Consider the following 72,089-nt stretch of genomic DNA (forward strand, 5'->3'; position numbering starts at 1 on the left):
TAAAAGTTCCGAAGCCGCACCAACAGAATAGAGATACAGAAACACCGTGGCCCCTTTCTTTGAGATAACTCTGCACTATTGCGAGCTGCAAATGCCACTTCCAGCTTAGCTGTGCAGAAGAAGAACAACAAGAAGAAGAAATATCTCGAAATATGTCCGTCAGGCCCCTTCCCTTGAGATAAATCTGCAAATATCTCGGAAACGAAGAGAGCTATGGCAAAATGTTAAGAGACCTTTTTTGTAGAGAATTAAGTTTCCTACTTTTTATGTTCTATGATATTTTTTGATCAGATGCGTAGTTCTCCAGATATATCAAGATATTTAAAAGTTCGGAAGCCGCAACAACATAATAGAGGTACAGAAACACCGTGGCCCCTTTCTTTGAGATAACTCTGCACTATTGCGTGCTGCAAATGCCACTTCCAGCTTCGCTGTGCAGAAGAACAACAACAAGAAGAAGAAATATCTCGAAATATGTCCGTCAGGCCCCTTCCCTTGAGATAAATCTGCAAATATCTCGGAAACGAAGAGAGCTATGGCAAAATGTTAAGAGACCTTTTTTGTAGAGAATTAAGTTTCCTACTTTTTCTGCTGTATGATATTTTTTGATCAGATGCGCAGTTCTCGAGATATATCAAGATATTTAAAAGTTCCGAAGCCGCACCAACATAATAGAGATACAGAAACACCGTGGCCCCTTTCTTTGAGATAACTCTGCACTATTGCGAGCTGGAAGTGCCACTTCCAGTTTAGCTGTGCAGAAGAAGAACAACAAGAAGAAGAAATATCTCGAAATATGTCCGTCAGGCCCCTTCCCTTGAGATATATCTGCAAATATCTCGGAAACGAAGCGAGCTATGGCAAAATGTTAAGAGACCTTTTTTGTAGAGAATTATGTTTCCTACAATTTATGTTCTATGATATTTTTTGATCAGAAGCGTAGTTTTCGAGATATATCGAGATATTTAAAAGTTCCGAAGCCGCACCAACAGAATAGAGATACAGAAACACCGTGGCCCCTTTCTTTGAGATAACTCTGCACTATTGCGAGCTGGAAGTGCCACTTCCAGTTTAGCTGTGCAGAAGAAGAACAACAAGAAGAAGAAATATCTCGAAATATGTCCGTCAGGCCCCTTCCCTTGAGATATATCTGCAAATATCTCGGAAACGAAGCGAGCTATGGCAAAATGTTAAGAGACCTTTTTTGTAGAGAATTAAGTTTGCTACTTTTTATGTTCTATGATATTTTTTGATCAGATGCGTAGTTCTCGAGATATATCAAGATATTTAAAAGTTCCGAAGCCGCACCAACATAATAGAGATACAGAAACACCGTGGCCCCTTTCTTTGAGATAACGCTGCACTAGTGCGAGCCGCAAATGCCACTTCCAGCTTAGCTGTGCAGAAGAAGAACAACAAGAAGAAGAAATATCTCGAAATATGTCCGTCAGGCCCCTTCCCTTGAGATAAATCTGCAAATATCGCGGAAACGAAGCGAGCTATGGCAAAATGTTAAGAGACCTTTTTTGTAGAGAATTAAGTTTCCTACTTTTTATGTTCTATGATATTTTTTGATCAGATGCGTAGTTCCCGAGATATATCAAGATATTTAAAAGTTCCGAAGCCGCACCAACAGAATAGAGATACAGAAACACCGTGGCTCCTTTCTTTGAGATAACTCTGCACTATTGCGAGCTGGAAATGCCACTTCCAGTTTAGCTGTGCAGAAGAAGAACAACAAGAAGAAGAAATATCTCGAAATATGTCCGTCAGGCCCCTTCCCTTGAGATAAATCTGCAAATATCTCGGAAACGAAGCGAGCTATGGCAAAATGTTAAGAGACCTTTTTTGTAGAGAATTATGTTTCCTACAATTTATGTTCTATGATATTTTTTGATCAGAAGCGTAGTTTTCGAGATATATCGAGATATTTAAAAGTTCCGAAGCCGCACCAACATAATAGAGATACAGAAACACCGTGGCCCCTTTCTTTGAGATAACTCTGCACTAGTGCGAGCCGCAAATGCCACTTCCAGCTTAGCTGTGCAGAAGAAGAACAACAAGAAGAAGAAATATCTCGAAATATGTCCGTCAGGCCCCTTCCCTTGAGATAAATCTGCAAATATCTCGGAAACGAAGCGAGCTATGGCAAAATGTTAAGAGACCTTTTTTGTAGAGAATTAAGTTTCCTACTTTTTATGTTCTATGATATTTTTTGATCAGATGCGCAGTTCTCGAGATATATCAAGATATTTAAAAGTTCCGAAGCCGCACCAACATAATAGAGATACAGAAACACCGTGGCCCCTTTCTTTGAGATAACTCTGCACTATTGCGAGCTGCAAATGCCACTTCCAGCTTAGCTGTGCAGAAGAAGAACAACAAGAAGAAGAAATATCTCGAAATATGTCCGTCAGGCCCCTTCCCTTGAGATATATCTGCAAATATCTCGGAAACGAAGCGAGCTATGGCAAAATGTTAAGAGACCTTTTTTGTAGAGAATTATGTTTCCTACAATTTATGTTCTATGATATTTTTTGATCAGATGCGTAGTTCTCGAGATATATCAAGATATTTAAAAGTTCCGAAGCCGCACCAACATAATAGAGATACAGAAACACCGTGGCCCCTTTCTTTGAGATAACGCTGCACTAGTGCGAGCCGCAAATGCCACTTCCAGCTTAGCTGTGCAGAAGAAGAACAACAAGAAGAAGAAATATCTCGAAATATGTCCGTCAGGCCCCTTCCCTTGAGATAAATCTGCAAATATCTCGGAAACGAAGCGAGCTATGGCAAAATGTTAAGAGACCTTTTTTGTAGAGAATTAAGTTTCCTACTTTTTATGTTCTATGATATTTTTTGATCAGATGCGTAGTTCCCGAGATATATCAAGATATTTAAAAGTTCCGAAGCCGCACCAACAGAATAGAGATACAGAAACACCGTGGCTCCTTTCTTTGAGATAACTCTGCACTATTGCGAGCTGGAAATGCCACTTCCAGTTTAGCTGTGCAGAAGAAGAACAACAAGAAGAAGAAACATCTCGAAATATGTCCGTCAGGCCCCTTCCCTTGAGATAAATCTGCAAATATCTCGGAAACGAAGCGAGCTATGGCAAAATGTTAAGAGACCTTTTTTGTAGAGAATTAAGTTTGCTACTTTTTATGTTCTATGATATTTTTTGATCAGATGCGCAGTTCTCGAGATATATCAAGATATTTAAAAGTTCCGAAGCCGCACCAACATAATAGAGATACAGAAACACCGTGGCCCCTTTCTTTGAGATAACGCTGCACTAGTGCGAGCCGCAAATGCCACTTCCAGCTTAGCTGTGCAGAAGAAGAACAACAAGAAGAAGAAATATCTCGAAATATGTCCGTCAGGCCCCTTCCCTTGAGATAAATCTGCAAATATCTCGGAAACGAAGCGAGCTATGGCAAAATGTTAAGAGACCTTTTTTGTAGAGAGTTCAGTTTCCTACGGTTTATGTTCTATGATATTTTTTGATCAGATGCGCAGTTCTCGAGATATATCAAGATATTTAAAAGTTCCGAAGCCGCACCAACATAATAGAGATACAGAAACACCGTGGCCCCTTTCTTTGAGATAACTCTGCACTATTGCGAGCTGCAAATGCCACTTCCAGCTTAGCTGTGCAGAAGAAGAACAACAAGAAGAAGAAATATCTCGAAATATGTCCGTCAGGCCCCTTCCCTTGAGATAAATCTGCAAATATCTCGGAAACGAAGAGAGCTATGGCAAAATGTTAAGAGACCTTTTTTGTAGAGAATTAAGTTTCCTACTTTTTATGTTCTATGATATTTTTTGATCAGATGCGTAGTTCTCCAGATATATCAAGATATTTAAAAGTTCGGAAGCCGCACCAACATAATAGAGGTACAGAAACACCGTGGCCCCTTTCTTTGATATAACTCTGCACTATTGCGTGCTGCAAATGCCACTTCCAGCTTCGCTGTGCAGAAGAAGAACAACAAGAAGAAGAAATATCTCGAAATATGTCCGTCAGGCCCCTTCCCTTGAGATAAATCTGCAAATATCTCGGAAACGAAGAGAGCTATGGCAAAATGTTAAGAGACCTTTTTTGTAGAGAATTAAGTTTCCTACTTTTTCTGTTCTATGATATTTTTTGATCAGATGCGCAGTTCTCGAGATATATCAAGATATTTAAAAGTTCCGAAGCCGCACCAACATAATAGAGATACAGAAACACCGTGGCCCCTTTCTTTGAGATAACTCTGCACTATTGCGAGCTGGAAGTGCCACTTCCAGTTTAGCTGTGCAGAAGAAGAACAACAAGAAGAAGAAATATCTCGAAATATGTCCGTCAGGCCCCTTCCCTTGAGATAAATCTGCAAATATCTCGGAAACGAAGCGAGCTATGGCAAAATGTTAAGAGACCTTTTTTGTAGAGAATTAAGTTTCCTACTTTTTATGTTCTATGATATTTTTTGATCAGATGCGCAGTTCTCGAGATATATCAAGATATTTAAAAGTTCCGAAGCCGCACCAACATAATAGAGATACAGAAACACCGTGGCCCCTTTCTTTGAGATAACTCTGCACTATTGCGAGCTGCAAATGCCACTTCCAGCTTAGCTGTGCAGAAGAAGAACAACAAGAAGAAGAAATATCTCGAAATATGTCCGTCAGGCCCCTTCCCTTGAGATAAATCTGCAAATATCTCGGAAACGAAGAGAGCTATGGCAAAATGTTAAGAGACCTTTTTTGTAGAGAATTAAGTTTCCTACTTTTTATGTTCTATGATATTTTTTGATCAGATGCGTAGTTCTCCAGATATATCAAGATATTTAAAAGTTCGGAAGCCGCACCAACATAATAGAGGTACAGAAACACCGTGGCCCCTTTCTTTGAGATAACTCTGCACTATTGCGTGCTGCAAATGCCACTTCCAGCTTCGCTGTGCAGAAGAAGAACAACAAGAAGAAGAAATATCTCGAAATATGTCCGTCAGGCCCCTTCCCTTGAGATAAATCTGCAAATATCTCGGAAACGAAGAGAGCTATGGCAAAATGTTAAGAGACCTTTTTTGTAGAGAATTAAGTTTCCTACTTTTTATGTTCTATGATATTTTTTGATCAGATGCGCAGTTCTCGAGATATATCAAGATATTTAAAAGTTCCGAAGCCGCACCAACATAATAGAGATACAGAAACACCGTGGCCCCTTTCTTTGAGATAACTTTGCACTATTGCGAGCTGTAAATGCCACTTCCAGCTTAGCTGTGCAGAAGAAGAACAACAAGAAGAAGAAATATCTCGAAATATGTCCGTTAGGCCCCTTCCCTTGAGATAAACCTGCAAATATCTCGGAAACGAAGCGAGCTATGGCAAAATGTTAAGAGACCTGTTTTGTAGAGAATTAAGTTTCCTACTTTTTATGTTCTATGATATTTTTTGATCAGAAGCGTAGTTTTCAAGATATATCGAGATATTTAAAAGTTCCGAAGCCGCACCAACATAATAGAGATACAGAAACACCGTGGCCCCTTTCTTTGAGATAACTCTGCACTAGTGCGAGCCGCAAATGCCACTTCCAGCTTAGCTGTGCAGAAGAAGAACAACAAGAAGAAGAAATATCTCGAAATATGTCCGTCATGCCCCTTCCCTTGAGATAAATCTGCAAATATCTCGGAAACGAAGCGAGCTATGGCAAAATGTTAAGAGACCTTTTTTGTAGAGAATTAAGTTTGCTACTTTTCATGTTCTATGATATTTTTTGATCAGATGCGTAGTTCTCGAGATATATCAAGATATTTAAAAGTTCCGAAGCCGCACCAACATAATAGAGATACAGAAACACCGTGGCCCCTTTCTTTGAGATAACGCTGCACTAGTGCGAGCCGCAAATGCCACTTCCAGCTTAGCTGTGCAGAAGAAGAACAACAAGAAGAAGAAATATCTCGAAATATGTCCGTCAGGCCCCTTCCCTTGAGATAAATCTGCAAATATCTCGGAAACGAAGCGAGCTATGGCAAAATGTTAAAAGACCTTTTTTGTAGAGAATTAAGTTTCCTACTTTTTATGTTCTATGATATTTTTTGATCAGATGCGTAGTTCCCGAGATATATCAAGATATTTAAAAGTTCCGAAGCCGCACCATCAGAATAGAGATACAGAAACACCGTGGCTCCTTTCTTTGAGATAACTCTGCACTATTGCGAGCTGGAAATGCCACTTCCAGTTTAGCTGTGCAGAAGAAGAACAACAAGAAGAAGAAATATCTCGAAATATGTCCGTCAGGCCCCTTCCCTTGAGATAAATCTGCAAATATCTCGGAAACGAAGCGAGCTATGGCAAAATGTTAAGAGACCTTTTTTGTAGAGAATTAAGTTTCCTACTTTTTATGTTCTATGATATTTTTTGATGAGATGCGCAGTTCTCGAGATATATCAAGATATTTAAAAGTTCCGAAGCCGCACCAACATAATAGAGATACAGAAACACCGTGGCCCCTTTCTTTGAGATAACGCTGCACTAGTGCGAGCCGCAAATGCCACTTCCAGCTTAGCTGTGCAGAAGAAGAACAACAAGAAGAAGAAATATCTCGAAATATGCCCGTCAGGCCCCTTCCCTTGAGATAAATCTGCAAATATCTCGGAAACGAAGCGAGCTATGGCAAAATGTTAAGAGACCTTTTTTGTAGAGAATTAAGTTTCCTACTTTTTATGTTCTATGATATTTTTTGATCAGATGCGTAGTTCCCGAGATATATCAAGATATTTAAAAGTTCCGAAGCCGCACCATCAGAATAGAGATACAGAAACACCGTGGCTCCTTTCTTTGAGATAACTCTGCACTATTGCGAGCTGGAAATGCCACTTCCAGTTTAGCTGTGCAGAAGAAGAACAACAAGAAGAAGAAATATCTCGAAATATGTCCGTCAGGCCCCTTCCCTTGAGATAAATCTGCAAATATCTCGGAAACGAAGCGAGCTATGGCAAAATGTTAAGAGACCTTTTTTGTAGAGAATTAAGTTTCCTACTTTTTATGTTCTATGATATTTTTTGATCAGATGCGCAGTTCTCGAGATATATCAAGATATTTAAAAGTTCCGAAGCCGCACCAACATAATAGAGATACAGAAACACCGTGGCCCCTTTCTTTGAGATAACTCTGCACTATTGCGAGCTGCAAATGCCACTTCCAGCTTAGCTGTGCAGAAGAAGAACAACAAGAAGAAGAAATATCTCGAAATATGTCCGTCAGGCCCCTTCCCTTGAGATAAATCTGCAAATATCTCGGAAACGAAGAGAGCTATGGCAAAATGTTAAGAGACCTTTTTTGTAGAGAATTATGTTTCCTACAATTTATGTTCTATGATATTTTTTGATCAGAAGCGTAGTTTTCGAGATATATCGAGATATTTAAAAGTTCCGAAGCCGCACCAACATAATAGAGATACAGAAACACCGTGGCCCCTTTCTTTGAGATAACTCTGCACTAGTGCGAGCCGCAAATGCCACTTCCAGCTTAGCTGTGCAGAAGAAGAACAACAAGAAGAAGAAATATCTCGAAATATGTCCGTCAGGCCCCTTCCCTTGAGATAAATCTGCAAATATCTCGGAAACGAAGCGAGCTATGGCAAAATGTTAAGAGACCTTTTTTGTAGACAATTAAGTTTCCTACTTTTTATGTTCTATGATATTTTTTGATCAGATGCGTAGTTCTCGAGATATATCAAGATATTTAAAAGTTCCGAAGCCGCACCAACAGAATAGAGATACAGAAACACCGTGGCTCCTTTCTTTGAGATAACTCTGCACTATTGCGAGCTGGAAATGCCACTTCCAGTTTAGCTGTGCAGAAGAAGAACAACAAGAAGAAGAAATATCTCGAAATCTGTCCGTTAGGCCCCTTCCCTTGAGATAAACCTGCAAATATCTCGGAAACGAAGCGAGCTATGGCAAAATGTTAAGAGACCTTTTTTGTAGAGAATTAAGTTTCCTACTTTTTATGTTCTACGATATTTTTTGATCAGAAGCGTAGTTTTCAAGATATATCGAGATATTTAAAAGTTCCGAAGCCGCACCAACATAATAGAGATACAGAAACACCGTGGCCCCTTTCTTTGAGATAACTCTGCATTAGTGCGAGCCGCAAATGCCACTTCCAGCTTAGCTGTGCAGAAGAAGAACAACAAGAAGAAGAAATATCTCGAAATATGTCCGTCATGCCCCTTCCCTTGAGATAAATCTGCAAATATCTCGGAAACGAAGCGAGCTATGGCAAAATGTTAAGAGACCTTTTTTGTAGCGAATTAAGTTTGCTACTTTTCATGTTCTATGATATTTTTTGATCAGATGCGTAGTTCTCGAGATATATCAAGATATTTAAAAGTTCCGAAGCCGCACCAACATAATAGAGATACAGAAACACCGTGGCTCCTTTCTTTGAGATAACTCTGCACTATTGCGAGCTGGAAATGCCACTTCCAGTTTAGCTGTGCAGAAGAAGAACAACAAGAAGAAGAAATATCTCGAAATATGTCCGTCAGGCCCCTTCCCTTGAGATAAATCTGCAAATATCTCGGAAACGAAGCGAGCTATGGCAAAATGTTAAGAGACCTTTTTTGTAGAGAATTAAGTTTCCTACTTTTTATGTTCTATGATATTTTTTGATCAGATGCGCAGTTCTCGAGATATATCAAGATATTTAAAAGTTCCGAAGCCGCACCAACATAATAGAGATACAGAAACACCGTGGCCCCTTTCTTTGAGATAACTCTGCACTATTGCGAGCTGCAAATGCCACTTCCAGCTTAGCTGTGCAGAAGAAGAACAACAAGAAGAAGAAATATCTCGAAATATGTCCGTCAGGCCCCTTCCCTTGAGATAAATCTGCAAATATCTCGGAAACGAAGAGAGCTATGGCAAAATGTTAAGAGACCTTTTTTGTAGAGAATTATGTTTCCTACAATTTATGTTCTATGATATTTTTTGATCAGAAGCGTAGTTTTCGAGATATATCGAGATATTTAAAAGTTCCGAAGCCGCACCAACATAATAGAGATACAGAACCACCGTGGCCCCTTTCTTTGAGATAACTCTGCACTAGTGCGAGCCGCAAATGCCACTTCCAGCTTAGCTGTGCAGAAGAAGAACAACAAGAAGAAGAAATATCTCGAAATATGTCCGTCATGCCCCTTCCCTTGAGATAAATCTGCAAATATCTCGGAAACGAAGCGAGCTATGGCAAAATGTTAAGAGACCTTTTTTGTAGAGAATTAAGTTTGCTACTTTTTATGTTCTATGATATTTTTTGATCAGATGCGTAGTTCTCGAGATATATCAAGATATTTAAAAGTTCCGAAGCCGCACCAACATAATAGAGATACAGAAACACCGTGGCCCCTTTCTTTGAGATAACGCTGCACTAGTGCGAGCCGCAAATGCCACTTCCAGCTTAGCTGTGCAGAAGAAGAACAACAAGAAGAAGAAATATCTCGAAATATGTCCGTCAGGCCCCTTCCCTTGAGATAAATCTGCAAATATCTCGGAAACGAAGCGAGCTATGGCAAAATGTTAAGAGACCTTTTTTGTAGAGAATTAAGTTTCCTACTTTTAATGTTCTATGATATTTTTTGATCAGATGCGTAGTTCTCGAGATATATCAAGATATTTAAAAGTTCCGAAGCCGCACCAACAGAATAGAGATACAGAAACACCGTGGCTCCTTTCTTTGAGATAACTCTGCACTATTGCGAGCTGGAAATGCCACTTCCAGTTTAGCTGTGCAGAAGAAGAACAACAAGAAGAAGAAATATCTCGAAATATGTCCGTCAGGCCCCTTCCCTTGAGATAAATCTGCAAATATCTCGGAAACGAAGCGAGCTATGGCAAAATGTTAAGAGACCTTTTTTGTAGAGAATTAAGTTTCCTACTTTTTATGTTCTATGATATTTTTTGATCAGATGCGCAGTTCTCGAGATATATCAAGATATTTAAAAGTTCCGAAGCCGCACCAACATAATAGAGATACAGAAACACCGTGGCCCCTTTCTTTGAGATAACTCTGCACTATTGCGAGCTGCAAATGCCACTTCCAGCTTAGCTGTGCAGAAGAAGAACAACAAGAAGAAGAAATATCTCGAAATATGTCCGTCAGGCCCCTTCCCTTGAGATAAATCTGCAAATATCTCGGAAACGAAGAGAGCTATGGCAAAATGTTAAGAGACCTTTTTTGTAGAGAATTAAGTTTCCTACTTTTTATGTTCTATGATATTTTATTTGATCAGATGCGTAGTTCTCCAGATATATCAAGATATTTAAAAGTTCGGAAGCCGCACCAACATAATAGAGGTACAGAAACACCGTGGCCCCTTTCTTTGAGATAACTCTGCACTATTGCGAGCTGCAAATGCCACTTCCAGCTTCGCTGTGCAGAAGAAGAACAACAAGAAGAAGAAATATCTCGAAATATGTCCGTCAGGCCCCTTCCCTTGAGATAAATCTGCAAATATCTCGGAAACGAAGAGAGCTATGGCAAAATGTTAAGAGACCTTTTTTGTAGAGAATTAAGTTTCCTACTTTTTATGTTCTATGATATTTTTTGATCAGATGCGCAGTTCTCGAGATATATCAAGATATTTAAAAGTTCCGAAGCCGCACCAACATACTAGAGATACAGAAACACCGTGGCCCCTTTCTTTGAGATAACTTTGCACTATTGCGAGCTGTAAATGCCACTTCCAGCTTAGCTGTGCAGAAGAAGAACAACAAGAAGAAGAAATATCTCGAAATATGTCCGTCAGGCCCCTTCCCTTGAGATATATCTGCAAATATCTCGGAAACGAAGCGAGCTATGGCAAAATGTTAAGAGACCTTTTTTGTAGAGAATTATGTTTCCTACAATTTATGTTCTATGATATTTTTTGATCAGAAGCGTAGTTTTCCAGATATATCGAGATATTTAAAAGTTCCGAAGCCGCACCAACAGAATAGAGATACAGAAACACCGTGGCCCCTTTCATTGAGATAACTCTGCACTATTGCGAGCTGCAAATGCCACTTCCAGCTTAGCTGTGCAGAAGAAGAACAACAAGAAGAAGAAATATCTCGAAATATGTCCGTCAGGCCCCTTCCCCTGAGATAAATCTGCAAATATCTCGGAAACGAAGAGAGCTATGGCAAAATGTTAAGAGACCTTTTTTGTAGAGAATTAAGTTTCCTACTTTTTATGTTCTATGATATTTTTTGATCAGATGCGTAGTTCTCGAGATATATCAAGATATTTAAAAGTTCCGAAGCCGCACCAACATAATAGAGATACAGAAACACCGTGGCTCCTTTCTTTGAGATAACGCTGCACTAGTGCGAGCCGCAAAAGCCACTTCCTGCTTAGCTGTGCAGAAGAAGAACAACAAGAAGAAGAAGTATCTCGAAATATGTCCGTCAGGCCCCTTCCCTTGAGATAAATCTGCAAATATCTCGGAAACGAAGCGAGCTATGGCGAAATGTTAAGAGACCTTTTTTGTAGAGAATTAAGTTTCCTACTTTTTATGTTCTATGATATTTTTTGATCAGATGCGCAGTTCTCGAGATATATCAAGATATTTAAAAGTTCCGAAGCCGCACCAACATAATAGAGATACAGAAACACCGTGGCCCCTTTCTTTGAGATAACTCTGCACTATTGCGAGCTACAAATGCCACTTCCAGCTTAGCTGTGCAGAAGAAGAACAACAAGAAGAAGAAATATCTCGAAATATGTCCGTCAGGCCCCTTCCCTTGAGATAAATCTGCAAATATCTCGGAAACGAAGAGAGCTATGGCAAAATGTTAAGAGACCTTTTTTGTAGAGAATTAAGTTTCCTACTTTTTATGTTCTATGATATTTTTTGATCAGATGCGTAGTTCTCGAGATATATCAAGATATTTAAAAGTTCCGAAGCCGCACCAACATAATAGAGATACAGAAACACCGTGGCCCCTTTCTTTGAGATAACTCTGCACTATTGCGAGCTGGAAATGCCACTTCCAGTTTAGCTGTGCAGAAGAAGAACAACAAGAAGAAGAAATATCTCGAAATATGTCCGTTAGGCCCCTTCCCTTGAGATAAATCTGCAAATATCTCGGAAACGAAGCGAGCTATGGCAAAATGTTAAGAGACCTTTTTTGTAGAGAATTATGTTTCCTACTTTTTATGTTCTATGATATTTTTTGATCAGATGCGCAGTTCTCGAGATATATCAAGATATTTAAAAGTTCCGAAGCCGCACCAACATAATAGAGATGCAGAAACACCGTGGCCCCTTTCTTTGAGATAACTCTGCACTATTGCGAGCTGCAAATGCCACGTCCAGCTTAGCTGTGCAGAAGAAGAACAACAAGAAGAAGAAATATCTCGAAATATGTCCGTCAGGCCCCTTCCCTTGAGATAAATCTGCAAATATCTCGGAAACGAAGCGAGCTATTGCAAAATGTTAAGAGACTTTATTTGTAGAGAATTAAGTTTCCTACTTTTTATGTTCTACGATATTTTTTGATCAGATGCGTAGTTCTCGAGATATATCAAGATAATTAAAAGTTCCGAAGCCGCACCAACATAATAGAGATACAGAAACACCGTGGCCCCTTTCTTTGAGATAACTCTGCACTATTGCGAGCTGCAAATGCCACTTCCAGCTTAGCTGTGCAGAGGAAGAACAACAAGAAGAAGAAATATCTCGAAATATGTCCGTTAGGCCCCTTCCCTTGAGATAAATCTGCAAATATCTCGGAAACGAAGCGAGCTATGGCAAAATGTTAAGAGACCTTTTTTGTAGAGAACTAAGTTTCCTACTTTTTATGTTCTATGATATTTTTTGATCAGATGCGCAGTTCTCGAGATATATCAAGATATTTAAAAGTTCCGAAGCCGCACCAACATAATAGAGATACAGAAACACCGTGGCCCCTTTCTTTGAGATAACTCTGCACTATTGCGAGCTGCAAATGCCACTTCCAGCTTAGCTGTGCAGAAGAAGAACAACAAGAAGAAGAAATATCTCGAAATATGTCCGTCAGGCCCCTTCCCTTGAGATAAATCTGCAAATATCTCGGAAACGAAGAGAGCTATGGCAAAATGTTAAGAGACCTTTTTTGTAGAGAATTATGTTTCCTACAATTTATGTTCTATGATATTTTTTGATCAGAAGCGTAGTTTTCGAGATATATCGAGATATTTAAAAGTTCCGAAGCCGCACCAACATAATAGAGATACAGAACCACCGTGGCCCCTTTCTTTGAGATAACTCTGCACTAGTGCGAGCCGCAAATGCCACTTCCAGCTTAGCTGTGCAGAAGAAGAACAACAAGAAGAAGAAATATCTCGAAATATGTCCGTCATGCCCCTTCCCTTGAGATAAATCTGCAAATATCTCGGAAACGAAGCGAGCTATTGCAAAATGTTAAGAGACCTTTTTTGTAGAGAATTAAGTTGGCTACTTTTTATGTTCTATGATATTTTTTGATCAGATGCGTAGTTCTCGAGATATATCAAGATATTTAAAAGTTCCGAAGCCGCACCAACATAATAGAGATACAGAAACACCGTGGCCCCTTTCTTTGAGATAACGCTGCACTAGTGCGAGCCGCAAATGCCACTTCCAGCTTAGCTGTGCAGAAGAAGAACAACAAGAAGAAGAAATATCTCGAAATATGTCCGTCAGGCCCCTTCCCTTGAGATAAATCTGCAAATATCTCGGAAACGAAGCGAGCTATGGCAAAATGTTAAGAGACCTTTTTTGTAGAGAATTAAGTTTCCTACTTTTAATGTTCTATGATATTTTTTGATCAGATGCGTAGTTCTCGAGATATATCAAGATATTTAAAAGTTCCGAAGCCGCACCAACAGAATAGAGATACAGAAACACCGTGGCTCCTTTCTTTGAGATAACTCTGCACTATTGCGAGCTGGAAATGCCACTTCCAGTTTAGCTGTGCAGAAGAAGAACAACAAGAAGAAGAAATATCTCGAAATATGTCCGTCAGGCCCCTTCCCTTGAGATAAATCTGCAAATATCTCGGAAACGAAGCGAGCTATGGCAAAATGTTAAGAGACCTTTTTTGTAGAGAATTAAGTTTCCTACTTTTTATGTTCTATGATATTTTTTGATCAGATGCGCAGTTCTCGAGATATATCAAGATATTTAAAAGTTCCGAAGCCGCACCAACATAATAGAGATACAGAAACACCGTGGCCCCTTTCTTTGAGATAACTCTGCACTACTGCGAGCTGCAAATGCCACTTCCAGCTTAGCTGTGCAGAAGAAGAACAACAAGAAGAAGAAATATCTCGAAATATGTCCGTCAGGCCCCTTCCCTTGAGATAAATCTGCAAATATCTCGGAAACGAAGAGAGCTATGGCAAAATGTTAAGAGACCTTTTTTGTAGAGAATTAAGTTTCCTACTTTTTATGTTCTATGATATTTTATTTGATCAGATGCGTAGTTCTCCAGATATATCAAGATATTTAAAAGTTCGGAAGCCGCACCAACATAATAGAGGTACAGAAACACCGTGGCCCCTTTCTTTGAGATAACTCTGCACTATTGCGAGCTGCAAATGCCACTTCCAGCTTCGCTGTGCAGAAGAAGAACAACAAGAAGAAGAAATATCTCGAAATATGTCCGTCAGGCCCCTTCCCTTGAGATAAATCTGCAAATATCTCGGAAACGAAGAGAGCTATGGCAAAATGTTAAGAGACCTTTTTTGTAGAGAATTAAGTTTCCTACTTTTTATGTTCTATGATATTTTTTGATCAGATGCGCAGTTCTCGAGATATATCAAGATATTTAAAAGTTCCGAAGCCGCACCAACATACTAGAGATACAGAAACACCGTGGCCCCTTTCTTTGAGATAACTTTGCACTATTGCGAGCTGTAAATGCCACTTCCAGCTTAGCTGTGCAGAAGAAGAACAACAAGAAGAAGAAATATCTCGAAATATGTCCGTCAGGCCCCTTCCCTTGAGATATATCTGCAAATATCTCGGAAACGAAGCGAGCTATGGCAAAATGTTAAGAGACCTTTTTTGTAGAGAATTATGTTTCCTACAATTTATGTTCTATGATATTTTTTGATCAGATGCGCAGTTCTCGAGATATATCAAGATATTTAAAAGTTCCGAAGCCGCACCAACATAATAGAGATACAGAAACACCGTGGCCCCTTTCTTTGAGATAACTCTGCACTATTGCGAGCTACAAATGCCACTTCCAGCTTAGCTGTGCAGAAGAAGAACAACAAGAAGAAGAAATATCTCGAAATATGTCCGTCAGGCCCCTTCCCTTGAGATAAATCTGCAAATATCTCGGAAACGAAGAGAGCTATGGCAAAATGTTAAGAGACCTTTTTTGTAGAGAATTAAGTTTCCTACTTTTTAGGTTCTATGATATTTTTTGATCAGATGCGTAGTTCTCGAGATATATCAAGATATTTAAAAGTTCCGAAGCCGCACCAACATAATAGAGATACAGAAACACCGTGGCCCCTTTCTTTGAGATAACTCTGCACTATTGCGAGCTGGAAATGCCACTTCCAGTTTAGCTGTGCAGAAGAAGAACAACAAGAAGAAGAAATATCTCGAAATATGTCCGTTAGGCCCCTTCCCTTGAGATAAATCTGCAAATATCTCGGAAACGAAGCGAGCTATGGCAAAATGTTAAGAGACCTTTTTTGTAGAGAATTATGTTTCCTACTTTTTATGTTCTATGATATTTTTTGATCAGATGCGCAGTTCTCGAGATATATCAAGATATTTAAAAGTTCCGAAGCCGCACCAACATAATAGAGATACAGAAACACCGTGGCCCCTTTCTTTGAGATAACTCTGCACTATTGCGAGCTGCAAATGCCACGTCCAGCTTAGCTGTGCAGAAGAAGAACAACAAGAAGAAGAAATATCTCGAAATATGTCCGTCAGGCCCCTTCCCTTGAGATAAATCTGCAAATATCTCGGAAACGAAGCGAGCTATTGCAAAATGTTAAGAGACTTTATTTGTAGAGAATTAAGTTTCCTACTTTTTATGTTCTACGATATTTTTTGATCAGATGCGTAGTTCTCGAGATATATCAAGATAATTAAAAGTTCCGAAGCCGCACCAACATAATAGAGATACAGAAACACCGTGGCCCCTTTCTTTGAGATAACTCTGCACTATTGCGAGCTGCAAATGCCACTTCCAGCTTAGCTGTGCAGAGGAAGAACAACAAGAAGAAGAAATATCTCGAAATATGTCCGTTAGGCCCCTTCCCTTGAGATAAATCTGCAAATATCTCGGAAACGAAGCGAGCTATGGCAAAATGTTAAGAGACCTTTTTTGTAGAGAACTAAGTTTCCTACTTTTTATGTTCTATGATATTTTTTGATCAGATGCGCAGTTCTCGAGATATATCAAGATATTTAAAAGTTCCGAAGCCGCACCAACATAATAGAGATACAGAAACACCGTGGCCCCTTTCTTTGAGATAACTCTGCACTATTGCGAGCTGCAAATGCCACTTCCAGCTTAGCTGTGCAGAAGAAGAACAACAAGAAGAAGAAATATCTCGAAATATGTCCGTCAGGCCCCTTCCCTTGAGATAAATCTGCAAATATCTCGGAAACGAAGCGAGCTATGGCAAAATGTTAAGAGACCTTTTTTGTAGAGAATTAAGTTTCCTACTTTTTATGTTCTATGATATTTTTTGATCAGATGCGCAGTTCTCGAGATATATCAAGATATTTAAAAGTTCCGAAGCCGCACCAACATAATAGAGATACAGAAACACCGTGGCCCCTTTCTTTGAGATAACTCTGCACTATTGCGAGCTGCAAATGCCACGTCCAGCTTAGCTGTGCAGAAGAAGAACAACAAGAAGAAGAAATATCTCGAAATATGTCCGTCAGGCCCCTTCCCTTGAGATAAATCTGCAAATATCTCGGAAACGAAGCGAGCTATTGCAAAATGTTAAGAGACTTTATTTGTAGAGAATTAAGTTCCCTACTTTTTATGTTCTACGATATTTTTTGATCAGATGCGTAGTTCTCGAGATATATCAAGATAATTAAAAGTTCCGAAGCCGCACCAACATAATAGAGATACAGAAACACCGTGGCCCCTTTCTTTGAGATAACTCTGCACTATTGCGAGCTGCAAATGCCACTTCCAGCTTAGCTGTGCAGAGGAAGAACAACAAGAAGAAGAAATATCTCGAAATATGTCCGTCAGGCCCCTTCCCTTGAGATAAATCTGCAAATATCTCGGAAACGAAGCGAGCTATTGCAAAATGTTAAGAGACTTTATTTGTAGAGAATTAAGTTTCCTACTTTTTATGTTCTACGATATTTTTTGATCAGATGCGTAGTTCTCGAGATATATCAAGATAATTAAAAGTTCCGAAGCCGCACCAACATAATAGAGATACAGAAACACCGTGGCCCCTTTCTTTGAGATAACTCTGCACTATTGCGAGCTGCAAATGCCACTTCCAGCTTAGCTGTGCAGAGGAAGAACAACAAGAAGAAGAAATATCTCGAAATATGTCCGTTAGGCCCCTTCCCTTGAGATAAATCTGCAAATATCTCGGAAACGAAGCGAGCTATGGCAAAATGTTAAGAGACCTTTTTTGTAGAGAACTAAGTTTCCTACTTTTTATGTTCTATGATATTTTTTGATCAGATGCGCAGTTCTCGAGATATATCAAGATATTTAAAAGTTCCGAAGCCGCACCAACATAATAGAGATACAGAAACACCGTGGCCCCTTTCTTTGAGATAACTCTGCACTATTGCGAGCTGCAAATGCCACTTCCAGCTTAGCTGTGCAGAAGAAGAACAACAAGAAGAAGAAATATCTCGAAATATGTCCGTCAGGCCCCTTCCCTTGAGATAAATCTGCAAATATCTCGGAAACGAAGCGAGCTATTGCAAAATGTTAAGAGACTTTATTTGTAGAGAATTAAGTTTCCTACTTTTTATGTTCTACGATATTTTTTGATCAGATGCGTAGTTCTCGAGATATATCAAGATAATTAAAAGTTCCGAAGCCGCACCAACATAATAGAGATACAGAAACACCGTGGCCCCTTTCTTTGAGATAACTCTGCACTATTGCGAGCTGCAAATGCCACTTCCAGCTTAGCTGTGCAGAGGAAGAACAACAAGAAGAAGAAATATCTCGAAATATGTCCGTTAGGCCCCTTCCCTTGAGATAAATCTGCAAATATCTCGGAAACGAAGCGAGCTATGGCAAAATGTTAAGAGACCTTTTTTGTAGAGAACTAAGTTTCCTACTTTTTATGTTCTATGATATTTTTTGATCAGATGCGCAGTTCTCGAGATATATCAAGATATTTAAAAGTTCCGAAGCCGCACCAACATAATAGAGATACAGAAACACCGTGGCCCCTTTCTTTGAGATAACTCTGCACTATTGCGAGCTGCAAATGCCACTTCCAGCTTAGCTGTGCAGAAGAAGAACAACAAGAAGAAGAAATATCTCGAAATATGTCCGTCAGGCCCCTTCCCTTGAGATAAATCTGCAAATATCTCGGAAACGAAGCGAGCTATGGCAAAATGTTAAGAGACCTTTTTTGTAGAGAATTAAGTTTCCTACTTTTTATGTTCTATGATATTTTTTGATCAGATGCGCAGTTCTCGAGATATATCAAGATATTTAAAAGTTCCGAAGCCGCACCAACATAATAGAGATACAGAAACACCGTGGCCCCTTTCTTTGAGATAACTCTGCACTATTGCGAGCTGCAAATGCCACGTCCAGCTTAGCTGTGCAGAAGAAGAACAACAAGAAGAAGAAATATCTCGAAATATGTCCGTCAGGCCCCTTCCCTTGAGATAAATCTGCAAATATCTCGGAAACGAAGCGAGCTATTGCAAAATGTTAAGAGACTTTATTTGTAGAGAATTAAGTTCCCTACTTTTTATGTTCTACGATATTTTTTGATCAGATGCGTAGTTCTCGAGATATATCAAGATAATTAAAAGTTCCGAAGCCGCACCAACATAATAGAGATACAGAAACACCGTGGCCCCTTTCTTTGAGATAACTCTGCACTATTGCGAGCTGCAAATGCCACTTCCAGCTTAGCTGTGCAGAGGAAGAACAACAAGAAGAAGAAATATCTCGAAATATGTCCGTCAGGCCCCTTCCCTTGAGATATATCTGCAAATATCTCGGAAACGAAGCGAGCTATGGCAAAATGTTAAGAGACCTTTTTTGTAGAGAATTATGTTTCCTACTTTTTATGTTCTATGATATTTTTTGATCAGATGCGCAGTTCTCGAGATATATCAAGATATTTAAAAGTTCCGAAGCCGCACCAACATAATAGAGATACAGAAACACCGTGGCCCCTTTCTTTGAGATAACTCTGCACTATTGCGAGCTGCAAATGCCAATTCCAGCTTAGCTGTGCAGAAGAAGAACAACAAGAAGAAGAAATATCTCGAAATATGTCCGTCAGGCCCCTTCCCTTGAGATAAATCTGCAAATATCTCGGAAACGAAGAGAGCTATGGCAAAATGTTAAGAGACCTTTTTTGTAGAGAATTAAGTTTCCTACTTTTTATGTTCTATGATATTTTTTGATCAGATGCGCAGTTCTCGAGATATATCAAGATATTTAAAAGTTCCGAAGCCGCACCAACATAATAGAGATACAGAAACACCGTGGCCCCTTTCTTTGAGATAACTTTCCACTATTGCGAGCTGTAAATGCCACTTCCAGCTGAGCTGTGCAGAAGAAGAACAACAAGAAGAAGAAATATCTCGAAATATGTCCGTCAGGCCCCTTCCCTTGAGATATATCTGCAAATATCTCGGAAACGAAGCGAGCTATGGCAAAATGTTAAGAGACCTTTTTTGTAGAGGATTATGTTTCCTACAATTTATGTTCTATGATATTTTTTGATCAGAAGCGTAGTTTTCGAGATATATCAAGATATTTAAAAGTTCCGAAGCCGCACCAACATAATAGAGATACAGAAACACCGTGGCCCCTTTCTTTGGGATAACTATGCACTATTGCGAGCTGGAAATGCCATTTCCAGTTTAGCTGTGCAGAACAAGAACAACAAGAAGAAGAAATATCTCGAAATATGTCCGTCAGGCCCCTTCCCTTGGGATAAATCTGCAAATATCTCGGAAACGAAGAGAGCTATGGCAAAATGTTAAGAGACCTTTTTTGTAGAGAATTAAGTTTCCTACTTTTTATGTTCTATGATATTTTTTGATCAGATGCGCAGTTCTCGAGATACATCAAGATATTTAAAAGTTCCGAAGCCGCACCAACATAATAGAGATACAGAAACACCGTGGCCCCTTTCTTTGAGATAACTCTGCACTATTGCGAGCTGGAAATGCCACTTCCAGTTTAGCTGTGCAGAAGAAGAACAACAAGAAGAAGAAATATCTCGAAATATGTCCGTCAGGACCCTTCCCTTGAGATAAATCTGCAAATATCTCGGAAACGAAGCGAGCTACGGCAAAACGTTAAGAGACCTTTTTTGTAGAGAATTATGTTTCCTACAATTTATGTTCTATGATATTTTTTGATCAGATGCGTAGTTCTCGAGATATATCAAGATATTTAAAAGTTCCGAAGCCGCACCAACATAATAGAGATAGAGAAACACCGTGGCCCCTTTCTTTGAGATAACTCTGCACTATTGCGAGCTGCAAATGCCACTTCCAGCTTAGCTGTGCAGAAGAAGAACAACAAGAAGAAGAAATATCTCGAAATATGTCCGTCAGGCCCCTTCCCTTGAGATAAATCTGCAAGTATCTCGGAAACGAAGAGAGCTATGGCAAAATGTTAAGAGACCTTTTTTGTAGAGAATTAAGTTTCCTACTTTTTATGTTCTATGATATTTTTTGATCAGATGCGCAGTTCTCGAGATATATCAAGATATTTAAAAGTTCCGAAGCCGCACCAACATAATAGAGATACAGAAACACCGTGGCCCCTTTCTTTGAGATAACTTTCCACTATTGCGAGCTGTAAATGCCACTTCCAGCTTAGCTGTGCAGAAGAAGAACAACAAGAAGAAGAAATATCTCGAAATATGTCCGTCAGGCCCCTTCCCTTGAGATATATCTGCAAATATCTCGGAAACGAAGCGAGCTATGGCAAAATGTTAAGAGACCTTTTTTGTAGAGAATTATGTGTCCTACAATTTATGTTCTATGATATTTTTTGATCAGAAGCGTAGTTTTCGAGATATATCAAGATATTTAAAAGTTCCGAAGCCGCACCAACATAATAGAGATACAGAAACACCGTGGCCCCTTTCTTTGGGATAACTCTGCACTATTGCGAGCTGGAAATGCCACTTCCAGTTTAGCTGTGCAGAACAAGAACAACAAGAAGAAGAAATATCTCGAAATATGTCCGTCAGGACCCTTCCCTTGAGATAAATCTGCAAATATCTCGGAAACGAAGCGAGCTATGGCAAAACGTTAAGAGACCTTTTTTGTAGAGAATTATGTTTCCTACAATTTATGTTCTATGATAATTTTTGATCAGATGCGTAGTTCTCGAGATATATCAAGATATTTAAAAGCTTCGAAGCTGCACGAACATAATAGAGGTACAGAAACACCGTGGCCCCTTTCTTTGAGATAACTCTGCACTATTGCGAGCTGCAAATGCCACTTCCAGCTTAGCTGTGCAGAAGAAGAACAACAAGAAGAAGAAATATTTCGAAATATGTCCGTCAGGCCCCTTCCCTTGAGATAAATCTGCAAATATCTCGGAAACGAAGCGAGCTATGGCAAAATGTTAAGAGACCTTTTTTGTAGAGAATTATGTTTCCTACAAGTTATGTTCTATGATATTTTTTGATCAGAAGCGTAGTTTTCGAGATATATCAAGATATTTAAAAGTTCCGAAGCCGCACCAACATAATAGAGATACAGATACACCGTGGCCCCTTTCTTTGAGATAACTCTGCACTATTGCGAGCTGCAAATGCCACTTCCAGCTTAGCTGTGCAGAAGAAGAACAACAAGAAGAAGAAATATCTCGAAATATGTCCGTTAGGCCCCTTCCCTTGAGATAAATCTGCAAATATCTCGGAAACGAAGCGAGCTATGGCAAAATGTTAAGAGACCTTTTTTGTAGAGGATTAAGTTTCCTACTTTTTATGTTGTATGATATTTTTTGATCAGATGCGTAGTTTTCGAGATATATCAAGATATTTAAAAGTTCCGAAGCCGCACCAACATAATAGAGATACAGAAACACCGTGGCCCCTTTCTTTGAGATAACTCTGCACTATTGCGAGCTGCAAATGCCACTTCCAGCTTAGCTGTGCAGAAGAAGAACAACAAGAAGAAGAAGTATCTCGAAATATGTCCGTCAGGCCCCTTCCCTTGAGCTAAATCTGCAAATATCTCGGAAACAATGCGAGCTATGGCAAAATAGTAAGAGATCTTTTTTGTAGGAAATTAAGTTTCCTACTATTTATGTTCTATGATATTTTTTGATCAGATGCGTAGTTCTCGAGATATATCAAGATATTTAAAAGTTCCGAAGCCGCACCAACATAATAGAGATACAGAAACACCGTGGCCCCTTTCTTTGAGATAACTCTGCACTATTGCGAGCTGTAAATGCCACTTCCAGCTTAGCTGTGCAGAAGAAGAACAACAAGAAGAAGAAATATCTCGAAATATGTCCGTCAGGCCCCTTCCCTTGAGATAAATCTGCAAATATCTCGGAAACGAAGCGAGCTATGGCAAAATGTTAAGAGACCTTATTTGTAGAGAATTAAGTTTCCTACTTTTTATGTTCTATGATATTTTTTGATCAGATGCGTAGTTCTCGAGATATATCGAGATATTTAAAAGTTCCGAAGCCGCACCAACATAATAGAGATACAGAAACACCGTGGCCCCTTTCTTGGAGATAACTCTGCACTATTGCGAGCTGTAAATGCCACTTCCAGCTTAGCTGTGCAGAAGAAGAACAACAAGAAGAAGAAATATCTCGAAATATGTCCGTCAGGCCCCTTCCCTTGAGATATATCTGCAAATATCTCGGAAACGAAGCGAGCTATGGCAAAATGTTAAGAGACCTCTTTTGTAGAGAATTATGTTTCCTACAATTTATGTTCTATGATATTTTTTGATCAGAAGCGTAGTTTTCGAGATATATCGAGATATTTAAAAGTTCCGAAGCCGCACCAACATAATAGAGATACAGAAACACCGTGGCCCCTTTCTTTGAGATAACTCTGCACTAGTGCGAGCCGCAAATGCCACTTCCAGCTTAGCTGTGCAGAAGAAGAACAACAAGAATAAGAAATATTTCGAAATATGTCCGTCAGGCCCCTTCCCTTGAGATAAATCTGCAAATATCTCGGAAACGAAGCGAGCTACGGCAAAATGTTAAGAGACCTTTTTTGTAGAAAATTAGGTTTCCTACTTTTTATGTTCTATGATATTTTTTGATCAGATGCGTAGTTCTCGAGATATATCAAGATATTTAAAAGTTCCGAAGCCGCACAAACATAATAGAGATACAGAAACACCGTGGCCCCTTTCTTTGCGATAACTCTGCACTATTGCGAGCTGCAAATGCCACTTCCAGCTTAGCTGTGCAGAAGAAGAACAACAAGAAGAAGAAATATCTCGAAATATGTCCGTCAGGCCCCTTCCCTTGAGATAAATCTGCAAATATCTCGGAAACGAAGCGAGCTATGGCAAAATGTTAAGAGACCTTATATGTAGAGAATTAAGTTTCCTACTTTTTATGTTCTATGATATTTTTTGATCAGATGCGTAGTTCTCGAGATATATCAAGATATTTAAAAGTTCCGAAGCCGCACAAACATAATAGAGATACAGAAACACCGTGGCCCCTTTCTTTGCGATAACTCTGCACTATTGCGAGCTGCAAATGCCACTTCCAGCTTAGCTGTGCAGAAGAAGAACAACAAGAAGAAGAAATATCTCGAAATATGTCTGTCAGGCCCCTTCCCTTGAGATAAATCTGCAACTATCTCGGAAACGAAGCGAGCTATGGCAAAATGTTAAGAGACCTTTTTTGTAGAGAATTATGTTTCCTACAAGCTATGTTCTATGGTATTTTTTGATCAGAAGCGTAGTTTTCGAGATATATCGAGATATTTAAAAGTTCCGAAGCCGCACCAACATAATAGAGATACAGAAACACGTGGCCCCTTTCTTTGAGATAACTCTGCACTATTGCGAGCTGCAAATGCCACTTCCAGCTTAGCTGTGCAGAAGAAGAACAACAAGAAGAAGAAATATCTCGAAATATGTCCGTCAGGCCCCTTCCCTTGAGATAAATCTGCAAATATCTCGGAAACGAAGCGAGCTATGGCAAAATGTTAAGAGACCTTATATGTAGAGAATTAAGTTTCCTACTTTTTATGTTCTATGATATTTTTTGATCAGATGCGTAGTTCTCGAGATATATCAAGATATTTAAAAGTTCCGAAGCCGCACAAACATAATAGAGATACAGAAACACCGTGGCCCCTTTCTTTGCGATAACTCTGCACTATTGCGAGCTGCAAATGCCACTTCCAGCTTAGCTGTGCAGAAGAAGAACAACAAGAAGAAGAAATATCTCGAAATATGTCTGTCAGGCCCCTTCCCTTGAGATAAATCTGCAACTATCTCGGAAACGAAGCGAGCTATGGCAAAATGTTAAGAGACCTTTTTTGTAGAGAATTATGTTTCCTACAAGCTATGTTCTATGGTATTTTTTGATCAGAAGCGTAGTTTTCGAGATATATCGAGATATTTAAAAGTTCCGAAGCCGCACCAACATAATAGAGATACAGAAACACGTGGCCCCTTTCTTTGAGATAACTCTGCACTATTGCGAGCTGCAAATGCCACTTCCAGCTTAGCTGTGCAGAAGAAGAACAACAAGAAGAAGAAATATCTCGAAATATGTCCGTCAGGCCCCTTCCCTTGAGATAAATCTGCAAATATCTCGGAAACGAAGCGAGCTATGGCAAAATGTTAAGAGACCTTATTTGTAGAGAATTAAGTTTCCTACTTTTTATGTTCTATGATATTTTTTGATCAGATTCGTAGTTCCCCGAGATATATCGAGATATTTAAAAGTTCCGAAGACGCACGAACATAATAGAGATACAGAAACACCGTGGCCCCTTTCTTTGAGATAACTCTGCACTATTGCGAGCTGCAAATGCCACTTCCAGCTTAGCTGTGCAGAAGAAGAACAACAAGAAGAAGAAATATCTCGAAATATGTCCGTCAGGCCCCTTCCCTTGAGATAAATCTGCAACTATCTCGGAAACGAAGCGAGCTATGGCAAAATGTTAAGAGACCTTTTTTGTAGAGAATTATGTTTCCTACAAGTTATGTTCTATGATATTTTTTGATCAGAAGCGTAGTTTTCGAGATATATCAAGATATTTAAAAGTTCCGAAGCCGCACCAACATAATAGAGATACAGATACACCGTGGCCCCTTTCTTTGAGATAACTCTGCACTATTGCGAGCTGCAAATGCCACTTCCAGCTTAGCTGTGCAGAAGAAGAACAACAAGAAGAAGAAATATCTCGAAATATGTCCGTTAGGCCCCTTCCCTTGAGATAAATCTGCAAATATCTCGGAAACGAAGCGAGCTATGGCAAAATGTTGAGAGACCTTTTTTGTAGAGGATTAAGTTTCCTACTTTTTATGATGTATGATATTTTTTGATCAGATGCGTAGTTTTCGAGATATATCAAGATATTTAAAAGTTCCGAAGCCGCACCAACATAATAGAGATACAGAAACACCGTGGCCCCTTTCTTTGAGATAACTCTGCCCTATTGCGAGCTGCAAATGCCACTTCCAGCTTAGCTGTGCAGAAGAAGAACAACAAGAAGAAGAAGTATCTCGAAATATGTCCGTCAGGCCCCTTCCCTTGAGCTAAATCTGCAAATATCTCGGAAACAATGCGAGCTATGGCAAAATAGTAAGAGATCTTTTTTGTAGGAAATTAAGTTTCCTACTATTTATGTTCTATGATATTTTTTGATCAGATGCGTAGTTCTCGAGATATATCAAGATATTTAAAAGTTCCGAAGCCGCACCAACATAATAGAGATACAGAAACACCGTGGCCCCTTTCTTTGAGATAACTCTGCACTATTGCGAGCTGTAAATGCCACTTCCAGCTTAGCTGTGCAGAAGAAGAACAACAAGAAGAAGAAATATCTCGAAATATGTCCGTCAGGCCCCTTCCCTTGAGATATATCTGCAAATATCTCGGAAACGAAGCAAGCTATGGCAAAATGTTAAGAGACCTTTTTTGTAGAGAATTATGTTTCCTACAATTTATGTTCTATGATATGTTTTGATCAGAAGCGTAGTTTTCGAGATATATCGAGATATTTAAAAGTTGCGAAGCCGCACCAACATAATAGAGATACAGAAACACCGTGGCCCCTTTCTTTGGGATAACTCTGCACTATTGCGAGCTGGAAATGTCACTTCCAGTTTAGCTGTGCAGAAGAAGAACAACAAGAAGAAGAAATATCTCGAAATATGTCCGTCAGGACCCTTCCCTTGAGATAAATCTGCAAATATCTCGGAAACGAAGAGAGCTATGGCAAAATGTTAAGAGACCTTTTTTGTAGAGAATTAAGTTTCCTACTTTTTATGTTCTATGATATTTTTTGATCAGATGCGCAGTTCTCGAGATATATCAAGATATTTAGAAGTTCCGAAGCCGCACCAACATAATAGAGATACAGAAACACCGTGGCCCCTTTCTTGGAGATAACTCTGCACGATTGCGAGCTGGAAATGCCACTTCCAGTTTAGCTGTGCAGAAGAAGAACAACAAGAAGAAGAAATATCTCGAAATATGTCCGTCAGGCCCCTTCCCTTGAGATAAATCTGCAACTATCTCGGAAACGAAGCGAGCTATGGCAAAATGTTAAGAGACCTTTTTTGTAGAGAATTATGTTTCCTACAAGTTATGTTCTATGATGTTTTTTGATCAGAAGCGTAGTTTTCGAGATATATCAAGATATTTAAAAGTTCCGAAGCCGCACCAACATAATAGAGATACAGAAACACCGTGGCCCCTTTCTTTGAGATAACTCTGCACTATTGCGAGCTGCAAATGCCACTCCCAGCTTAGCTGTGCAGAAGAAGAACAACAAGAAGAAGAAATATCTCGAAATATGTCCGTTAGGCCCCTTCCCTTGAGATAAATCTGCAAATATCTCGGAAACGAAGCGAGCTATGGCAAAATGTTAAGAGACCTCTTTTGTAGAGAATTATGTTTCCTACAATCTATGTTCTATGATATTTTTTGATCAGAAGCGTAGTTTTCGAGATATATCGAGATATTTAAAAGTTCCGAAGCCGCACAAACATAATAGAGATACAGAAACACCGTGGCCCCTTTCTTTGCGATAACTCTGCACTATTGCGAGCTGCAAATGCCACTTCCAGCTTAGCTGTGCAGAAGAAGAACAACAAGAAGAAGAAATATCTCGAAATATGTCCGTCAGGCCCCTTCCCTTGAGATAAATCTGCAAATATCTCGGAAACGAAGCGAGCTATGGCAAAATGTTAAGAGACCTTATTTGTAGAGAATTAAGTTTCCTACTTTTTATGTTCTATGATATTTTTTGATCAGATGCGTAGTTCTCGAGATATATCAAGATATTTAAAAGTTCCGAAGCCGCACAAACATAATAGAGATACAGAAACACCGTGGCCCCTTTCTTTGCGATAACTCTGCACTATTGCGAGCTGCAAATGCCACTTCCAGCTTAGCTGTGCAGAAGAAGAACAACAAGAAGAAGAAATATCTCGAAATATGTCCGTCAGGCCCCTTCCCTTGAGATAAATCTGCAAATATCTCGGAAACGAAGCGAGCTATGGCAAAATGTTAAGAGACCTTATTTGTAGAGAATTAAGTTTCCTACTTTTTATGTTCTATGATATTTTTTGATCAGATGCGTAGTTCTCGAGATATATCGAGATATTTAAAAGTTCCGAAGCCGCACCAACATAATAGAGATACAGAAACACCGTGGCCCCTTTCTTTGAGATAACTCTGCACTATTGCGAGCTGTAAATGCCACTTCCAGCTTAGCTGTGCAGAAGAAGAACAACAAGAAGAAGAAATATCTCGAAATATGTCCGTCAGGCCCCTTCCCTTGAGATATATCTGCAAATATCTCGGAAACGAAGCAAGCTATGGCAAAATGTTAAGAGACCTTTTTTGTAGAGAATTATGTTTCCTACAATTTATGTTCTATGATATGTTTTGATCAGAAGCGTAGTTTTCGAGATATATCGAGATATTTAAAAGTTGCGAAGCCGCACCAACATAATAGAGATACAGAAACACCGTGGCCCCTTTCTTTGGGATAACTCTGCACTATTGCGAGCTGGAAATGCCACTTCCAGCTTAGCTGTGCAGAAGAAGAACAACAAGAAGAAGAAATATCTCGAAATATGTCCGTCAGGCCCCTTCCCTTGAGATATATCTGCAAATATCTCGGAAACGAAGCAAGCTATGGCAAAATGTTAAGAGACCTTTTTTGTAGAGAATTATGTTTCCTACAATTTATGTTCTATGATATGTTTTGATCAGAAGCGTAGTTTTCGAGATATATCGAGATATTTAAAAGTTGCGAAGCCGCACCAACATAATAGAGATACAGAAACACCGTGGCCCCTTTCTTTGGGATAACTCTGCACTATTGCGAGCTGGAAATGTCACTTCCAGTTTAGCTGTGCAGAAGAAGAACAACAAGAAGAAGAAATATCTCGAAATATGTCCGTCAGGACCCTTCCCTTGAGATAAATCTGCAAATATCTCGGAAACGAAGAGAGCTATGGCAAAATGTTAAGAGACCTTTTTTGTAGAGAATTAAGTTTCCTACTTTTTATGTTCTATGATATTTTTTGATCAGATGCGCAGTTCTCGAGATATATCAAGATATTTAGAAGTTCCGAAGCCGCACCAACATAATAGAGATACAGAAACACCGTGGCCCCTTTCTTGGAGATAACTCTGCACGATTGCGAGCTGGAAATGCCACTTCCAGTTTAGCTGTGCAGAAGAAGAACAACAAGAAGAAGAATTATCTCGAAATATGTCCATCAGGACCCTTCCCTCGAGATAAATCTGCAAATATCTCGGAAACGAAGCGAGCTATGGCAAAATGTTAAGAGACCTCTTTTGTAGAGAATTATGTTTCCTACAATTTATGTTCTATGATATTTTTTGATCAGATGCGTAGTTCTCGAGATATACCAAGATATTTAAAAGCTCCGAAGCTGCACCAACATAATAGAGGTACAGAAACACCGTGGCCCCTTTCTTTGAGATAACTCTGCACTATTGCGAGCTGCAAATGCCACTTCCAGCTTAGCTGTGCAGAAGAAGAACAACAAGAATAAGAAATATTTCGAAATATGTCCGTCAGGCCCCTTCCCTTGAGATAAATCTGCAAATATCTCGGAAACGAAGCGAGCTACGGCAAAATGTTAAGAGACCTTTTTTGTAGAAAATTAGGTTTCCTACTTTTTATGTTCTATGATATTTTTTGATCAGATGCGTAGTTCTCGAGATATATCAAGATATTTAAAAGTTCCGAAGCCGCACAAACATAATAGAGATACAGAAACACCGTGGCCCCTTTCTTTGCGATAACTCTGCACTATTGCGAGCTGCAAATGCCACTTCCAGCTTAGCTGTGCAGAAGAAGAACAACAAGAAGAAGAAATATCTCGAAATATGTCCGTCAGGCCCCTTCCCTTGAGATAAATCTGCAAATATCTCGGAAACGAAGCGAGCTATGGCAAAATGTTAAGAGACCTTATTTGTAGAGAATTAAGTTTCCTACTTTTTATGTTCTATGATATTTTTTGATCAGATGCGTAGTTCTCGAGATATATCAAGATATTTAAAAGTTCCGAAGCCGCACAAACATAATAGAGATACAGAAACACCGTGGCCCCTTTCTTTGCGATAACTCTGCACTATTGCGAGCTGCAAATGCCACTTCCAGCTTAGCTGTGCAGAAGAAGAACAACAAGAAGAAGAAATATCTCGAAATATGTCCGTCAGGCCCCTTCCCTTGAGATAAATCTGCAAATATCTCGGAAACGAAGCGAGCTATGGCAAAATGTTAAGAGACCTTATTTGTAGAGAATTAAGTTTCCTACTTTTTATGTTCTATGATATTTTTTGATCAGATGCGTAGTTCTCGAGATATATCGAGATATTTAAAAGTTCCGAAGCCGCACCAACATAATAGAGATACAGAAACACCGTGGCCCCTTTCTTTGAGATAACTCTGCACTATTGCGAGCTGTAAATGCCACTTCCAGCTTAGCTGTGCAGAAGAAGAACAACAAGAAGAAGAAATATCTCGAAATATGTCCGTCAGGCCCCTTCCCTTGAGATATATCTGCAAATATCTCGGAAACGAAGCAAGCTATGGCAAAATGTTAAGAGACCTTTTTTGTAGAGAATTATGTTTCCTACAATTTATGTTCTATGATATGTTTTGATCAGAAGCGTAGTTTTCGAGATATATCGAGATATTTAAAAGTTGCGAAGCCGCACCAACATAATAGAGATACAGAAACACCGTGGCCCCTTTCTTTGGGATAACTCTGCACTATTGCGAGCTGGAAATGCCACTTCCAGCTTAGCTGTGCAGAAGAAGAACAACAAGAAGAAGAAATATCTCGAAATATGTCCGTCAGGCCCCTTCCCTTGAGATATATCTGCAAATATCTCGGAAACGAAGCAAGCTATGGCAAAATGTTAAGAGACCTTTTTTGTAGAGAATTATGTTTCCTACAATTTATGTTCTATGATATGTTTTGATCAGAAGCGTAGTTTTCGAGATATATCGAGATATTTAAAAGTTGCGAAGCCGCACCAACATAATAGAGATACAGAAACACCGTGGCCCCTTTCTTTGGGATAACTCTGCACTATTGCGAGCTGGAAATGTCACTTCCAGTTTAGCTGTGCAGAAGAAGAACAACAAGAAGAAGAAATATCTCGAAATATGTCCGTCAGGACCCTTCCCTTGAGATAAATCTGCAAATATCTCGGAAACGAAGAGAGCTATGGCAAAATGTTAAGAGACCTCTTTTGTAGAGAATTATGTTTCCTACAATTTATGTTCTGTGATATTTTTTGATCAGATGCGTAGTTCTCGAGATATACCAAGATATTTAAAAGCTCCGAAGCTGCACCAACATAATAGAGGTACAGAAACACCGTGGCCCCTTTCTTTGAGATAACTCTGCACTATTGCGAGCTGCAAATGCCACTTCCAGCTTAGCTGTGCAGAAGAAGAACAACAAGAATAAGAAATATTTCGAAATATGTCCGTCAGGCCCCTTCCCTTGAGATAAATCTGCAAATATCTCGGAAACGAAGCGAGCTACGGCAAAATGTTAAGAGACCTTTTTTGTAGAAAATTAGGTTTCCTACTTTTTATGTTCTATGATATTTTTTGATCAGATGCGTAGTTCTCGAGATATATCAAGATATTTAAAAGTTCCGAAGCCGCACAAACATAATAGAGATACAGAAACACCGTGGCCCCTTTCTTTGCGATAACTCTGCACTATTGCGAGCTGCAAATGCCACTTCCAGCTTAGCTGTGCAGAAGAAGAACAACAAGAAGAAGAAATATCTCGAAATATGTCCGACAGGCCCCTTCCCTTGAGATAAATCTGCAAATATCTCGGAAACGAAGCGAGCTATGGCAAAATGTTAAGAGACCTTATTTGTAGAGAATTAAGTTTCCTACTTTTTATGTTCTATGATATTTTTTGATCAGATGCGTAGTTCTCGAGATATATCGAGATATTTAAAAGTTCCGAAGCCGCACCAACATAATGGAGATACAGAAACACCGTGGCCCCTTTCTTTGAGATAACTCTGCACTATTGCGAGCTGCAAATGCCACTTCCAGCTTAGCTGTGCAGAAGAAGAACAACAAGAAGAAGAAATATCTCGAAATATGTCCGTCAGGCCCCTTCCCTTGAGATAAATCTGCAACTATCTCGGAAACGAAGCGAGCTATGGCAAAATGTTAAGAGACCTTTTTTGTAGAGAATTATGTTTCCTACAAGCTATGTTCTATGGTATTTTTTGATCAGAAGCGTAGTTTTCGAGATATATCGAGATATTTAAAAGTTCCGAAGCCGCACCAACATAATAGAGATACAGAAACACGTGGCCCCTTTCTTTGAGATAACTCTGCACTATTGCGAGCTGCAAATGCCACTTCCAGCTTAGCTGTGCAGAAGAAGAACAACAAGAAGAAGAAATATCTCGAAATATGTCCGTCAGGCCCCTTCCCTTGAGATAAATCTGCAAATATCTCGGAAACGAAGCGAGCTATGGCAAAATGTTGAGAGACCTTATTTGTAGAGAATTAAGTTTCCTACTTTTTATGTTCTATGATATTTTTTGATCAGATGCGTAGTTCTCGAGATATATCGAGATATTTAAAAGTTCCGAAGCCGCACCAACATAATAGAGATACAGAAACACCGTGGCCCCTTTCTTTGAGATAACTCTGCACTATTGCGGGCTGCAAATGCCACTTCCAGCTTAGCTGTGCAGAAGAAGAACAACAAGAAGAAGAAATATCTCGAAATATGTCCGTCAGGCCCCTTCCCTTGAGATAAATCTGCAAATATCTCGGAAACGAAGCGAGCTATGGCAAAATGTTAAGAGACCTCTTTTGTAGAGAATTATGTTTCCTACAATCTATGTTCTATGATATTTTTTGATCAGAAGCGTAGTTTTCGAGATATATCGAGATATTTAAAAGTTCCGAAGCCGCACCAACATAATAGAGATACAGAAACACCGTGGCCCCTTTCTTTGAGATAACTCTGCACTATTGCGAGCTGCAAATGCCACTCCCAGCTTAGCTGTGCAGAAGAAGAACAACAAGAAGAAGAAATATCGCGAAATATGTCCGTTAGGCCCCTTCCCTTGAGATAAATCTGCAAATATCTCGGAAACGAAGCGAGCTATGGCAAAATGTTAAGAGACCTCTTTTGTAGAGAATTATGTTTCCTACAATCTATGTTCTATGATATTTTTTGATCAGAAGCGTAGTTTTCGAGATATATCGAGATATTTAAAAGTTCCGAAGCCGCACAAACATAATAGAGATACAGAAACACCGTGGCCCCTTTCTTTGCGATAACTCTGCACTATTGCGAGCTGCAAATGCCACTTCCAGCTTAGCTGTGCAGAAGAAGAACAACAAGAAGAAGAAATATCTCGAAATATGTCCGTCAGGCCCCTTCCCTTGAGATAAATCTGCAAATATCTCGGAAACGAAGCGAGCTATGGCAAAATGTTAAGAGACCTTATTTGTAGAGAATTAAGTTTCCTACTTTTTATGTTCTATGATATTTTTTGATCAGATGCGTAGTTCTCGAGATATATCAAGATATTTAAAAGTTCCGAAGCCGCACAAACATAATAGAGATACAGAAACACCGTGGCCCCTTTCTTTGCGATAACTCTGCACTATTGCGAGCTGCAAATGCCACTTCCAGCTTAGCTGTGCAGAAGAAGAACAACAAGAAGAAGAAATATCTCGAAATATGTCCGTCAGGCCCCTTCCCTTGAGATAAATCTGCAAATATCTCGGAAACGAAGCGAGCTATGGCAAAATGTTAAGAGACCTTATTTGTAGAGAATTAAGTTTCCTACTTTTTATGTTCTATGATATTTTTTGATCAGATGCGTAGTTCTCGAGATATATCGAGATATTTAAAAGTTCCGAAGCCGCACCAACATAATAGAGATACAGAAACACCGTGGCCCCTTTCTTTGAGATAACTCTGCACTATTGCGAGCTGTAAATGCCACTTCCAGCTTAGCTGTGCAGAAGAAGAACAACAAGAAGAAGAAATATCTCGAAATATGTCCGTCAGGCCCCTTCCCTTGAGATATATCTGCAAATATCTCGGAAACGAAGCAAGCTATGGCAAAATGTTAAGAGACCTTTTTTGTAGAGAATTATCTTTCCTACAATTTATGTTCTATGATATGTTTTGATCAGAAGCGTAGTTTTCGAGATATATCGAGATATTTAAAAGTTGCGAAGCCGCACCAACATAATAGAGATACAGAAACACCGTGGCCCCTTTCTTTGGGATAACTCTGCACTATTGCGAGCTGGAAATGCCACTTCCAGTTTAGCTGTGCAGAAGAAGAACAACAAGAAGAAGAAATATCTCGAAATATGTCCGTCAGGACCCTTCCCTTGAGATAAATCTGCAAATATCTCGGAAACGAAGAGAGCTATGGCAAAATGTTAAGAGACCTTTTTTGTAGAGAATTAAGTTTCCTACTTATTATGTTCTATGATATTTTTTGATCAGATGCGTAGTTCTCGAGATATATCAAGATATTTAAAAGTTCCGAAGCCGCACAAACATAATAGAGATACAGAAACACCGTGGCCCCTTTCTTTGCGATAACTCTGCACTATTGCGAGCTGCAAATGCCACTTCCAGCTTAGCTGTGCAGAAGAAGAACAACAAGAAGAAGAAATATCTCGAAATATGTCCGTCAGGCCCCTTCCCTTGAGATAAATCTGCAACTATCTCGGAAACGAAGCGAGCTATGGCAAAATGTTAAGAGACCTTTTTTGTAGAGAATTATGTTTCCTACAAGCTATGTTCTATGATATTTTTTCATCAGAAGCGTAGTTTTCGAGATATATCGAGATATTTAAAAGTTCCGAAGCCGCACCAACATAATAGAGATACAGAAACACGTGGCCCCTTTCTTTGAGATAACTCTGCACTATTGCGAGCTGCAAATGCCACTTCCAGCTTAGCTGTGCAGAAGAAGAACAACAAGAAGAAGAAATATCTCGAAATATGTCCGTCAGGCCCCTTCCCTTGAGATAAATCTGCAAATATCTCGGAAACGAAGCGAGCTATGGCAAAATGTTAAGAGACCTTATTTGTAGAGAATTAAGTTTCCTACTTTTTATGTTCTATGATATTTTTTGATCAGATGCGTAGTTCTCGAGATATATCGAGATATTTAAAAGTTCCGAAGCCGCACCAACATAATAGAGATACAGAAACACCGTGGCCCCTTTCTTTGAGATAACTCTGCACTATTGCGAGCTGCAAATGCCACTTCCAGCTTAGCTGTGCAGAAGAAGAACAACAAGAAGAAGAAATATCTCGAAATATGTCTGTCAGGCCCCTTCCCTTGAGATAAATCTGCAACTATCTCGGAAACGAAGCGAGCTATGGCAAAATGTTAAGAGACCTTTTTTGTAGAGAATTATGTTTTCTACAAGTTATGTTCTATGATATTTTTTGATCAGAAGCGTAGTTTTCGAGATATATCAAGATATTTAAAAGTTCCGAAGCCGCACCAACATAATAGAGATACAGAAACACCGTGGCCCCTTTCTTTGAGATAACTCTGCACTATTGCGAGCTGCAAATGCCACTTCCAGCTTAGCTGTGCACCAGAAGAACAACAAGAAGAAGAAATATCTCGAAATATGTCCGTCAGGCCCCTTCCCTTGAGATAAATCTGCAAATATCTCGGAAACGAAGCGAGCTATGGCAAAATGTTAAGAGACCTTATTTGTAGAGAATTAAGTTTCCTACTTTTGTATGTTCTATGATATTTTTTGATCAGATGCGTAGTTCTCGAGATACATCGAGATATTTAAAAGTTCCGAAGCCGCACCAACATAATCGAGATACAGAAACACCGTGGCCCCTTTCTTTGAGATAACTCTGCACTATTGCGAGCTGCAAATGCCACTTCCAGCTTAGCTGTGCAGAAGAAGAACAACAAGAAGAAGAAATATCTCGAAATATGTCCGTCAGGCCCCTTCCCTTGAGATAAATATGCAAATATCTCGGAAACGAAGCGAGCTATGGCAAAATGTTAAGAGACCTTTTTTGTAGAGGATTAAGTTTCCTACTTTCTATGTTGTATGATATTTTTTGATCAGATGCGTAGTTTTCGAGATATATCAAGATATTTAAAAGTTCCGAAGCCGCACCAACATAATGGAGATACAGAAACACCGTGGCCCCTTTCTTTGAGATAACTCTGCACTATTGCGAGCTGCAAATGCCACTTCCAGCTTAGCTGTGCAGAAGAAGAACAACAAGAAGAAGAAATATCTCGAAATATGTCCGTTAGGCCCCTTCCCTTGAGATAAATCTGCAAATATCTCGGAAACGAAGCGAGCTATGGCAAAATGTTAAGAGACCTTTTTTGTAGAGGATTAAGTTTCCTACTTTTTATGTTGTATGATATTTTTTGATCAGATGCGTAGTTTTCGAGATATATCAAGATATTTAAAAGTTCCGAAGCCGCACCAACATAATAGAGATACAGAAACACCGTGGCCCCTTTCTTTGAGATAACTCTGCACTATTGCGAGCTGCAAATGCCACTGCCAGCTTAGCTGTGCAGAAGAAGAACAACAAGAAGAAGAAATATCCCGAAATATGTCCGTCAGGCCCCTTCCCTTGAGCTAAATCTGCAAATATCTCGGAAACAATGCGAGCTATGGCAAAATAGTAAGAGACCTTTTTTGTAGGAAATTAAGTTTCCTACTATTTATGTTCTATGATATTTTTTGATCAGATGCGTAGTTCTCGAGATATATCAAGATATTTAAAAGTTCCGAAGCCGCACCAACATAATAGAGATACAGAAACACCGTGGCCCCTTTCTTTGAGATAACTCTGCACTATTGCGAGCTGCAAATGTCACTTCCAGCTTAGCTGTGCAGAAGAAGAACAACAAGAAGAAGAAATATCTCGAAATATGTCCGTCAGGCCCCTTCCCTTGAGATAAATCTGCAAATATCTCGAAAACGAAGCGAGCTATGGCAAAATGTTAAGAGACCTTATTTGTAGAGAATTAAGTTTCCTACTTTTTATGTTCTATGATATTTTTTGATCAGATGCGTAGTTCTCGAGATACATCGAGATATTTAAAAGTTCCGAAGCCGCACCAACATAATCGAGATACAGAAACACCGTGGCCCCTTTCTTTGAGATAACTCTGCACTATTGCGAGCTGCAAATGCCACTTCCAGCTTAGCTGTGCAGAAGAAGAACAACAAGAAGAAGAAATATCTCGAAATATGTCCGTCAGGCCCCTTCCCTTGAGATAAATATGCAAATATCTCGGAAACGAAGCGAGCTATGGCAAAGTGTTAAGAGACCTTTTTGGTAGAGGATTAAGTTTCCTACTTTTTATGTTGTATGATATTTTTTGATCAGCTGCGTAGTTTTCGAGATATATCAAGATATTTAAAAGTTCCGAAGCCGCACCAACATAATAGAGATACAGAAACACCGTGGCCCCTTTCTTTGAGATAACTCTGCACTATTGCGAGCTGCAAATGGCACTTCCAGCTTAGCTGTGCAGAAGAAGAACAACAAGAAGAAGAAATATCTCGAAATATGTCCGTCAGGCCCCTTCCCTTGAGCTAAATCTGCAAATATCTCGGAAACAATGCGAGCTATGGCAAAATAGTAAGAGATCTTTTTTGTAGGAAATTAAGTTTCCTACTATTTATGTTCTATGATATTTTTTGATCAGATGCGTAGTTCTCGAGATATATCAAGATATTTAAAAGTTCCGAAGCCGCACCAACATAATAGAGATACAGAAACACCGTGGCCCCTTTCTTTGCGATAACTCTGCACTATTGCGAGCTGCAAATGCCACTTCCAGCTTAGCTGTGCAGAAGAAGAACAACAAGAAGAAGAAATATCTCGAAATATGTCCGTCAGGCCCCTTCCCTTGAGATAAATCTGCAAATATCTCGGAAACGAAGCGAGCTATGGCAAAATGTTAAGAGACCTTGTTTGTAGAGAATTAAGTTTCCTACTTTTTATGTTCTATGATATTTTTTGATCAGATGCGTAGTTCTCGAGATATATCGAGATATTTAAAAGTTCCGAAGCCGCACCAACATAATAGAGATACAGAAACACCGTGGCCCCTTTCTTTGAGATAACTCTGCACTATTGCGAGCTGCAAATGCCACTTCCAGCTTAGCTGTGCAGAAGAAGAACAACAAGAAGAAGAAATATCTCTAAATATGTCCGTCAGGCCCCTTCCCTTGAGATAAATCTGCAACTATCTCGGAAACGAAGCGAGCTATGGCAAAATGTTAAGAGACCTTTTTTGTAGAGAATTATGTTTCCTACAAGCTATGTTCTATGGTATTTTTTGATCAGAAGCGTAGTTTTCGAGATATATCGAGATATTTAAAAGTTCCGAAGCCGCACCAACATAATAGAGATACAGAAACATCGTGGCCCCTTTCTTTGGGATAACTCTGCACTATTGCGAGCTGGAAATGCCACTTCCAGTTTAGCTGTGCAGAAGAAGAACAACAAGAAGGAGAAATACCCCGAAATATGTCCGTCAGGACCCTTCCCTTGAGATAAATCTGCAAATATCTCGGAAACGAAGCGAGCTATTGCAAAACGTTAAGAGACCTTTTTTGTAGAGAATTAAGTTTCCTACTTTTTATGATCTATGATATTTTTTGATCAGATGCGTAGTTCTCGAGATATATCAAGATATTTAAAAGTTCCGAAGCCGCACCAACATAATAGAGATACAGAAACACCGTGGCCCCTTTCTTTGAGATAACTCTGCACTATTGCGCGCTGCAAATGGCACTTCCAGCTTAGCTGTGCAGAAGAAGAACAACAAGAAGAAGAAATATCTCGAAATATGTCCGTCAGGCCCCTTCCCTTGAGATAAATCTGCAAATATCTCGGAAACGAAGCGAGCTATGGCAAAATGTTAAGAGACCTTTTTTGTAGAGAATTAAGTTTCCTACTTTTTATGTTCTATGATATTTTTTGATCAGATGCGTAGTTCTCGAGATATATCCAGATATTTAAAAGTTCCGAAGCGGCACCAACATAATAGAGATACAGAAACACCGTGGCCCCTTTCTTTGAGGTAACTCTGCACTATTGCGAGCTGCAAATGCCACTTCCAGCTTAGCTGTGCAGAAGAAGAACAACAAGAAGAAGAAATATCTCGAAATATGTCCCTCAGGCCCCTTCCCTTGAGATAAATCTGCAAATATCTCGGAAACCAAGCGAGCTATGGCAAAATGTTAAGAGACCTTATTTGTAGAGAATTAAGTTTCCTACTTTTTATGTTCTACGATATTTTTTGATCAGATGCGTAGTTCTCGAGATATATCAAGATATTTAAAAGTTCCGAAGCCGCACCAACATAATAGAGATACAGAAACACCGTGGCCCCTTTCTTTGAGATAACTCTGCACTATTGCGAGCTGGAAATGCCACTTCCAGCTTAGCTGTGCAGAAGAAGAACAACAAGAAGAAGAAATATCTCGAAATATGTCCGTCAGGCCCCTTCCCTTGAGATAAATCTGCAAATATCTCGGAAACGAAGCGAGCTATGGCAAAATCTTAAGAGACCTTTTTTGTAGAGAATTATGTTTCCTACAATTTAGGTTCTCTGATATTTTTTGATCAGAAGCGTAGTTTTCGAGATATATCGAGATATTTAAAAGTTCCGAAGCCGCACCAACATAATAGAGATACAGAAACACCGTGGCCCCTTTCTTTGAGATAACTCTGCACTATTGCGAGCTGGAAATGCCACTTCCAGCTTAGCTGTGCAGAAGAAGAACAACAAGAAGAAGAAATATCTCGAAATATGTCCGTCAGGACCCTTCCCTTGAGATAAATCTGCAAATATCTCGGAAACGAAGAGAGCTATGGCAAAATGTTAAGAGACCTTTTTTGTAGAGAATTAAGTTTCCTACTTATTATGTTCTATGATATTTTTTGATCAGATGCGTAGTTCTCGAGATATATCAAGATATTTAAAAGTTCCGAAGCCGCACAAACATAATAGAGATACAGAAACACCGTGGCCCCTTTCTTTGCGATAACTCTGCACTATTGCGAGCTGCAAATGCCACTTCCAGCTTAGCTGTGCAGAAGAAGAACAACAAGAAGAAGAAATATCTCGAAATATGTCCGTCAGGCCCCTTCCCTTGAGATAAATCTGCAACTATCTCGGAAACGAAGCGAGCTATGGCAAAATGTTAAGAGACCTTTTTTGTAGAGAATTATGTTTCCTACAAGCTATGTTCTATGATATTTTTTCATCAGAAGCGTAGTTTTCGAGATATATCGAGATATTTAAAAGTTCCGAAGCCGCACCAACATAATAGAGATACAGAAACACGTGGCCCCTTTCTTTGAGATAACTCTGCACTATTGCGAGCTGCAAATGCCACTTCCAGCTTAGCTGTGCAGAAGAAGAACAACAAGAAGAAGAAATATCTCGAAATATGTCCGTCAGGCCCCTTCCCTTGAGATAAATCTGCAAATATCTCGGAAACGAAGCGAGCTATGGCAAAATGTTAAGAGACCTTATTTGTAGAGAATTAAGTTTCCTACTTTTTATGTTCTATGATATTTTTTGATCAGATGCGTAGTTCTCGAGATATATCGAGATATTTAAAAGTTCCGAAGCCGCACCAACATAATAGAGATACAGAAACACCGTGGCCCCTTTCTTTGAGATAACTCTGCACTATTGCGAGCTGCAAATGCCACTTCCAGCTTAGCTGTGCAGAAGAAGAACAACAAGAAGAAGAAATATCTCGAAATATGTCTGTCAGGCCCCTTCCCTTGAGATAAATCTGCAACTATCTCGGAAACGAAGCGAGCTATGGCAAAATGTTAAGAGACCTTTTTTGTAGAGAATTATGTTTTCTACAAGTTATGTTCTATGATATTTTTTGATCAGAAGCGTAGTTTTCGAGATATATCAAGATATTTAAAAGTTCCGAAGCCGCACCAACATAATAGAGATACAGAAACACCGTGGCCCCTTTCTTTGAGATAACTCTGCACTATTGCGAGCTGCAAATGCCACTTCCAGCTTAGCTGTGCACCAGAAGAACAACAAGAAGAAGAAATATCTCGAAATATGTCCGTCAGGCCCCTTCCCTTGAGATAAATCTGCAAATATCTCGGAAACGAAGCGAGCTATGGCAAAATGTTAAGAGACCTTATTTGTAGAGAATTAAGTTTCCTACTTTTGTATGTTCTATGATATTTTTTGATCAGATGCGTAGTTCTCGAGATACATCGAGATATTTAAAAGTTCCGAAGCCGCACCAACATAATCGAGATACAGAAACACCGTGGCCCCTTTCTTTGAGATAACTCTGCACTATTGCGAGCTGCAAATGCCACTTCCAGCTTAGCTGTGCAGAAGAAGAACAACAAGAAGAAGAAATATCTCGAAATATGTCCGTCAGGCCCCTTCCCTTGAGATAAATATGCAAATATCTCGGAAACGAAGCGAGCTATGGCAAAATGTTAAGAGACCTTTTTTGTAGAGGATTAAGTTTCCTACTTTCTATGTTGTATGATATTTTTTGATCAGATGCGTAGTTTTCGAGATATATCAAGATATTTAAAAGTTCCGAAGCCGCACCAACATAATGGAGATACAGAAACACCGTGGCCCCTTTCTTTGAGATAACTCTGCACTATTGCGAGCTGCAAATGCCACTTCCAGCTTAGCTGTGCAGAAGAAGAACAACAAGAAGAAGAAATATCTCGAAATATGTCCGTTAGGCCCCTTCCCTTGAGATAAATCTGCAAATATCTCGGAAACGAAGCGAGCTATGGCAAAATGTTAAGAGACCTTTTTTGTAGAGGATTAAGTTTCCTACTTTTTATGTTGTATGATATTTTTTGATCAGATGCGTAGTTTTCGAGATATATCAAGATATTTAAAAGTTCCGAAGCCGCACCAACATAATAGAGATACAGAAACACCGTGGCCCCTTTCTTTGAGATAACTCTGCACTATTGCGAGCTGCAAATGCCACTGCCAGCTTAGCTGTGCAGAAGAAGAACAACAAGAAGAAGAAATATCCCGAAATATGTCCGTCAGGCCCCTTCCCTTGAGCTAAATCTGCAAATATCTCGGAAACAATGCGAGCTATGGCAAAATAGTAAGAGACCTTTTTTGTAGGAAATTAAGTTTCCTACTATTTATGTTCTATGATATTTTTTGATCAGATGCGTAGTTCTCGAGATATATCAAGATATTTAAAAGTTCCGAAGCCGCACCAACATAATAGAGATACAGAAACACCGTGGCCCCTTTCTTTGAGATAACTCTGCACTATTGCGAGCTGCAAATGTCACTTCCAGCTTAGCTGTGCAGAAGAAGAACAACAAGAAGAAGAAATATCTCGAAATATGTCCGTCAGGCCCCTTCCCTTGAGATAAATCTGCAAATATCTCGAAAACGAAGCGAGCTATGGCAAAATGTTAAGACACCTTATTTGTAGAGAATTAAGTTTCCTACTTTTTATGTTCTATGATATTTTTTGATCAGATGCGTAGTTCTCGAGATACATCGAGATATTTAAAAGTTCCGAAGCCGCACCAACATAATCGAGATACAGAAACACCGTGGCCCCTTTCTTTGAGATAACTCTGCACTATTGCGAGCTGCAAATGCCACTTCCAGCTTAGCTGTGCAGAAGAAGAACAACAAGAAGAAGAAATATCTCGAAATATGTCCGTCAGGCCCCTTCCCTTGAGATAAATATGCAAATATCTCGGAAACGAAGCGAGCTATGGCAAAGTGTTAAGAGACCTTTTTGGTAGAGGATTAAGTTTCCTACTTTTTATGTTGTATGATATTTTTTGATCAGCTGCGTAGTTTTCGAGATATATCAAGATATTTAAAAGTTCCGAAGCCGCACCAACATAATAGAGATACAGAAACACCGTGGCCCCTTTCTTTGAGATAACTCTGCACTATTGCGAGCTGCAAATGGCACTTCCAGCTTAGCTGTGCAGAAGAAGAACAACAAGAAGAAGAAATATCTCGAAATATGTCCGTCAGGCCCCTTCCCTTGAGCTAAATCTGCAAATATCTCGGAAACAATGCGAGCTATGGCAAAATAGTAAGAGATCTTTTTTGTAGGAAATTAAGTTTCCTACTATTTATGTTCTATGATATTTTTTGATCAGATGCGTAGTTCTCGAGATATATCAAGATATTTAAAAGTTCCGAAGCCGCACCAACATAATAGAGATACAGAAACACCGTGGCCCCTTTCTTTGCGATAACTCTGCACTATTGCGAGCTGCAAATGCCACTTCCAGCTTAGCTGTGCAGAAGAAGAACAACAAGAAGAAGAAATATCTCGAAATATGTCCGTCAGGCCCCTTCCCTTGAGATAAATCTGCAAATATCTCGGAAACGAAGCGAGCTATGGCAAAATGGTAAGAGACCTTGTTTGTAGAGAATTAAGTTTCCTACTTTTTATGTTCTATGATATTTTTTGATCAGATGCGTAGTTCTCGAGATATATCGAGATATTTAAAAGTTCCGAAGCCGCACCAACATAATAGAGATACAGAAACACCGTGGCCCCTTTCTTTGAGATAACTCTGCACTATTGCGAGCTGCAAATGCCACTTCCAGCTTAGCTGTGCAGAAGAAGAACAACAAGAAGAAGAAATATCTCTAAATATGTCCGTCAGGCCCCTTCCCTTGAGATAAATCTGCAACTATCTCGGAAACGAAGCGAGCTATGGCAAAATGTTAAGAGACCTTTTTTGTAGAGAATTATGTTTCCTACAAGCTATGTTCTATGGTATTTTTTGATCAGAAGCGTAGTTTTCGAGATATATCGAGATATTTAAAAGTTCCGAAGCCGCACCAACATAATAGAGATACAGAAACACGTGGCCCTTTTCTTTGAGATAACTCTGCACTATTGCGAGCTGCAAATGCCACTTCCAGCTTAGCTGTGCAGAAGAAGAACAACAAGAAGAAGAAATATCTCGAAATATGTCCGTCAGGCCCCTTCCCTTGAGATAAATCTGCAAATATCTCGGAAACGAAGCGAGCTATGGCAAAATGTTAAGAGACCTTATTTGTAGAGAATTAAGTTTCCTACTTTTTATGTTCTATGATATTTTTTGATCAGATGCGTAGTTCTCGAGATACATCGAGATATTTAAAAGTTCCGAAGCCGCACCAACATAATCGAGATACAGAAACACCGTGGCCCCTTTCTTTGACATAACTCTGCACTATTGCGAGCTGCAAATGCCACTTCCAGCTTAGCTGTGCAGAAGAAGAACAACAAGAAGAAGAAATATCTCGAAATATGTCCGTCAGGCCCCTTCCCTTGAGATAAATATGCAAATATCTCGGAAACGAAGCGAGCTATGGCAAAGTGTTAAGAGACCTTTTTGGTAGAGGATTAAGTTTCCTACTTTTTATGTTGTATGATATTTTTTGATCAGCTGCGTAGTTTTCGAGATATATCAAGATATTTAAAAGTTCCGAAGCCGCACCAACATAATAGAGATACAGAAACACCGTGGCCCCTTTCTTTGAGATAACTCTGCACTATTGCGAGCTGCAAATGGCACTTCCAGCTTAGCTGTGCAGAAGAAGAACAACAAGAAGAAGAAATATCTCGAAATATGTCCGTCAGGCCCCTTCCCTTGAGCTAAATCTGCAAATATCTCGGAAACAATGCGAGCTATGGCAAAATAGTAAGAGATCTTTTTTGTAGGAAATTAAGTTTCCTACTATTTATGTTCTATGATATTTTTTGATCAGATGCGTAGTTCTCGAGATATATCAAGATATTTAAAAGTTCCGAAGCCGCACCAACATAATAGAGATACAGAAACACCGTGGCCCCTTTCTTTGCGATAACTCTGCACTATTGCGAGCTGCAAATGCCACTTCCAGCTTAGCTGTGCAGAAGAAGAACAACAAGAAGAAGAAATATCTCGAAATATGTCCCTCAGGCCCCTTCCCTTGAAATAAATCTGCAAATATCTCGGAAACCAAGCGAGCTATGGCAAAATGTTAAGAGACCTTATTTGTAGAGAATTAAGTTTCCTACTTTTTATGTTCTACGATATTTTTTGATCAGATGCGTAGTTCTCGAGATATATCAAGATATTTAAAAGTTCCGAAGCCGCACCAACATAATAGAGATACAGAAACACCGTGGCCCCTCACTTTGAGATAACTCTGCACAATTGCGAGCTGCAAATGCCACTTCCAGCTTAGCTGTGCAGAAGAAGAACAACAAGAAGAAGAAATATCTCGAAATATGTCCATCAGGCCCCTTCCCTTGAGATAAATCTGCAAATATCTCGGAAACGAAGCGAGCTATGGCAAAATCTTAAGAGACCTTTTTTGTAGAGAATTATGTTTCCTACAATTTATGTTCTATGATATTTTTTGATCAGAAGTGTAGTTTTCGAGATATATCGAGATATTTAAAAGTTCCGAAGCCGCACCAACATAATAGAGATACAGAAACATCGTGGCCCCTTTCTTTGGGATAACTCTGCACTATTGCGAGCTGGAAATGCCACTTCCAGTTTAGCTGTGCAGAAGAAGAACAACAAGAAGGAGAAATACCCCGAAATATGTCCGTCAGGACCCTTCCCTTGAGATAAATCTGCAAATATCTCGGAAACGAAGCGAGCTATTGCAAAACGTTAAGAGACCTTTTTTGTAGAGAATTAAGTTTCCTACTTTTTATGATCTATGATATTTTTTGATCAGATGCGTAGTTCTCGAGATATATCAAGATATTTAAAAGTTCCGAAGCCGCACCAACATAATAGAGATACAGAAACACCGTGGCCCCTTTCTTTGAGATAACTCTGCACTATTGCGCGCTGCAAATGGCACTTCCAGCTTAGCTGTGCAGAAGAAGAACAACAAGAAGAAGAAATATCTCGAAATATGTCCGTCAGGCCCCTTCCCTTGAGATAAATCTGCAAATATCTCGGAAACGAAGCGAGCTATGGCAAAATGTTAAGAGACCTTTTTTGTAGAGAATTAAGTTTCCTACTTTTTATGTTCTATGATATTTTTTGATCAGATGCGTAGTTCTCGAGATATATCCAGATATTTAAAAGTTCCGAAGCGGCACCAACATAATAGAGATACAGAAACACCGTGGCCCCTTTCTTTGAGGTAACTCTGCACTATTGCGAGCTGCAAATGCCACTTCCAGCTTAGCTGTGCAGAAGAAGAACAACAAGAAGAAGAAATATCTCGAAATATGTCCCTCAGGCCCCTTCCCTTGAGATAAATCTGCAAATATCTCGGAAACCAAGCGAGCTATGGCAAAATGTTAAGAGACCTTATTTGTAGAGAATTAAGTTTCCTACTTTTTATGTTCTACGATATTTTTTGATCAGATGCGTAGTTCTCGAGATATATCAAGATATTTAAAAGTTCCGAAGCCGCACCAACATAATAGAGATACAGAAACACCGTGGCCCCTTTCTTTGAGATAACTCTGCACTATTGCGAGCTGGAAATGCCACTTCCAGCTTAGCTGTGCAGAAGAAGAACAACAAGAAGAAGAAATATCTCGAAATATGTCCGTCAGGCCCCTTCCCTTGAGATAAATCTGCAAATATCTCGGAAACGAAGCGAGCTATGGCAAAATCTTAAGAGACCTTTTTTGTAGAGAATTATGTTTCCTACAATTTAGGTTCTCTGATATTTTTTGATCAGAAGCGTAGTTTTCGAGATATATCGAGATATTTAAAAGTTCCGAAGCCGCACCAACATAATAGAGATACAGAAACACCGTGGCCCCTTTCTTTGAGATAACTCTGCACTATTGCGACCTGCAAATGCCACTTCCAGCTTAGCTGTGCAGAAGAAGAACAACAAGAAGAAGAAATATCTCGAAATATGTCCCTCAGGCCCCTTCCCTTGAGATAAATCTGCAAATATCTCGGAAACCAAGCGAGCTATGGCAAAATGTTAAGAGACCTTATTTGTAGAGAATTAAGTTTCCTACTTTTTATGTTCTACGATATTTTTTGATCAGATGCGTAGTTCTCGAGATATATCAAGATATTTAAAAGTTCCGAAGCCGCACCAACATAATAGAGATACAGAAACACCGTGGCCCCTTTCTTTGAGATAACTCTGCACTATTGCGAGCTGCAAATGCCACTTCCAGCTTAGCTGTGCAGAAGAAGAACAACAAGAAGAAGAAATATCTGGAAATATGTCCGTCAGGCCCCTTCCCTTGAGATAAATCTGCAAATATCTCGGAAACGAAGCGAGCTACGGCAAAATGTTAAGAGACCTTTTTTGTAGAAAATTAGGATTCCTACTTTTTATGTTCTATGATATTTTTTGAACAGATGCGTAGTTCTCGAGATATATCAAGATATTTAAAAGTACCGAAGCCGCACCAACATAATAGAGATACAGAAACACCGTGGCCCCTTTCTTTGAGATAACTCTGCACTATTGCGCGCTGCAAATGGCACTTCCAGCTTAGCTGTGCAGAAGAAGAACAACAAGAAGAAGAAATATCTCGAAATATGTCCGTCAGGACCCTTCCCTTGAGATAAATCTGCAAATATCTCGGAAACGAAGCGAGCTATTGCAAAACGTTAAGAGACCTTTTTTGTAGAGAATTAAGTTTCCTACTTTTTATGTTCTATGATATTTTTTGATCAGATGCGTAGTTCTCGAGATATATCAAGATATTTAAAAGTTCCGAAGCCGCACCAACATAATAGAGATACAGAAACACCGTGGCCCCTTTCTTTGAGATAACTCTGCACTATTGCGAGCTCCAAATGCCACTTCCAGCTTAGCTGTGCAGAAGAAGAACAACAAGAAGAAGAAATATCTCGAAATATGTCCGTCAGGCCCCTTCCCTTGAGATAAATCTGCAAATATCTCGGAAACGAAGCGAGCTATGGCAAAATGTTAAGAGACCTTTTTTGTAGAGAATTAAGTTTCCTACTTTTTATGTTCTATGATATTTTTTGATCAGATGCGTAGTTCTCGAGATATATCAAGATATTTAAAAGTTCCGAAGCCGCACCAACATAATAGAGATACAGAAACACCGTGGCCCCTTTCTTTGAGATAACTCTGCACTACTGCCAGCTGCAAATGCCACTTCCAGCTTAGCTGTGCAGAAGAAGAACAACAAGAAGAAGAAATATCTCGAAATATGTCCGTCAGGCCCCTTCCCTTGGGATAAATCTGCAAATATCTCGGAAACGAAGCGAGCTATGGCAAAATGTTAAGAGACCTTTTTTGTAGAGAATTAAGTTTCCTACTTTTTATGTTCTATGATATTTTTTGATCAGATGCCTAGTTCTCGAGATATATCCAGATATTTAAAAGTTCCGAAGCGGCACCAACATAATAGAGATACAGAAACACCGTGGCCCCTTTCTTTGAGGTAACTCTGCACTGTTGCGACCTGCAAATGCCACTTCCAGTTTAGCTGTGCAGAAGAAGAACAACAAGAAGAAGAAATATCTCGAAATATGTCCCTCAGGCCCCTTCCCTTGAGATAAATCTGCAAATATCTCGGAAACCAAGCGAGCTATGGCAAAATGTTAAGAGACCTTATTTGTAGAGAATTAAGTTTCCTACTTTTTATGTTCTACGATATTTTTTGATCAGATGCGTAGTTCTCGAGATATATCAAGATATTTAAAAGTTCCGAAGCCGCACCAACATAATAGAGATACAGAAACACCGTGGCCCCTCTCTTTGAGATAACTCTGCACAATTGCGAGCTGCAAATGCCACTTCCAGCTTAGCTGTGCAGAAGAAGAACAACAAGAAGAAGAAATATCTCGAAATATGTCCGTCAGGCCCCTTCCCTTGAGATAAATCTGCAAATATCTCGGAAACGAAGCGAGCTATTGCAAAACGTTAAGAGACCTTTTACGTAGAGAATTAAGTTTCCTACTTTTTATGTTCTATGATATTTTTTGATCAGATGCGTAGTTCTCGAGATATATCAAGATATTTAAAAGTTCCGAAGCCGCACCAACATAATAGAGATACAGAAACACCGTGGCCCCTTTCTTTGAGATAACTCTGCACTATTGCGCGCTGCAAATGGCACTTCCAGCTTAGCTGTGCAGAAGAAGAACAACAAGAAGAAGAAATATCTCGAAATATGTCCGTCAGGCCCCTTCCCTTGAGATAAATCTGCAAATATCTCGGAAACGAAGCGAGCTATGGGAAAATGTTAAGAGACCTTTTTTGTAGAGAATTAAGTTTCCTACTTTTTATGTTCTATGATATTTTTTGATCAGATGCGTAGTTCTCGAGATATATCCAGATATTTAAAAGTTCCGAAGCCGCACCAACATAATAGAGATACAGAAACACCGTGGCCCCTTTCTTTGAGGTAACTCTGCACTATTGCGAGCTGCAAATGCCACTTCCAGCTTAGCTGTGCAGAAGAAGAACAACAAGAAGAAGAAATATCTCGAAATATGTCCGTCAGGCCCCTTCCCTTGAGATAAATCTGCAAATATCTCGGAAACGAAGCGAGCTATGGCAAAATCTTAAGAGACCTTTTTTGTAGAGAATTATGTTTCCTACAATTTACGTTCTCTGATATTTTTTGATCAGATGCGTAGTTCTCGAGATATATCAAGATATTTAAAAGTTCCGAAGCCGCACCAACATAATAGAATTACAGAAACACCGTGGCCCCTTTCTTTGAGATAACTCTGCACTATTGCGAGCTGCAAATGCCACTTCCAGCTTAGCTGTGCAGAAGAAAAACAACAAGAAGAAGAAATATCTCGAAATATGTCCGTCAGGCCCCTTCCCTTGAGATAAATCTGCAAATATCTCGGAAACGAAGAGAGCTATGGCAAAATGATAAGAGACCTTTTTTGTAGAGAATTAAGTTTCCTACTTTTTATGTTCTATGATATTTTTTAATCAGATGCGTAGTTCTCGAGATATATCAAGATATTTAAAAGTTCCGAAGCCGCACCAAAATAATAGAGATACAGAAACACCGTGGCCCCTTTCTTTGAGATAACTCTGCACTATTGCGAGCTGCAAATGCCACTTCCAGCTTAGCTGTGCAGAGGAAGAACAACAAGAAGAAGAAATATCTCGAAATATGTCCGTCAGGCCAGTTCCTTTGAGCTGAATCTGCAAATATCTCGGAAACGAAGCGAGCTATGGCAAAATGTTAAGAGACGTTTTTTGTAGAGAATTATGTTTCCTACAATTTATGTTCTATGATATTTTTTGATTAGAAGCGTAGTTTTCGAGATATATCGAGATATTTAAAAGTTCCGAAGCCGCACCAACATAATAGAGATACAGAAACACCGTGGCCCCTTTCTTTGAGATAACTCTGCACTATTGCGAGCTGCAAATGCCACTTCCAGCTTAGCTGTGCAGAAGAAGAACAACAAGAAGAAGAAATATCTCGAAATATGTCCGTCAGGCCACTTCCCTTGAGATAAATCTGCAAATATCTCGGAAACGAAGCGAGCTACGGCAAAATGTTAAGAGACGTTTTTTGTAGAGAATTATGTTTCCTACAATTTATGTTCTATGATATTTTTTGATCAGAAGCGTAGTTTTCGAGATATATCGAGATATTTAAAAGTTCCGAAGCCGCACCAACATAATAGAGATACAGAAACACCGTGGCCCCTTTCTTTGAGATAACTCTGCACTAGTGCGAGCCGCAAATGCCACTTCCAGCTTAGCTGTGCAGAAGAAGAGCAACAAGAAGAAGAAATATCTCGAAATATGTCCGACAGGCCCCTTCCCTTGAGATAAATCTGCAAATATCTCGGAAACGAAGCGAGCTATGGCGAAATGTTAAGAGACCTTTTTTGTAGAGAATTAAGTTTCCTACTTTTTATCTTCTATGATATTTTTTGGTCAGATGCGTAGTTCTCGAGATAGATCAAGATACTTAAAAGTTCCGAAGCCGCACCAACATAATAGAGATACAGAAACACCGTGGCCCCTCTCTTTGAGATAACTCTGCACTACTGCCAGCTGCAAATGCCACTTCCAGCTTAGCTGTGCAGAAGAAGAACAACAAGAAGAAGAAATATCTCGAAATATGTCCGTCAGGCCCCTTCCCTTGGGATAAATCTGCAAATATCTCGGAAACGAAGCGAGCTATGGCAAAATGTTAAGAGACCTTTTTTGTAGAGAATTAAGTTTCCTACTTTTTATGTTCTATGATATTTTTTGATCAGATGCCTAGTTCTCGAGATATATCCAGATATTTAAAAGTTCCGAAGCGGCACCAACATAATAGAGATACAGAAACACCGTGGCCCCTTTCTTTGAGGTAACTCTGCACTGTTGCGACCTGCAAATGCCACTTCCAGTTTAGCTGTGCAGAAGAAGAACAACAAGAAGAAGAAATATCTCGAAATATGTCCCTCAGGCCCCTTCCCTTGAGATAAATCTGCAAATATCTCGGAAACCAAGCGAGCTATGGCAAAATGATAAGAGACCTTATTTGTAGAGAATTAAGTTTCCTACTTTTTATGTTCTACGATATTTTTTGATCAGATGCGTAGTTCTCGAGATATATCAAGATATTTAAAAGTTCCGAAGCCGCACCAACATAATAGAGATACAGAAACACCGTGGCCCCTCTCTTTGAGATAACTCTGCACAATTGCGAGCTGCAAATGCCACTTCCAGCTTAGCTGTGCAGAAGAAGAACAACAAGAAGAAGAAATATCTCGAAATATGTCCGTCAGGCCCCTTCCCTTGAGATAAATCTGCAAATATCTCGGAAACGAAGCGAGCTATTGCAAAACGTTAAGAGACCTTTTACGTAGAGAATTAAGTTTCCTACTTTTTATGTTCTATGATATTTTTTGATCAGATGCGTAGTTCTCGAGATATATCAAGATATTTAAAAGTTCCGAAGCCGCACCAACATAATAGAGATACAGAAACACCGTGGCCCCTTTCTTTGAGATAACTCTGCACTATTGCGCGCTGCAAATGGCACTTCCAGCTTAGCTGTGCAGAAGAAGAACAACAAGAAGAAGAAATATCTCGAAATATGTCCGTCAGGCCCCTTCCCTTGAGATAAATCTGCAAATATCTCGGAAACGAAGCGAGCTATGGCAAAATGTTAAGAGACCTTTTTTGTAGAGAATTAAGTTTCCTACTTTTTATGTTCTATGATATTTTTTGATCAGATGCGTAGTTCTCGAGATATATCCAGATATTTAAAAGTTCCGAAGCGGCACCAACATAATAGAGATACAGAAACACCGTGGCCCCTTTCTTTGAGGTAACTCTGCACTATTGCGAGCTGCAAATGCCACTTCCAGCTTAGCTGTGCAGAAGAAGAACAACAAGAAGAAGAAATATCTCGAAATATGTCCGTCAGGCCCCTTCCCTTGAGATAAATCTGCAAATATCTCGGAAACGAAGCGAGCTATTGCAAAACGTTAAGAGACCTTTTACGTAGAGAATTAAGTTTCCTACTTTTTATGTTCTATGATATTTTTTGATCAGATGCGTAGTTCTCGAGATATATCAAGATATTTAAAAGTTCCGAAGCCGCACCAACATAATAGAGATACAGAAACACCGTGGCCCCTTTCTTTGAGATAACTCTGCACTATTGCGCGCTGCAAATGGCACTTCCAGCTTAGCTGTGCAGAAGAAGAACAACAAGAAGAAGAAATATCTCGAAATATGTCCGTCAGGCCCCTTCCCTTGAGATAAATCTGCAAATATCTCGGAAACGAAGCGAGCTATGGCAAAATGTTAAGAGACCTTTTTTGTAGAGAATTAAGTTTCCTACTTTTCATGTTCTATGATATTTTTTGATCAGATGCGTAGTTCTCGAGATATATCCAGATATTTAAAAGTTCCGAAGCGGCACCAACATAATAGAGATACAGAAACACCGTGGCCCCTTTCTTTGAGGTAACTCTGCACTATTGCGAGCTGCAAATGCCACTTCCAGCTTAGCTGTGCAGAAGAAGAACAACAAGAAGAAGAAATATCTCGAAATATGTCCGTCAGGCCCCTTCCCTTGAGATAAATCTGCAAATATCTCGGAAACGAAGCGAGCTATGGCAAAATCTTAAGAGACCTGTTTTGTAGAGAATTATGTTTCCTACAATTTACGTTCTCTGATATTTTTTGATCAGATGCGTAGTTCTCGAGATATATCAAGATATTTAAAAGTTCCGAAGCCGCACCAACATAATAGAGATACAGAAACACCGTGGCCCCTTTCTTTGAGATAACTCTGCACTATTGCGAGCTGCAAATGCCACTTCCAGCTTAGCTGTGCAGAAGAAAAACAACAAGAAGAAGAAATATCTCGAAATATGTCCGTCAGGCCCCTTCCCTTGAGATAAATCTGCAAATATCTCGGAAACGAAGAGAGCTATGGCAAAATGATAAGAGACCTTTTTTGTAGAGAATTAAGTTTCCTACTTTTTATGTTCTATGATATTTTTTAATCAGATGCGTAGTTCTCGAGATATATCAAGATATTTAAAAGTTCCGAAGCCGCACCAAAATAATAGAGATACAGAAACACCGTGGCCCCTTTCTTTGAGATAACTCTGCACTATTGCGAGCTGCAAATGCCACTTCCAGCTTAGCTGTGCAGAGGAAGAACAACAAGAAGAAGAAATATCTCGAAATATGTCCGTCAGGCCAGTCCCTTTGAGCTGAATCTGCAAATATCTCGGAAACGAAGCGAGCTATGGCAAAATGTTAAGAGACGTTTTTTGTAGAGAATTGTGTTTCCTACAATTTATGTTCTATGATATTTTTTGATTAGAAGCGTAGTTTTCGAGATATATCGAGATATTTAAAAGTTCCGAAGCCGCACCAACATAATAGAGATACAGAAACACCGTGGCCCCTTTCTTTGAGATAACTCTGCACTATTGCGAGCTGCAAATGCCACTTCCAGCTTAGCTGTGCAGAAGAAGAACAACAAGAAGAAGAAATATCTCGAAATATGTCCGTCAGGCCACTTCCCTTGAGATAAATCTGCAAATATCTCGGAAACGAAGCGAGCTATGGCAAAATGTTAAGAGACGTTTTTTGTAGAGAATTATGTTTCCTACAATTTATGTTCTATGATATTTTTTGATCAGAAGCGTAGTTTTCGAGATATATCGAGATATTTAAAAGTTCCGAAGCCGCACCAACATAATAGAGATACAGAAACACCGTGGCCCCTCTCTTTGAGATAACTCTGCACTATTGCGAGCTGCAAATGCCACTTCCAGCTTAGCTGTGCAGAAGAAGAACAACAAGAAGAAGAAATATCTCGAAATATGTCCGTCAGGCCCCTTCCCTTGAGATAAATCTGCAAATATCTCGGAAACGAAGCGAGCTATGGCAAAATGTTTAGAGACCTTTCTGGTAGAGAATTAAGTTTCCTACTTTTTATGTAGTATGATATTTTTTGATCAGATGCGTAGTTCTGGAGATATATCAAGATATTTAAAAGTTCCGAAGCCGCACCAACATAATAGAGATACAGAAACACCGTGGCCCCTTTCTTTGGGATAACTCTGCACTATTGCGAGCTGCAAATGCCACTTCCAGCTTAGCTGTGCAGAAGAAGAACAACAAGAAGAAGAAATATCTCGAAATATGTCCGTCAGGCCCCTTCCCTTGAGATAAATCTGCAAATATCTCGGAAACGAAGCGAGCTATGGCAAAATGTTAAGAGACCCTTTTTGTAGAGAATTATGTTTCCTACAATTTATGTTCTATGATATTTTTTGATCAGAAGCGTAGTTTTCGAGATATATCGAGATATTTAAAAGTTCCGAAGCCGCACCAACATAATAGAGATACAGAAACATCGTGGCCCCTTTCTTTGGGATAACTCTGCACTATTGCGAGCTGGAAATGCCACTTCCAGTTTAGCTGTGCAGAAGAAGAACAACAAGAAGAAGAAATATCCCGAAATATGTCCGTCAGGACCCTTCCCTTGAGATAAATCTGCAAATATCTCGGAAACGAAGCGAGCTATTGCAAAACGTTAAGAGACCTTTTACGTAGAGAATTAAGTTTCCTACTTTTTATGTTCTATGATATTTTTTGATCAGATGCGTAGTTCTCGAGATATATCAAGATATTTAAAAGTTCCGAAGCCGCACCAACATAATAGAGATCCAGAAACACCGTGGCCCCTTTCTTTGAGATAACTCTGCACTATTGCGCGCTGCAAATGCCACTTCCAGCTTAGCTGTGCAGAAGAAGAACAACAAGAAGAAGAAATATCTCGAAATATGTCCGTCAGGCCCCTTCCCTTGAGATAAATCTGCAAATATCTCGGAAACGAAGCGAGCTCTGGCAAAATGTTAAGAGACCTTTTTTGTAGAGAATTAAGTTTCCTACTTTTTATGTTCTATGATATTTTTTGATCAGATGCGTAGTTCTCGAGATATATCCAGATATTTAAAAGTTCCGAAGCGGCACCAACATAATAGAGATACAGAAACACCGTGGCCCCTTTCTTTGAGGTAACTCTGCACTATTGCGAGCTGCAAATGCCACTTCCAGCTTAGCTGTGCAGAAGAAGAACAACAAGAAGAAGAAATATCTCGAAATATGTCCCTCAGGCCCCTTCCCTTGAGATAAATCTGCAAATATCTCGGAAACCAAGCGAGCTATGGCAAAATGTTAAGAGACCTTATTTGTAGAGAATTAAGTTTCCTACTTTTTATGTTCTACGATATTTTTTGATCAGATGCGTAGTTCTCGAGATATATCAAGATATTTAAAAGTTCCGAAGCCGCACCAACATAATAGAGATACAGAAACACCGTGGCCCCTTTCTTTGAGATAACTCTGCACTATTGCGAGCTGGAAATGCCACTTCCAGCTTAGCTGTGCAGAAGAAGAACAACAAGAAGAAGAAATATCTCGAAATATGTCCGTCAGGCCCCTTCCCTTGAGATAAATCTGCAAATATCTCAGAAACGAAGCGAGCTATGGCAAAATGTTAAGAGACGTTTTTTGTAGAGAATTATTTTTCCTACAATTTATGTTCTATGATATTTTTTGATCAGAAGCGTAGTTTTCGAGATATATCGAGATATTTAAAAGTTCCGAAGCCGCACCAACATAATAGAGATACACAAACACCGTGGCCCCTTTCTTTGAGATAACTCTGCACTAGTGCGAGCCGCAAATGCCACTTCCAGCTTAGCTGTGCAGAAGAAGAGCAACAAGAAGAAGAAATATCTCGAAATATGTCCGACAGGCCCCTTCCCTTGAGATAAATCTGCAAATATCTCGGAAACGAAGCGAGCTATGGCGAAATGTTAAGAGACCTTTTTTGTAGAGAATTAAGTTTCCTACTTTTTATCTTCTATGATATTTTTTGGTCAGATGCGTAGTTCTCGAGATAGATCAAGATACTTAAAAGTTCCGAAGCCGCACCAACATAATAGAGATACAGAAACACCGTGGCCCCTCTCTTTGAGATAACTCTGCACTATTGCGAGCTGCAAATGCCACTTCCAGCTTAGCTGTGCAGAAGAAGAACAACAAGAAGAAGAAATATCTCGAAATATGTCCGGCAGGCCCCTTCCCTTGAGATAAATCTGCAAATATCTCGGAAACGAAGCGAGCTATGGCAAAATGTTTAGAGACCTTTCTGGTAGAGAATTAAGTTTCCTACTTTTTATCTTCTATGATATTTTTTGGTCAGATGCGTAGTTCTCGAGATAGATCAAGATACTTAAAAGTTCCGAAGCCGCACCAACATAATAGAGATACAGAAACACCGTGGCCCCTCTCTTTGAGATAACTCTGCACTATTGCGAGCTGCAAATGCCACTTCCAGCTTAGCTGTGCAGAAGAAGAACAACAAGAAGAAGAAATATCTCGAAATATGTCCGTCAGGCCCCTTCCCTTGAGATAAATCTGCAAATATCTCGGAAACGAAGCGAGCTATGGCAAAATGTTTAGAGACCTTTCTGGTAGAGAATTAAGTTTCCTACTTTTTATGTAGTATGATATCTTTTGATCAGATGCGTAGTTCTCGAGATATATCAAGATATTTAAAAGTTCCGAAGCCGCACCAACATAATAGAGATACAGAAACACCGTGGCCCCTTTCTTTGGGATAACTCTGCACTATTGCGAGCTGCAAATGCCACTTCCAGCTTAGCTGTGCAGAGGAAGAACAACAAGAAGAAGAAATATCTCGAAATATGTCCGTCAGGCCAGTTCCTTTGAGCTGAATCTGCAAATATCTCGGAAACGAAGCGAGCTATGGCAAAATGTTAAGAGACCTTTTTTGTAGAGAATTATGTTTCCTACAATTTATGTTCTATGATATTTTTTGATCAGAAGCGTAGTTTTCGAGATATATCGAGATATTTAAAAGTTCCGAAGACGCACCAACATAATAGAGATACAGAAACACCGTGGCCCCTTTCTTTGAGATAACTGTGCACTAGTGCGAGCCGCAAATGCCACTTCCAGCTTAGCTGTGCAGAAGAAGAACAACAAGAAGAAGAAATATCTCGAAATATGTCCGTCACCCCCTTCCCTTGAGATATATCTGCAAATATCTCGGAAACGAAGCGAGCTATGGCGAAATGTTAAGAGACCTTTTTTGTAGAGAATTAAGTTTCCTACTTTTTATCTTCTATGATATTTTTTGATCAGATGCGTAGTTCTCGAGATATATCAAGATATTTAAAAGTTCCGAAGCCGCACCAACATAATAGAGATACAGAAACACCGTGGCCCCTCTCTTTGAGATAACTCTGCACTATTGCGAGCTGCAAATGCCACTTCCAGCTTAGCTGTGCAGAAGAAGAACAACAAGAAGAAGAAATATCTCGAAATATGTCCGTCAGGCCCCTTCCCTTGAGATAAATCTGCAAATATCTCGGAAACGAAGCGAGCTATGGCAAAATGTTTAGAGACCTTTCTTGTAGAGAATTAGGTTTCCTACTTTTTATGTAGTATGATATTTTTTGATCAGATGCGTAGTTCTCGAGATATATCAAGATATTTAAAAGTTCCGAAGCCGCACCAACATAATAGAGATACAGAAACACCGTGGCCCCTTTCTTTGGGATAACTCTGCACTATTGCGAGCTGCAAATGCCACTTCCAGCTTAGCTGTGCAGAACAAGAACAACAAGAAGAAGAAATATCTCGAAATATGTCCGTCAGGCCACTTCCCTTGAGATAAATCTGCAAATATCTCGGAAACGAAGCGAGCTATGGCAAAATGTTAAGAGACCTTTTTTGTAGAGAATTAAGTTTCCTACTTTTTATGTTCGATGATATTTTTTGATCAGATGCGTAGTTCTCGAGATATATCAAGATATTTAAAAGTTCCGAAGCTGCACCAACATAATAGAGGTACAGAAACACCGTGGCCTCTTTCTTCGAGATAACTCTGCACTATTGCGAGCTGCAAATGCCGCTTCGAGCTTAGCTGTGCAGAAGAAGAACAACAAGAAGAAGAAATATCTCGAAATATGTCCGTCAGACCCCTTCCCTTGAGATGAATCTGCAAATATCTCGGAAACGAAGCGAGCTATGGCAAAATGTTAAGAGACCTTTTTTGTAGAGAATAATGTTTCCTACAATTTACGTTCTATGATATTTTTTGATCAGAAGCGTAGTTTTCGAGATATATCGAGATATTTAAAAGTTCCGAAGCCGCACCAACATAATAGAGATACAGAAACACCGTGGCCCCTTTCTTTGAGATAACTCTGCACTATTGCGACCTGCAAATGCCACTTCCAGCTCAGCTGTGCAGAAGAAGAACAACAAGAAGAAGAAATATCTCGAAATACGTCCGTCAGGCCCCTTCCCTTGAGATAAATCTGCAAATATCTCGGAAACGAAGCGAGCTATGGCAAAATGTTAAGAGACCTTTTTTGTAGAGAATTAAGTTTCCTACTTTTTATGTTCTATGATATTTTTTGATCAGATGCGTAGTTCTCGAGATATATCAAGATATTTAAAAGTTCCGAAGCCGCACCAACATAATAGAGATACAGAAACACCGTGGCCCCTCTCTTTGAGATAACTCTGCACTATTGCGAGCTGCAAATGCCACTTCCAGCTTAGCTGTGCAGAAGAAGAACAACAAGAAGAAGAAATATCTCGAAATATGTCCGTCAGGCCCCTTCCCTTGAGATAAATCTGCAAATATCTCGGAAACGAAGCGAGCTATGGCAAAATGTTTAGAGACCTTTCTTGTAGAGAATTAAGTTTCCTACTTTTTATGTAGTATGATATTTTTTGATCAGATGCGTAGTTCTCGAGATATATCAAGATATTTAAAAGTTCCGAAGCCGCACCAACATAATAGAGATACAGAAACACCGTGGCCCCTTTCTTTGGGATAACTCTGCACTATTGCGAGCTGCAAATGCCACTTCCAGCTTAGCTGTGCAGAAGAAGAACAACAAGAAGAAGAAATATCTCGAAATATGTCCGTCAGGCCACTTCCCTTGAGATAAATCTGCAAATATCTCGGAAACGAAGCGAGCTATGGCAAAATGTTAAGAGACCTTTTTTGTAGAGAATTAAGTTTCCTACTTTTTATGTTCGATGATATTTTTTGATCAGATGCGTAGTTCTCGAGATATATCAAGATATTTAAAAGTTCCGAAGCTGCACCAACATAATAGAGGTACAGAAACACCGTGGCCTCTTTCTTTGAGATAACTCTGCACTAGTGCGAGCCGCAAATGCCACTTCCAGCTTAGCTGTGCAGAAGAAGAACAACAAGATGAAGAAATATCTCGAAATATGTCCGTCAGGCCGCTTCCCTTGAGATATATCTGCAAATATCTCGGAAACGAAGCGAGCTATGGCAAAATGTTAAGAGACCTTTTTTGTAGAGAATTATGCTTCCTACAATTTATGTTCTATGATATTTTTTGATCAGAAGCGTAGTTTTCGAGATATATCGAGATATTTAAAAGTTCCGAAGCCGCACCAACATAATAGAGATACAGAAACACCGTGGCCCCTTTCTTTGAGATAACTCTGCACTATTGCGAGCTGCAAATGCCACTTCCAGCTTAGCTGTGCAGAGGAAGAACAACAAGAAGAAGAAATATCTCGAAATATGTCCGTCAGGCCAGTTCCTTTGAGCTGAATCTGCAAATATCTCGGAAACGAAGCGATCTATGGCAAAATGTTAAGAGACCTTTTTTGTAGAGAATTAAGTTTCCTACTTTTTATGTTCGATGATATTTTTTGATCAGATGCGTAGTTCTCGAGATATATCAAGATATTTAAAAGTTCCGAAGCTGCACCAACATAATAGAGGTACAGAAACACCGTGGCCTCTTTCTTTGAGATAACTCTGCACTATTGCGAGCTGGAAATGCCACTTCCAGTTTAGCTGTGCAGAAGAAGAACAACAAGAAGAAGAAATATCTCGAAATATGTCCGTTAGGCCCCTTCCCTTTAGATAAATCTGCAAATATCTCGGAAACGAAGCGAGCTATGGCAAAATGTTAAGAGACCTTTTTTGTAGAGAATTATGTTTCCTACAATTTATGTTCTATGATATTTTTTGATCAGAAGCGTAGTTTTCGAGATATATCGAGATATTTAAAAGTTCCGAAGCCGCACCAACATAATAGAGATACAGAAACACGGTGGCCCCTTTCTTTGAGATAACTCTGCACTAGTGCGAGCCGCAAATGCCACTTCCAGCTTAGCTGTGCAGAAGAAGAACAACAAGAAGAAGAAATATCTCGAAATATGTCCGTCAGGCCCCTTCCCTTGAAATAAATATGCAAATATCTCGGAAACGAAGCGAGCTATGGCAAAATGTTAAGAGACCTTTTTTGTAGAGAATTAAGTTTCCTACTTTTTATGTTCTATGACATTTTTTGATCAGATGCGTAGTTCTCGAGATATATCAAGATATTTAAAAGTTCCGAAGCCGCACCTACATAATAGAGATACAGAAACACCGTGGCCCCTTTCTTTAAGATAACTCTGCACTATTGCGAGCTGCAAATGCCACTTCCAGCTTAGCTGTGCAGAGGAAGAACAACAAGAAGAAGAAATATCTCGAAATATGTCCGTCAGGCCAGTTCCTTGGAGCTGAATCTGCAAATATCTCGGAAACGAAGAGAGCTATGGCAAAATGTTAAGAGACCTTTTTTGTAGAGAATTAAGTTTCCTACTTTTTATCTTCTATGATATTTTTTGATCAGATGCGTAGTTCTCGAGATATATCAAGATATTTAAAAGCTCCGAAGCTGCACCAACATAATAGAGGTACAGAAACACCGTGGCCCCTTTCTTTGAGATAACTCTGCACTATTGCGAGCTGCAAATGCCACTTCCAGCTTAGCTGTGCAGAAGAAGAACAACAAGAAGAAGAAATATCTCGAAATATGTCCGTCAGGCCCCTTCCCTTGAGATAAATCTGCAAATATCTCGGAAACGAAGAGAGCTATGGCAAAATGTTAAGAGACCTTTTTTGTAGAGAATTAAGTTTCCTACTTTTCATGTTCTATGATATTTTTTGATCAGATGCGTAGTTCTCGAGATATATCAAGATATTTAAAAGTTCCGAAGCCGCACCAACATAATAGAGATACAGAAACACCGTGGCCCCTTTCTTTGAGATAACTCTGCACTAGTGCGAGCCGCAAATGCCACTTCCAGCTTAGCTGTGCAGAAGAAGAACAACAAGAAGAAGAAATATCTCGAAATATGTCCGTCAGGCCCCTTCCCTTGAGATAAATATGCAAATATCTCGGAAACGAAGCGAGCTATGGCAAAATGTTAAGAGACCTTTTTTGTAGAGAATTAAGTTTCCTACTTTTTATCTTCTATGATATTTTTTGATCAGATGCGTAGTTCTCGAGATATATCAAGATATTTAAAAGTTCCGAAGCCGCACCAACATAATAGAGATACAGAAACACCGTGGCCCCTCTCTTTGAGATAACTCTGCACTATTGCGAGCTGCAAATGCCACTTCCAGCTTAGCTGTGCAGAAGAAGAACAACAAGAAGAAGAAATATCTCGAAATATGTCCGTCAGGCCCCTGCCCTTGAGATATATCTGCAAATATCTCGGAAACCAAGCGAGCTATGGCAAAATGTTAAGAGACCTTTTTTGTAGAGAATTATGTTTCCTACAATTTATGTTCTATGATATTTTTTGATCAGAAGCGTAGTTTTCGAGATATATCGAGAGATTTAAAAGTTACGAAGCCGCACCAACATAATAGAGATACAGAAACACCGTGGCCCCTTTCTTTGAGATAACTCTGCAATAGTGCGAGCCGCAAATGCCACTTCCAGCTTAGCTGTGCAGAAGACGAACAACAAGAAGAAGAAATATTTCGAAATATGTCCGTCAGGCCCCTTCCCTTGAGATAAATCTGCAAATATCTCGGAAACGAAGCGAGCTATGGCAAAATGTTAAGAGACCTTTTTTGTAGAGAATTAAGTTTCCTACTTTTTATGTTCTATGATATTTTTTGATCAGATGCGTAGTTCTCGAGATATATCAAGATATTTAAAAGTTCCGAAGCCGCACCAACATAATAGAGATACAGAAACACCGTGGCCCCTTTCTTTGAGATAACTCTGCACTATTGCGAGCCGCAAATGCCACTTCCAGCTTAGCTGTGCAGAAGAAGAACAACAAGAAGAAGAAATATCTCGAAATATGTCCGTCAGGCCCCTTCCCTTGAGATATATCTGCAAATATCTCGGAAACGAAGCGAGCTATGGCAAAATGTTAAGAGACCGTTTTTGTAGAGAATTATGTTTCCTACTTTTTATGTTCTATGATATTTTTTGATCAGACGCGTAGTTCTCGAGATATATCAAGATATTTAAAAGTTCCGAAGCCGCACCAACATAATAGAGATACAGAAACACCGTGGCCTCTTTCTTTGAGATAACTCTGCACTATTGCGAGCTGCAAATGCCACTTCCAGCTTAGCTGTGCAGAAGAAGAACAACAAGAAGAAGAAATATCTCGAAATATGTCCGTCAGGCCCCTTCCCTTGAGATATATCTGCAAATATCTCGGAAACGAAGCGAGCTATGGCAAAATGTTAAGAGACCTTTTTTGTAGAGAATTATGTTTCCTACAATTTAGGTTCTATGATATTTTTTGATCAGAAGCGTAGTTTTCGAGATATATCGAGATATTTAAAAGTTCCGAAGCCGCACCAACATAATAGAGATACAGAAACACCGTGGCCCCTTTCTTTGAGATAACTCTGCACTAGTGCGAGCCGCAAATGCCACTTCCAGCTTAGCTGTGCAGAAGAAGAACAACAAGATGAAGAAATATCTCGAAATATGTCCGTCAGGCCGCTTCCCTTGAGATATATCTGCAAATATCTCGGAAACGAAGCGAGCTATGGCAAAATGTTAAGAGACCTTTTTGGAGAGAATTATGCTTCCTACAATTTATGTTCTATGATATTTTTTGATCAGAAGCGTAGTTTTCGAGATATATCGAGATATTTAAAAGTTCCGAAGCCGCACCAACATAATAGAGATACAGAAACACCGTGGCCCCTTTCTTTGAGATAACTCTGCACTATTGCGAGCTGCAAATGCCACTTCCAGCTTAGCTGTGCAGAGGAAGAACAACAAGAAGAAGAAATATCTCGAAATATGTCCGTCAGGCCAGTTCCTTTGAGCTGAATCTGCAAATATCTCGGAAACGAAGCGATCTATGGCAAAATGTTAAGAGACCTTTTTTGTAGAGAATTAAGTTTCCTACTTTTTATGTTCGATGATATTTTTTGATCAGATGCGTAGTTCTCGAGATATATCAAGATATTTAAAAGTTCCGAAGCTGCACCAACATAATAGAGATACAGAAACACCGTGGCCTCTTTCTTTGAGATAACTCTGCACTATTGCGAGCTGCAAATGCCACTTCCAGCTTAGCTGTGCAGAAGAAGAACAACAAGAAGAAGAAATATCTCGAAATATGTCCGTCAGGCCCCTTCCCTTGAGATATATCTGCAAATATCTCGGAAACGAAGCGAGCTATGGCAAAATGTTAAGAGACCTTTTTTGTAGAGAATTATGTTTCCTACAATTTAGGTTCTATGATATTTTTTGATCAGAAGCGTAGTTTTCGAGATATATCGAGATATTTAAAAGTTCCGAAGCCGCACCAACATAATAGAGATACAGAAACACCGTGGCCCCTTTCTTTGAGATAACTCTGCACTAGTGCGAGCCGCAAATGCCACTTCCAGCTTAGCTGTGCAGAAGAAGAACAACAAGATGAAGAAATATCTCGAAATATGTCCGTCAGACCCCTTCCCTTGAGATGAATCTGCAAATATCTCGGAAACGAAGCGAGCTATGGCAAAATGTTAAGAGACCTTTTTTGTAGAGAATAATGTTTCCTACAATTTACGTTCTATGATATTTTTTGATCAGAAGCGTAGTTTTCGAGATATATCGAGATATTTAAAAGTTCCGAAGCCGCACCAACATAATAGAGATACAGAAACACCGTGGCCCCTTTCTTTGAGATAACTCTGCACTATTGCGACCTGCAAATGCCACTTCCAGCTCAGCTGTGCAGAAGAAGAACAACAAGAAGAAGAAATATCTCGAAATACGTCCGTCAGGCCCCTTCCCTTGAGATAAATCTGCAAATATCTCGGAAACGAAGCGAGCTATGGCAAAATGTTAAGAGACCTTTTTTGTAGAGAATTAAGTTTCCTACTTTTTATGTTCTATGATATTTTTTGATCAGATGCGTAGTTCTCGAGATATATCAAGATATTTAAAAGTTCCGAAGCCGCACCAACATAATAGAGATACAGAAACACCGTGGCCCCTCTCTTTGAGATAACTCTGCACTATTGCGAGCTGCAAATGCCACTTCCAGCTTAGCTGTGCAGAAGAAGAACAACAAGAAGAAGAAATATCTCGAAATATGTCCGTCAGGCCCCTTCCCTTGAGATAAATCTGCAAATATCTCGGAAACGAAGCGAGCTATGGCAAAATGTTTAGAGACCTTTCTTGTAGAGAATTAAGTTTCCTACTTTTTATGTAGTATGATATTTTTTGATCAGATGCGTAGTTCTCGAGATATATCAAGATATTTAAAAGTTCCGAAGCCGCACCAACATAATAGAGATACAGAAACACCGTGGCCCCTTTCTTTGGGATAACTCTGCACTATTGCGAGCTGCAAATGCCACTTCCAGCTTAGCTGTGCAGAAGAAGAACAACAAGAAGAAGAAATATCTCGAAATATGTCCGTCAGGCCACTTCCCTTGAGATAAATCTGCAAATATCTCGGAAACGAAGCGAGCTATGGCAAAATGTTAAGAGACCTTTTTTGTAGAGAATTAAGTTTCCTACTTTTTATGTTCGATGATATTTTTTGATCAGATGCGTAGTTCTCGAGATATATCAAGATATTTAAAAGTTCCGAAGCTGCACCAACATAATAGAGGTACAGAAACACCGTGGCCTCTTTCTTTGAGATAACTCTGCACTAGTGCGAGCCGCAAATGCCACTTCCAGCTTAGCTGTGCAGAAGAAGAACAACAAGATGAAGAAATATCTCGAAATATGTCCGTCAGGCCGCTTCCCTTGAGATATATCTGCAAATATCTCGGAAACGAAGCGAGCTATGGCAAAATGTTAAGAGACCTTTTTTGTAGAGAATTATGCTTCCTACAATTTATGTTCTATGATATTTTTTGATCAGAAGCGTAGTTTTCGAGATATATCGAGATATTTAAAAGTTCCGAAGCCGCACCAACATAATAGAGATACAGAAACACCGTGGCCCCTTTCTTTGAGATAACTCTGCACTATTGCGAGCTGCAAATGCCACTTCCAGCTTAGCTGTGCAGAGGAAGAACAACAAGAAGAAGAAATATCTCGAAATATGTCCGTCAGGCCAGTTCCTTTGAGCTGAATCTGCAAATATCTCGGAAACGAAGCGATCTATGGCAAAATGTTAAGAGACCTTTTTTGTAGAGAATTAAGTTTCCTACTTTTTATGTTCGATGATATTTTTTGATCAGATGCGTAGTTCTCGAGATATATCAAGATATTTAAAAGTTCCGAAGCTGCACCAACATAATAGAGGTACAGAAACACCGTGGCCTCTTTCTTTGAGATAACTCTGCACTATTGCGAGCTGGAAATGCCACTTCCAGTTTAGCTGTGCAGAAGAAGAACAACAAGAAGAAGAAATATCTCGAAATATGTCCGTTAGGCCCCTTCCCTTTAGATAAATCTGCAAATATCTCGGAAACGAAGCGAGCTATGGCAAAATGTTAAGAGACCTTTTTTGTAGAGAATTATGTTTCCTACAATTTATGTTCTATGATATTTTTTGATCAGAAGCGTAGTTTTCGAGATATATCGAGATATTTAAAAGTTCCGAAGCCGCACCAACATAATAGAGATACAGAAACACGGTGGCCCCTTTCTTTGAGATAACTCTGCACTAGTGCGAGCCGCAAATGCCACTTCCAGCTTAGCTGTGCAGAAGAAGAACAACAAGAAGAAGAAATATCTCGAAATATGTCCGTCAGGCCCCTTCCCTTGAAATAAATATGCAAATATCTCGGAAACGAAGCGAGCTATGGCAAAATGTTAAGAGACCTTTTTTGTAGAGAATTAAGTTTCCTACTTTTTATGTTCTATGACATTTTTTGATCAGATGCGTAGTTCTCGAGATATATCAAGATATTTAAAAGTTCCGAAGCCGCACCTACATAATAGAGATACAGAAACACCGTGGCCCCTTTCTTTAAGATAACTCTGCACTATTGCGAGCTGCAAATGCCACTTCCAGCTTAGCTGTGCAGAGGAAGAACAACAAGAAGAAGAAATATCTCGAAATATGTCCGTCAGGCCAGTTCCTTGGAGCTGAATCTGCAAATATCTCGGAAACGAAGAGAGCTATGGCAAAATGTTAAGAGACCTTTTTTGTAGAGAATTAAGTTTCCTACTTTTTATCTTCTATGATATTTTTTGATCAGATGCGTAGTTCTCGAGATATATCAAGATATTTAAAAGCTCCGAAGCTGCACCAACATAATAGAGGTACAGAAACACCGTGGCCCCTTTCTTTGAGATAACTCTGCACTATTGCGAGCTGCAAATGCCACTTCCAGCTTAGCTGTGCAGAAGAAGAACAACAAGAAGAAGAAATATCTCGAAATATGTCCGTCAGGCCCCTTCCCTTGAGATAAATCTGCAAATATCTCGGAAACGAAGAGAGCTATGGCAAAATGTTAAGAGACCTTTTTTGTAGAGAATTAAGTTTCCTACTTTTCATGTTCTATGATATTTTTTGATCAGATGCGTAGTTCTCGAGATATATCAAGATATTTAAAAGTTCCGAAGCCGCACCAACATAATAGAGATACAGAAACACCGTGGCCCCTTTCTTTGAGATAACTCTGCACTAGTGCGAGCCGCAAATGCCACTTCCAGCTTAGCTGTGCAGAAGAAGAACAACAAGAAGAAGAAATATCTCGAAATATGTCCGTCAGGCCCCTTCCCTTGAGATAAATATGCAAATATCTCGGAAACGAAGCGAGCTATGGCAAAATGTTAAGAGACCTTTTTTGTAGAGAATTAAGTTTCCTACTTTTTATCTTCTATGATATTTTTTGATCAGATGCGTAGTTCTCGAGATATATCAAGATATTTAAAAGTTCCGAAGCCGCACCAACATAATAGAGATACAGAAACACCGTGGCCCCTCTCTTTGAGATAACTCTGCACTATTGCGAGCTGCAAATGCCACTTCCAGCTTAGCTGTGCAGAAGAAGAACAACAAGAAGAAGAAATATCTCGAAATATGTCCGTCAGGCCCCTGCCCTTGAGATATATCTGCAAATATCTCGGAAACCAAGCGAGCTATGGCAAAATGTTAAGAGACCTTTTTTGTAGAGAATTATGTTTCCTACAATTTATGTTCTATGATATTTTTTGATCAGAAGCGTAGTTTTCGAGATATATCGAGAGATTTAAAAGTTACGAAGCCGCACCAACATAATAGAGATACAGAAACACCGTGGCCCCTTTCTTTGAGATAACTCTGCAATAGTGCGAGCCGCAAATGCCACTTCCAGCTTAGCTGTGCAGAAGACGAACAACAAGAAGAAGAAATATTTCGAAATATGTCCGTCAGGCCCCTTCCCTTGAGATAAATCTGCAAATATCTCGGAAACCAAGCGAGCTATGGCAAAATGTTAAGAGACCTTTTTTGTAGAGAATTAAGTTTCCTACTTTTTATGTTCTATGATATTTTTTGATCAGATGCGTAGTTCTCGAGATATATCAAGATATTTAAAAGTTCCGAAGCCGCACCAACATAATACAGATACAGAAACACCGTGGCCCCTTTCATTGAGATAACTCTGCACTATTGCGAGCTGGAAATGCCACTTCCAGCTTAGCTGTGCAGAAGAAGAACAACAAGAAGAAGAAATATCTCGAAATATGTCCGTCAGGCCACTTCCCTTGAGATAAATCTGCAAATATCTCGGAAACGAAGCGAGCTATGGCAAAATGTTAAGAGACCTTTTTTGTAGAGAATTAGGTTTCCTACTTTTTATGTTCGATGATATTTTTTGATCAGATGCGTAGTTCTCGAGATATATCAAGATATTTAAAAGTTCCGAAGCTGCACCAACATAATAGAGGTACAGAAACACCGTGGCCTCTTTCTTTGAGATAACTCTGCACTATTGCGAGCTGCAAATGCCGCTTCGAGCTTAGCTGTGCAGAAGAAGAACAACAAGAAGAAGAAATATCTCGAAATATGTCCGTTAGGCCCCTTCCCTTGAGATAAATCTGCAAATATCTCGGAAACGAAGCGAGCTATGGCAAAATGTTAAGAGACCTTTTTTGTAGAGAATTAAGTTTCCTACTTTTTATGTTCTATGATATTTTTTGATCAGATGCGTAGTTCTCGAGATATATCAAGATATTTAAAAGTTCCGAAGCCGCACCAACATAATAGAGATACAGAAACACCGTGGCCCCTTTCTTTGAGATAACTCTGCACTATTGCGACCTGCAAATGCCACTTCCAGCTCAGCTGTGCAGAAGAAGAACAACAAGAAGAAGAAATATCTCGAAATATGTCCGTTAGGCCCCTTCCCTTGAGATAAATCTGCAAATATCTCGGAAACGAAGCGAGCTATGGCAAAATGTTAAGAGACCTTTTTTGTAGAGAATTAAGTTTCCTACTTTTTATGTTCTATGATATTTTTTGATCAGAAGCGTAGTTTTCGAGATATATCGAGATATTTAAAAGTTCCGAAGCCGCACCGACATAATAGAGATACAGAAACACCCTGGCCCCTTTCTTTGAGATAACTCTGCACTATTGCGAGCTGCAAATGCCACTTCCAGCTTAGCTGTGCAGAAGAAGAACAACAAGAAGAAGAAATATCTCGAAATATGTCCGTCAGGCCCCTTCCCTTGAGATAAATCTGCAAATATCTCGGAAACGAAGCGAGCTATGGCAAAATGTTTAGAGACCTTTCTTGTAGAGAATTAAGTTTCCTACTTTTTATGTAGTATGATATTTTTTGATCAGATGCGTAGTTCTCGAGATATATCAAGATATTTAAAAGTTCCGAAGCCGCACCAACATAATAGAGATACAGAAACACCGTGGCCCCTTTCTTTGGGATAACTCTGCACTATTGCGAGCTGCAAATGCCACTTCCAGCTTAGCTGTGCAGAAGAAGAACAACAAGAAGAAGAAATATCTCGAAATATGTCCGTCAGGCCACTTCCCTTGAGATAAATCTGCAAATATCTCGGAAACGAAGCGAGCTATGGCAAAATGTTAAGAGACCTTTTTTGTAGAGAATTAAGTTTCCTACTTTTTATGTTCGATGATATTTTTTGATCAGATGCGTAGTTCTCGAGATATATCAAGATATTTAAAAGTTCCGAAGCTGCACCAACATAATAGAGGTACAGAAACACCGTGGCCTCTTTCTTTGAGATAACTCTGCACTAGTGCGAGCCGCAAATGCCACTTCCAGCTTAGCTGTGCAGAAGAAGAACAACAAGAAGAAGAAATATCTCGAAATATGTCCGTCAGGCCCCTTCCCTTGAGATAAATCTGCAAATATCTCGGAAACGAAGCGAGCTATGGCAAAATGTTAAGAGACCTTTTTTGTAGAGAATTAAGTTTCCTACTTTTTACGTTCTATGATATTTTTTGATCAGATGCGTAGTTCTCGAGATATATCAAGATATTTAAAAGTTCCGAAACCGCACCAACATAATAGAGATACAGAAACACCGTGGCCCCTTTCTTTGAGATAACTCTGCACTATTGCGAGCTGTAAATGCCACTTCCAGCTTAGCTGTGCAGAAGAAGAACAACAAGAAGAAGAAATATCTCGAAATATGTCCGTCAGGCCCCTGCCCTTGAGATATATCTGCAAATATCTCGGAAACCAAGCGAGCTATGGCAAAATGTTAGGAGACCTTTTTTGTAGAGAATTATGTTGCCTACAATTTATGTTCTATGATATTTTTTGATCAGATGCGTAGTTCTCGAGATATATCAAGATATTTAAAAGTTCCGAAGCCGCACCAACATAATACAGATACAGAAACACCGTGGCCCCTTTCTTTGAGATCACTCTGCACTAGTGCGAGCCGCAAATGCCACTTCCAGCTTAGCTGTGCAGGAGAAGAACAACAAGAAGAAGAAATATCTAGAAATATGTCCGTCAGGCCCCTTTCCTTGAGATAAATCTGCAAATATCTCGGAAACGAAGCGAGCTATGGCAAAATGTTAAGAGACCATTTTTGTAGAGAATTAAGTTTCCTACTTTTTATGTTCTATGATATTTTTTGATCAGATGCGTAGTTCTCGAGATATATCAAGATATTTAAAAGTTCCGAAGCCGCACCAACATAATAGAGATACAGAAACACCGTCGCCCCTTTCTTTGAGATAACTCTGCACTATTGCGAGCTGTAAATACCACTTCCAGCTTAGCTGTGCAGAAGAAGAACAACAAGAAGAAGAAATATCTCGAAATATGTCCGTCAGGCCCCTGCCCTTGAGATATATCTGCAAATATCTCGGAAACGAAGCGAGCTATGGCAAAATGTTGAGAGACCTTTTTTGTAGCGAATTATGTTTCCTACAATTTATGTTCTATGATATTTTTTGATCAGAAGCGTAGTTTTCGAGATATATCGAGATATTTAAAAGTTCCGAAGCCGCACCAACATAATAGAGATACAGAAACACCGTGGCCCCTTTCTTTGAGATAACTCTGCACTATTGCGAGCTGCAAATGCCACTTCCAGCTTAGCTGTGCAGAGGAAGAACAACAAGAAGAAGAAGTATCTCGAAATATGTCCGTCAGGCCCGTTCCTTTGAGCTGAATCTGCAAATATCTCGGAAACGAAGCGAGCTATGGCAAAATGTTAAGAGACGTTTTTTGTAGAGAATTATGTTTCCTACAATTTATGTTCTATGATATTTTTTGATCAGAAGCGTAGTTTTCGAGATATATCGAGATATTTAAAAGTTCCGAAGCCGCACCAACATAATAGAGATACAGAAACACCGTGGCCCCTTTCTTTGAGATAACTCTGCACTAGTGCGAGCCGCAAATGCCACTTCCAGCTTAGCTGTGCAGAAGAAGAACAACAAGAAGAAGAAATATCTCGAAATATGTCCGTCAGGCCCCTTCCCTTGAGATAAATCTGCAAATATCTCGGAAACGAAGCGAACTATGGCAAAATGTTAAGAGACCTTTTTTGTAGAGAATTAAGTTTCCTACTTTTTATGTTCTATGATATTTTTTGATCAGATGCGTAGTTCTCGAGATATATCAAGATATTTAAAAGTTCCGAAGCCGCACCAACATAATAGAGATACAGAAACACCGTGGCCCCTCTCTTTGAGATAACTCTGCACTATTGCGAGCTGGAAATGCCACTTCCAGTTTAGCTGTGCAGAAGAAGAACAACAAGAAGAAGAAATATCTCGAAATATGACCGTCAGGCCCCTGCCCTTGAGATATATCTGCAAATATCTCGGAAACGAAGCAAGCTATGGCAAAATGTTGAGAGACCTTTTTTGTAGCGAATTATGTTTCCTACAATTTATGTTCTATGATATTTTT

The sequence above is a fragment of the Osmia lignaria genome, unplaced genomic scaffold (genome assembly GCF_051020975.1).
Source record: "Osmia lignaria lignaria isolate PbOS001 unplaced genomic scaffold, iyOsmLign1 scaffold0002, whole genome shotgun sequence".
Lineage (NCBI taxonomy): Eukaryota > Metazoa > Arthropoda > Insecta > Hymenoptera > Megachilidae > Osmia > Osmia lignaria.